Genomic DNA, 72089 nt, shown 5'->3' with positions numbered 1-72089 from the left:
GTTTCATAAATACTCATCTCTGACTGTAATTTCTGGTAACTGAGGCACTTACTAGTCGTTATTGTTAGTTAGTGCTTTTGTCTGATCTCAACGAAGGAGACGATTATTCAGACTTTCAGGAGGTTTTAGATGAAACTGAAAGGCCCACAGAACCAAACACGTCTCAGCTGTGATCACACCAGAAACAAACACAAAGTGATCAAACACACACCAAAGCCTACACTGCCATCTAGTGACACAAACTAGTACTGCTAGACAACCAGGCTGCTTTAAAGCAGGTGATATTTAGGTTGGAAAATAAAAAATAAGTTGATAATAAACATTTGAAGAAATCTTTTGGCAGCAAACATCTGGAAGTGAGCTGTTCTTTGGTGCTAATTAACAGTTTATTCTTGTTGGTAATTATGTAATGAAAGGTAGCAGTAAAAGTCACACACACACACACACACACACACACACACACACACACACACACTGACAACAACAACTACAGACACGTCTGTGACTGCGATGAACACCTGAGTGTGAGACGAGGACTGAATATGATACAGTAACAGTCACATATGAATGTGTGTAACAGAGCATGATTATGTGTTATACATATATCAGAAATATGTGACATTTAACAGTCAAATCTCTCTGAACATGAAACCAGTGTTAAACCATTTCAGTCTCAGTGTTACTGAAACATCTCCAACAGCATCACTGACACAGACAGTTGGAGCAGTTACAGTCAAATCATTGATCAGTGTTTTTAGAACATGAGCTGCTGTTGCTGCACTAGTGCTGCTGCTCTCTTTCTCTTATTGTAGGTCTTTAGCTAACAACATCAAGTGTCTTCATATGACTGTTGTCTAATGTTCAAATGTAGATAACACCACCTGCACCACCCTGTTCCACAGCACAGCCCTCTCATGTAGGCTTGGCTGCAGCACATATTAGCAGCTGCAGTGACATCAGCTTTCTGTGCAGAACTAGACAGGAGATCCGCTCCATAGTGTCATCACATCTACAGACTGTTACATATTCTCACCTGGTAATAAGAAGCTGCTCACAGCTCCAAGATTAACAGACTGAAGGAAATACAAATGAAAGTTACAGGAAACTGAAATCTTGGAAACACAACATGAAACAGCTGGAAATATGTTCATGTTGCATTAAACATGTGTTGCATTACAGATATTTATATGATCCATATTTAAGGTGGATGTGCTCATCCACCCACTCTCACACCATCATATCACCATCCTGGGTTAGTGTCTTGGTCTCAGGTCACAACATCAGCACAGTCTTGGCTTGGCTGAGGTAGCTGAGTGGTTCTTGTTGTCCCTGACAGCTGCAGTGCCATCAGCCATGCAGCAGCACAATGACTGCTCACAGTCAGTGAGGCTCAGTCTACTGTAAACATTGTCCTAAAGTGGCTGCAAGCTGGCTGTACATGCACTGTGTCCAGTACTCCCAGTACGTGCACCTGCAGATGATATCCACAAAGCTCTGAGTGTCACAGAGTGGGCCTGTGCTCAGGTCACTCTGCCCCATTGAATTCTACTCTAAGAGTTTTACAAGTGTGAGGAAAGTTATATATACAAGTTGGTGGCTGATAAGTTCTTGTAGTGACCCCTGACCCCGTGGTTCTTATTGGTTAATAGTAGCTTAGAGCATCTGCACCAATCATAAAGCAGCAAGTTTGGAGCTCGTGGGTCTCTGCAAGTAAGTCCCTGTAATGTTGGCCAAGCCTGATATACTAGAAACATCTGTCATTACCAGCAGATGAAGCTGCTGCAGGATCTCACTTTAAACCTGACAAAAGAATTTGCTATTAGCATACTATGGTTATATGTCTCTCTCTCCTGTCTCTCACCTGTCTGCCTGGGCGGAGCTCAGCTGGGCTCCGCCCTTGGCCCACGCACCTGCCGTGAATCTACCTGATGACCTGGACTCCTGGGCTGTTTAAGCTGAGGCTCAGAAGGCTTCTTCACTGGGTGGTGGACTTACTCTCGTCAGCACAGCCCCGATAAACCCCGTTTGTCGTGTGATTACTCTGTTTATGCTCACCGCAGTTCTCTTGTGCTCAGGTTCTCGCACTCGTCCGTGACCCCGATCTGTTTCCCTGGTGGCGTGGAGTGGAGTGAGAGTGAGTGTGCTGAAAACAAATACGAGAGGAGCAAGTGGGCGGAGCGAGTGTTGGACTTTGTCCCTTTTCCCCTGGACCATTGCACATCCTGCCCTGTACACGTGGGGTTTGTAAATAAATGTACGACTGCTGTTCTAGTTCAGCTGCTCTGCGCCTGCTGACAGGTGCAGTTATTATATGACATTTTATTATTGGGTTATCCATCCATTCACCTCTACTGTTCTTGCATCACATAGTCAGCATAAATCTGTTTTTAATGAATGATGAAAGTGGGATGAATTTAATGAGCCTTGTTGAGAGAGGTGGGACAGAGAGAGACAGAAGTCCCCCCCTCACCTCTTATTGGCTCTGAGAGAAATAAAAAGGTTTTAACATTTAGGCTGTTGTGTTTACAATGATATGAAGTGCTGTTAGTAAATCATCTTCATTCTGAATCAGAAGTTTAATGAATATGTTGAATGATTGACATGATTTAAATGTGTAGATGTTGTGTGTGTAGACTCAGCTTTGAGAGATTAGTGTGTGTGTGGCTGCAGGAATGTTGGAAGATAAGAAATGTGCCAGAACTCCATCCTGATAAAAGACATTAAGAGTTAACAATAGAGTCATAATTCATATGTGATTGTGCTGATAGTTAATCCTGCTTAACTGACTGAAACTGTTTAGAATACAATCAGGTAGAAGTTTAACCAAAGCAACGAATAAGAAAACATGATAATAACTCTGTAGGCCCCACACTGAGAGTCTGTGTGGAAAGGATGGAGGAGCCACTAATCTAACATTAACATGGAAATCAAATCAATTATACTGAATATATTTGTTTCTGGGAAGAAAGTTTTCCTGTGTGTTTGAATCAAAAAGACATTATGTGGATGTTGATGTGAAAATGAGCTGATGGTGAATCTAACTGAAGATGAACTGCATGGGTTGATGCTTCATAAAGTGAAGTATATTCATATGCAGCCAAATGTTCATAATGGAATTTTCTATGTTAAGAAGAAAAGAAGAAAATGAAATGAAGTGATTTTGAAGCTAAAAGTCAGACACAGAGAGGATGAACGTTTATGGTTAGTTGCTCGAGTTCTTGCGATGAGCAGAGACGTCATCTGAAGACTCGTCCCGTGAGTCCACAGTTTGACACAAATTCATAGAAATTCTATCAGGATAAGATAGAAGATCTTTATTGTCACTGTTACCAGAACAATGAGGAGTTTCTCTCCATTGGCAGCTTGTATCTGTTTACATTCAGATTCTCAGGATAATAGAAGAAGATAAATAAAGATAAGAACAAGTTTCAGAGGTACCTACACAGGGAATGTGTGTAATGCACAATAAATGAAGTAAACAAAAGGATCTGCACAAGTTCTATACAGAAACAAATCTATAGATATATCTGCAGGTACAGTGTAAAGAGGAGGATCAGGTCAGTATAAGGTGCTCTGTGATTGGTGGGATTGCACATTGAGTAAGTGGTAGAAATGCTGGTTGCTGCTGTAAAAGAACACAGTTCTATAAATAGAGGCAGGAATTCTACTGTAATGAATACTGGTTAGAAATAAATCTAGTGCAAGTGTCCATGAGTGTTAACAGCACAGTTAACCTTCAATCAGGGTGGAGGTAGAAACTTCTACTGAGTCTGTTTGTCTTTGTTGGACCTGTAGAGTTTACCAGAGGGAAGGTGGGAAAGTGAGTGTCCAGGGTGGAGGGGTCCTTGATGATGATGCTTCCTGCTGAAGGCTGCCAGTATAGATGTCTCTGAGGGGGGTTAGTGAAGTGCCGATTGGCCGCTCTGCTGCCCTCACCACGCGCTGCAGTTTCCTCTTGTCCTCCACAGAGCAGCAGTTGAAGCAGAGGGTGCAGCAGGAGGTCAGAAGGCTCTCGATGGTGGAGCAGTAGAAATTAATTAGCAGGCTTTGGGGCTTGACATTGCTTCCTGAGGAAGTGCAGCCTTTGTTGTGCTTTCCCTACCAGGTGGGAGATGTTTGTGGACCAGGTAAGGTCGGCCGAGATGTGGACTCCGAGGAACTCGAAGCTCTCCACCCTTTCTACCCCCTCCATCAATGTAGAGGGTGGAGTGCTCAGATGGCTTTGTTCTGCTGAAGTCGATTATCATGTCCTTGGTCTTGGCTGTGTTCAGGTTGTTGTCATCACACCATTGCTTCAGATGCTGAACCTCCTCTCTGTAGCTGAATCATCGCTGTTGTCCATCAGTCCTATGATGGTGGTGTCATCAGCACATTTATAATGGTGTTACTGGTGTGGAGAACAGTCATGGGTGAAAAGTGAGTATAAGAGGGGACTGAGGACACACGTTCAGAGTGAGAGTGGAGGAGGTGTGGCTCCCATCCTGACGTTCTGGGGTGTGTTGCTCAGGAAGTCCAGTATCCAGCTGCACAGTGAGCTGCTGAGTCCTAAGTTGCTGAGTTTATGAACCAGTTTGTGGGCTTGAACTGTGTTGAAGGTAAAGTCCACAAACAGCATTCTCACGTACGTGTTTCCTACTGTCCAGATGTGTGAGGGTTGTGTGAAGAGCTGTAATGATGGCGTCCTCTGTCCACCTGTTTGCCTTCTACAGACTGTAGCAGTGAGAGGTTGAAGATGGTGGTGAAACCTCTGCTAGTTGGTCTGCACATGCTTTAAGCACTCCACCGGCTGCACCGTCAGCACCAGCTGCTTTCCTCACATAGACTCAGTGTGGCTCTGACCTGATGCTGCTGCAGCTGGATGGGGGCGTCGTCCCTCTCTGTAACGCAGGATAGGTGTTGGTGTCACTGTTTTGTTGGTCAAAGCGGGCGAAGAACTGCTTCATGGTGTCAGGTGAGGTGATGTGCGGGGAGTTTGTTTGTGTGCGATTGTCCTTGTAGCCAGTGAGTGTCTTGATCCCTGCCACATGTTTCTGGAGTGGTTTGTGTTAAAGTGTTCCTCGATGCGCTGTTTGAATCTGCGTTTGGATTCTTTGATGCCTTTAGATCAGACGCCTCTTTGTAGGTTTGTTGGTCTCCTGATCTGAAGGCGCTGCTCTCAGTAGAGCTGCACCTCACTGTTGAGCCATGGCTTCTGCTTTGGGAACACTTTGTCTTTGTTGTTGTTACACTCTCAGTGCAGATGTATGAGAGTACAGCAGATGTGTGGCCCTCCAAGTCTGTTCCTTCTGTGAATACACTCCAGACCATATTGTCCAAACAGTCCTGCAGGGCTGTGGTGGATCCACAGTCTAGTGTGGACTGTGTTACTTCTGGGTCTCAGAGACAAGGTTTGGATTTCTGAGGATGTTTCTGGGGGATCTAGTTTGGTTAAATTATAGTTCTGCATTCTTCATCATCATTTCACTTATTTCTTGGTGTTCACATCTCATTATTTCCCTTTCCTGATACAACTGTTAGTTCATGCTGGTTTAAATGAGTCCTAAACTTCATTGTATGTGACATTAAACATCTTAAATGTAACTTTCTGTAGCAAAGAAAGCTGCAGGAGCCCAGGTTTCATCTTCACACACATCAGGAGCAGCTGCTCCATCACAAACACCACAGAAGAAGAACAACACTGGATCAGATTTAATGTAACCGGCTGTTTTTATCTGGATTTATTTGACAGGGACAGAGTTCATGTTCATGGACATCAGGATAAAAACAGAAGATGGAAACTTGCCAGATTTGAGCTGCTCATGTGTCGTCCCTGGGCAGGTCACATGACTCTATCCAACACACAAAGACACACAGACACACAAGAAAAGCCAGAGAAACAAAGACAAATCCAAACAATCCATCATACTGAGTTAAAGTGATCACAGGTCTGCTTTGTTGGAGCCTTCAAAGTGTCACATGTGGGCTGTGTCCGAATTCAGGGGAAGGATGCTCATAAGGACACTACCTACCTACGTCACAAGGTAGTGTCCTTAGACAGACGGTTAGTCAGGAAGTGAGCGGCTGTGGACAGCCCCCTTCTTTTCTCCATAGAAACTTTATTGAACAAACAATGAGTATTCAAACATAACAGATGGGCTGTGGACAGCCTCTAGCCTTCAACTCCGCCCTTACTTGCGTGTTTTTCCGGTCGCTGGCGCCACAGCGCGAAAACTTTAAAATGGACCCAGAAATGTCGCTCTGTTGTTTGGACAATTTTAATTCTCGAGGAGCTAGAAAACCCTTATCGTCGTCGCCCGCATGTTTTGTACCTTAGGCTCATCAGAGACAATCATATCCAGGTAAAATAATTTCCTTTTAGGAATTACTTAGCTAATTACACGGATAATTGAAATATTGCCGGCGTTGTGCCAAAAAAGTGTTCGCCTGCCAAAACTGATTTCCAATGTTTCCGTCTGTAATATGTGTAATATCTTCATGTATGTTGGTAAATAGACTTCGGTGAACATGGTTTACTAAGGGGTTTTATATATACAATAATTACCTGTTGTTCAAGTATCTTTATAACTCTGGTTATAATGTAGGTACAATTGATATATTTGTTGCACTGTCTGCTGTCCTCTTGGCCAGATTACTCTTAAAAAACAATTTTCTAATGTCAACAAGATTGTTTGTGAACTGGATAAATAAAGGATATATAAAAGTCACTGCCAAAAACTGATTGCAGCTTCTACCTTGTTACAGGAATGTTGCTGGTGGCTCAAAGTGACTTGATATCATTGATGAGGGAAACATTTGACATGTTTCACATATTATAGACCAACAAGTTATTCATAGCAGGTTAAATACGAGCAATCAGTTTAGGGCAAAAACCGGAAATCAGTTTTTGGCACAACATCGGTCATTCTTACACATGTACTGTATCATATAAAATATATAAACTAAATATCTTTGAAACGTGTAGAATCTAATCTTTTGTTTGTTTTTTTTACATAGCACTTTATCAAACTGTTGTCTGCTACAGAGTTACAAGTATTATAATAATCATATGGCATCCACCATCTCCTGCTTGCATATTTCTGAAAACATCTTAGTGGTGCGGCAGCCACGAGTGAGCCCTGCAAACCCTGTGGATGGAGGATGCAGTGGACAGTGGGAGGAAGCATCCTAAAGCTCTTTGCAGACCACCCTGTGTGATTCTCCACTCCCCGACCAGAAAAGACAAACCTCAGTTGCAGCACCCCATCCACGTCTGATCTTGCTCGGGCAGATTCAGCAACACTGCCAGAGACTTCCTGTAATCTATTACAGTTGTTAAAGAAACGGTCCAGGAACAGGTCACTCAGGTTAATCCTGTGTGAACAACTGAAAATATTGTTTTTCCATCTTTACATACTGTGTATTTGAAATATTCTTGTTTAATTGTTATTGTTATTTATTTTATTGCTATCAAATAAATATCCATGTAATATTGTTCAAAGTTAGTGTCATGTTCATACATGTTAAAAATGCCTGTAAATCAAATTGAGTTCAGTGACAATTACTGTTTGTTCGAATCAATTTATTAATAACATAAAACCTTTAAACTAATGCAACAAATGTAACAATGTAACAAATATATTCAAATAAATAAATTTCTCAATATATAACTCTTTTTGGAACTAATCTTTCTAGAAGTGAAAACAGTCTGTCCATCCTCTCCTCTGCCTCTCTTTGCTGCCTCATGTCCTCTCTGATGAGGTCTAGCAGCTCATCATCTCTTTCCCTCTTTCTCCCTGTCGTAGGTGGCTGAGCCGCTTCGTCATCGCTGTCGTTTTGGTCACCCACTGCTGTGCTTGGCCCTGGAGTGTCCTCAGGGAGAGAAGAAATTAGGAAAAGAGGCTTAATGGAAGGCCTCTGTCCTATCACCTCATCCATGAGGGCAAACCAGGGCCAAGTAGCAGCAGTGGGCTTTCCACTGACCCCCTCTCCTGAGCCTGGATACTTGCAATCCTAAAGGCAGAGGAAATCAAAAATGACAGCAGGCAAATAAAAACACCACAACCACTCTTAGTAATTGCACATTTATTAACTTGTGTTCTTAAGAATTATCTTCTTGATAACACACATACGTACTTTGTATTCTTTAAAGTTATCTCATGTCTTCTGGCCTGCAAAGGGGTGACTTTCCCCTGCAGGCCCATCGTCTCCCGAATTATCCTGATCACACACAACAAATAAGAGAAGAAAGGACACCATGGCAAATATGTTAATCCCTAAACCCAAAAGTTTTCACAGCAGAACACCAGAGGAGCACCGTCTGGACATCACAGGTTCTGTACAGCAGCGGTCCGTGAGTCGTTTGGTACCGGGCCACGAGAGTTGAGGCTCCGCTGTGAAATTTATGGTTTTCAGGGGTTTTATCATTAACTCTGTTTCCCTGGGTCTTTCCCTTGTTGTAGTTTCGTGTCTTATTTTGAAAGAAATATCTACACATTACCATAGCGACCAGAAAGCATTAAGCGGCAGAGAGGAGGATGTTACTGTCAATATTGGCGCATTTTCAGGAGGACGCTGCTAATAAAGTTACACAATTACACAGCACATTCACGTTTATTATTATATTTACAAAATACCACAGTTTTTGTCTTGGTCGGATCATTTTATGTGGTTGTATTTATCCGCGATACCTTAAAGGCCGCTCCGTGTCTGACATAAACCGGTCTGTGGCGTAAAAAAGGTTGGGGACCGCTGCTGTAGCATGAGGGTTAATAGGACCGTACTCATATGAATATGATGTGTAAACTGATTTATTCTTGTACATCCACGCCGTAGCGGCTCAATTCTTCACCCAGGGAAGAGGTGATTGTTTTCTCCTCGTTTTAATAAATTAAGTCGTTTGGTCTTTGTTCCCCACAACATATCACCAATTCGAAAAAATCTAAATTAGCTGTATGTAAGCATCAATACATGAAAAATCGCGGGACCCCCCATACAAACTGGTTTACGGTTATTTTAAAGAAAAGAAACATGTCTATGCAGATGCCCAAAGCTTAACAAAACGACCGCAATAACAATTTAACTTTTGTACAACCAGATTTTCATATACTTACATTTGAAAGTGTTTTCCTCTCCTGCTTCGACCACCATCGTTATCAGGTACAAATCTCCTCTATGACCCGCAATGAATCCTGGGATATAGTAGGACATGAAGGATACATCGGACCATCCTTAGAATTCAGGGCAAAGTAGGACACATTTGTCGCCACATTTTGAGCACTCTTTGAATTCGGACAGCCTTCGTCTCGTCGCTGTGACGTCATTGCCTCCAAATATGGCATTGAAGCGTCCTTCCTCTGAATTCGGACACGACTAACCCTCAAATTCACGGAAAAGTAGGACACATTTGTCGCCACATTTTGAGCACTCTTTGAATTCGGACAGTCCTCGTCGCGTCGCTGTGACGGCATTGCCTACAAATATGGCATTTTAAGCATCCTTCCCCTGAATTCGGACACAGCCGTGGACTTATTACTACCACTGAATGCCACGCCCCTCTGGTCATGTGATCATGTGGTTTGTAGGAACACTCCTCTTCCTCAGAGGATCCACCTGTGCTTCCCCTCCTCCACCTGTTACAGTGAGGGAACGTCCTCCATGATGGAGGAGCTGCTGGAAAGTGCTGAGAGTTTCCTCCAGAGTGAGACCTCTGTCACAGTTCAGAGGATCTACGGCAGCAGAGACCTTCATGGACACTAAAACTCTCAAACACACAACAACAACATCACACTGACTCCACTCTGACATCACTGATCAATAATCAAACAGATCAAACTGATTGATCAGCCATCAGAGGATCAATGGAGCTGCTTCTGTTCCTGATGTTTGATCCTGGACCTGAAGCGTCCCTGCAGAGGAGACACGACAGCTTCACACAGAAACACAATAAAATAATAAGTGAAAGAGAACCAAGTGAAAGTGAACAAACAGCTGTAACTGTGAGCAGCACGATTCTCCATCCATGATGTTTCCCTGGCTCCAGGCCACACAGCTGTATCTGTCTGTGGGGCGTTTAAGGGTCAGGCTGAACTGTCCGCTTTTCACACGCTCGTCTTTCTTTCACTCTGTGATGCTGCTCCTGTTTGTCAGGCTTCTCAGGACGGTGCCACCACTCCACCTGAGTGTCCTCAGGCAGCCGGACAGACTCCGCCCCCTCCTCCACCTGACACTCTGAGAGAACAGCAAACACAGCATGAGGTGTACAGACAGCAGCAGGTTTCAGAGGTGTAGAGAAAGCTGAAGCCGATCAGAGCAGAGGACGGAGGCCATGTCCACACTGATACGTTTTCCTTCTAAAAGCTTCTTTTTCTCTCCGTTTTGGCCTCCACACTGAGACGGCGTTTCTGGTCAAGGAAAACTGAGCTTTTTGAAAACGCAGCTTTCATGTTGCAATCTGGACTGCAAAAACTGAGCCCTTTGAAAACAATGACGCATTTTAGTCATATGATGCAGTCATGTGACCAATGAAACTAAGTGGGTGGACGGCATTATACAGCAGTTCTTTTGTTTGCTCTCAGTTTTGACAGATTAAAGATTAATATCAGTTTATACCTGCTGCAGAGCTCCAGATAAAACTTTTCCTCCACATTTGGCAGCGAAGCTTCAAAGAGCCAGAAAGTAAATAAACGGCACATGGAAATGACTTTCTGTGTGAGGCTTCAGTGTTAGTGGAGCCGCTAAAAGTGGTGGATCTAAATCTGCACCTCAAAGTGCGTTCACATACAAGTAGAAGTGGAGTGAGTGGGTCAGCGCTCAGGGCTCAGACACTAAGTTGGCCTTAAACACACCATTTATTTCCATGGAAACAGACACAACCAGAGTTACAGGTTAAATCGTCTATACAATAAAAAGAGTCTCAACACACTAAAAACCCTGCCGCAGAAATAACTCTACACTGTCAACACAAAGACTAAACAAATGTTTCCATGTGCTAAAATTCCCATAATCCCACAGTCCAGCCACACGCGGGCAGATGTTCCTTATCTGAAACAGGAGAGGAATTTCTCTTCCGGGATGGAAACCACGCCGGCCAGAAGAACAAGGGGGCGGGGCTCCTGTCGCAGACCTGTCTCCTCCTGACAGCGCGTCACAGTCCCGCCCTACTCCACACCTGAACACGGCCTCCGTCGTAGCACCACCTGATGCAGGCAGAGGGACACCCCTGCTCTGCTGTGGATTGCATCGCCTCCCACTATGCTGGCTGCGCGCGTTTCTTTTCCTCTTGGTCGCCTTTCGTGCGTCGCCTTCCCATCTCTGCGCCACCATCCCCTTTGACTGAATGTAATGAATTAAAGAATCTGCTCAGATTTAAAATGGTGAAGCAAGCATGCTTATTGTGAGAATATTAAAAGTTCAGTTCGAGTGATTGTGATTGTCTACAGCAGGGTTTTGGTTTGATGTTGACCTTTGACCTGCAGTGGGACATCTCTCAGTCTAAATGATGTGACGGAGCAGGTGTAGGTGGGGCTGTCAGACAGGTGGAGGTTGGTCAGGTTCAGGCTGAGGTCTCCAGTTTCCAGAGCGTCAGTCTTCATGGATGTTTGGCTTCTGTAACGCTGGTTTGGATCTTTCAGTTCGTCTCCTTGAAGCTGGTGGACGGTTGGAGGACTGAGGTCGGAGCGACTCCACACCACTGTGGGGCTGTCCAGTTCAAAAGTGGGAAACTCACAGGGCAGCAGGACAAACAGCTCTCCCTCATACAGCTCCACAGCCGAGGCATGCTGGGAAACTGATGACACAGACAGAGTCCATGTGTCACTTTGGGATCAAACGTGGACACAGCTTCAGTTACACAATATCAAATATCTACATATAGAAATAAAATCACTGTGCAGGTCAAATAAATACAATAAAGAAAGAAATAAGACGTGGTATAAGTGAAAAGTCTGAGTTCAGCTCGTCGGCTCACAGAAACACTGACTTCCTGTTATTAATGAGGCGGCTGTGGGAACAGGTAGGAGGCTCCTGATTGGTTCATAAGGTGTGAATAAATGTGTCATGTAGCAGGAAGCAAAGCCACATCAGGCCTTAGAAGGAATTCATGAAAGTGTGAAGTCTGTCTGCAGTGCAGTGGAGTGATCTCCTCCCTATGAATGAAGTTAGAAGTCTGGAAGTTTAGGAAGCAGCTGCACGTCAGGAAGCACAAATGTGATGAGGCGAAGGCGTGGAGCGCTGCGTCAGGCTCTGTGTGGAAACCAAAGTACACTTTGAATTGGGACAGCTGTCGTCGCGTGGCGGTGACGTAATCGCACTTGAAATGCGTACTTCAAGCGTGCAGACCCTGAATTGGGACACAGCCCAATATTAATATTTACACACGAGACACCTGCAGAGCTCTGACGCTAAGCTAGCCACACAGCATGCTAATGCTAAGCTAACGCTAAGAGCTCTTAAAGACACATGTTAAAAATGTATTTGAGCACTTTGTGAATGAGAGCAGCAGCACAGAGTTAGTTGATGGTCAGATAGTTACAGGGAGAGCAGCAGACTTTGTAAATGAGTATTTATTCCAGCTATAAGTCAGACATGACATGTAAACAGACTGTTGGCTCTCCACATACAGGAGGTGATGCTTCACTTTCAGCCATCTGTGGATTTCCTTCAGGTAATTTAGTTTCAGCTTTGAAATGAGGCCAACTGTGAGGAGGAAGTGTAATATGAAACAGGAAGCCTTCCAACATGTCAGCACACAAGCTCACACATGACTGCTTCATCAACATGGAGCTCTGAGTGTTTATTAAAGGATCATTGTGTGAAAGAGGCTCTAACACAGCTGACTGCAGCCTTTAGCTGTGAGCACACAGTGTCTCACATTTACATTGACTTTACTGTCAAATACACTCAATAACTTTAAACAGGTGCTGTGATCAAGTGAAAATAGCAATGGTTTTATGGCTGAGCCCCAGTGTTAGTAACACCTCAGACAGTCACAGCTCATCAAAGCTTCTCATTATTATTAGGACAGATTTAGGTCAATATCATTTCACATTTCTGTGTCATCGTCCATCAAATGTTGACACATAGTGGGTTTGTCATTCTCTCAGCTGACAATGAGATGAAGCAGGAAATAGTATTTACAGTTTGAATGGATTTGCATTTAAAGATGCAAAGAGACTAAAATGGTTAGGGTCAGGAGGTCAAAGGTCAGAGCTCCTGTGGGTCTGAGGGCGGCCTCACGTTGGAGAATGATGAAGGAGTCTGACCTGAGCCAGTGTTTGACATGAACACATCAGCACTGCTATCAGTGAGCCTAACGACAGCCGTTAGCATCATTTCAGTGTTTCAGTCATAAAAACACTTCCTGTCACTGTGGTGGTTACAGTGACATCCTGCAGTTTGTGTTTTGACCTCCAGAGGGCGACAAATCAGCACAGACAGAGATCTCCATTCAAACTTTGCTGCCATCAGTAATAATTCTTCAAATATAATCATCAGTGTTTGAGCAGTTGTGATATCAGTCTGCACTTTCATTCATGACTTCAACAAGTTAAAATGAGCTTTGAAGAAACATCAGTTTAGTGCTGAAATATTCAAACACCACAGGAAGAAGAACAACAAAGTGATGACGGATGTTCGTGTTTCAAACTCGACAACCAGCAGAAATAAATCACAGCCTGTCAGAGAGTTGGGAGTTTCCGAGGTGCCCCCGAACGCAGCACACAGTGTTTCGATGGTCCTCATTTTGAAGTTGTCCTCAAACGCCTCTCTGCGCGTTTCCTTCCTGCTCAAAGTTACGTTTTTCCTTAACTTTTTGTTTGCTGGTCGTCTTCGTATGAAACTCCGTTTGAAGGTAATTTTCAGCTCATGTTTGATGTCATGTCTTTACACAACAAACTGTGTGTTTGTATTTCCGGTCAGTGTGTAATGTTTTCCTGGCTAACATCAGCTGTGTGCAGCTTAGTTCCAGCACAAACAGCACAAATCTGCCGCTCCATAGTTCACGGTAACGGACTCACAGCTAGACCAACGAGGCAGAGCCGCCCTAAAAGAGGCCCTGTACGTGCCGTGGAAACAGATGTTTGTGCGACAAACGGGAAACATGCTGTGAATATTTGGTGTGTAGATGACATTAATTGGTCTTCTGTCGCTTTGCTTTGAAAAGGAAAAACAGTTTCCCGTTAGTCTCGCTGTATGAGGCTGTCCCGGATGTCTGCGTTCATACATCTGGAAACACGCATTCCTCCACAGGTCATTACGTCACTGAGTCATTGAGGAAAACTCCCATGGGTCTGTCACACTTGTAGCACTCTCGTGTGATGCGACGAGCCAATAATCACTCTGGATGTTAGTCCACTCTAACGCTTTAATGCGTACTCCAGCACACGACAAGACAGCGGCCCGTGTCCTCCGATGATGATGTCATCCACTATGACAAATAGTAACCGGCAAACAGTTGTTCCACGGAGCGCTGAAACACCTCACTCGCAGAGTTGATGCCAAAGGGCAGCCGTAGAAACCTGTATCGCCCAAATGGGGTGCTGAATGTGGTCAGCATTGAGGATTTCTTGTCGAGCCGTATTTGCCAGAAGGAGTTTTTTGCATCTAGCACTGAGAACATTGTTGCTCCTGACATCTGTGCTGCCACTTCCTCAACTCTGCGCATTGGGTGATGGGGTCTCTTCAGTGCTGTGTTGAGGTCTTTTGGATTTATGCACAGTCTGATCTCATGCTTGTCTTTCTTGTGTGCTGCCACCATTGAGGACACCCAGTCAGTAGGCTCGGTGACTGGTGTCACAACGCCAATGCGTTGCATGCGTTCAAGTTCAGCCTTGACTCTTTCTTGCATCGCGACGGGGATGTGGTGAGCTGGACGGACCACAGGCTGTACATCAGGATCTAGCATAATTGAGTATGTGACTGGAAGTTCCCCCAGTTCATCACTGAACAGGTCATGGTATTGTGTGAATATGTGGGAGCTGAAATCTGCTGCTTTCTGTGTTGATCTGGTGGACCTCAGGGCTCATTTTCACGATGCCCATTTCCATGCATGCTTGAAATCCTAGCAGTGGTTGCACTTCTCTATCCACCAAAAAGAAAGGCAACGTGTGACACTGCTTCTTTAAGCAACAAGGCAGTGTAACAGTACCACTGGTCTGAATTCTCGTCCCTCCATAAGCAACAAGGCTCACAGGATTCTCTTGTTTGACAGTCTGTCTTCCACCATTCACTGTTTCGAAAGTCTTAAATGACATGACATTGCATTTCGCTCCTGTATCTACTTTCATCTCAGTGGGCTCGCCATTTATGTGTATTGTGACAAATCCCTCATCTTTCTCAATAGCTTTAGCGTGGATGCAATCAATCTGGCTGTCAAGCTCTACACCATCCACGTAAACGTAAAACTTTTCATCTTGAAGTGGTGGCTCACTCACTGTTAATTCGTTCACAAGCCGCCTTGCAGTCTGTCTGTTAGGGTGGGCTCTGTGATGGCTGCGTGGTTTAGACTTGCAGCAACTTTTGTATTGATTCAGTTTTTTACAGTTATGACACTGTTGTTCGAATGCTGGACACTTGTCTCGCTTGGCTGCCTCCACAATTGGAGCAATTGGTGACAGTCTGTGGGAATGAAAGGGGCTTGGGCTTGTGCTTGCTGTTCAGAATGGGCTTCACTGCGTCAACACTGGTAGCTTGTGTTGCTGTTTTTTGTTTTTTTTTTCAGCCATTTTGTGTATTCGACACACTGAGATAGCTTTAGCAAGCGTCAGCTCGCTTTCTCTTAGCAGAGCTTCTTCTTCTTCTTCTTAACGTGTCACTAATGACACCACAGACGATACGATTACTGAGCAGCTTGTCAGTGAGGTCCCCAAAGTGACAACATTTAGCCTTGATCTTCAAATCACTGATGAACGATTCAAGTGTCTCACCTGGCTTCTGATTTCTGGTGTGGAACTCCATCTTTCCATCTATCTTTCAATTGTCCTGTTGTGTTGAGGATTGCAGATTTCTCGAAATTTTGCCTTCAAACATTCTGGATCCTCTCTGGACGAATGAGCGTTCTCGTTCAATGGCATCTGGTCCAGCAATATTTAGGAGAATGAAAGCCCTTGTCTTTGCTGGCTTGTCAGAGTGGGCAGCGGCGATGAAAATATCATATTCCCATTCAAAAACACACCAATTCTCAGCAATGTTCTCATCAAAAACCAGAGGGTCAGGTCTGCGAAATCCGTCTGCTATGATGGGGCGACTTCTTTTCTTTCTTTCTTTTTTTTTTGTGGCTAATTGGACACAGCGTACAATAAGCAGTGCAGTACCCTAAGAGGGATATAAACATACGCACTGGCGAGAAGTCCGTACCATCTTCTGACACCATGTAGCACTCTCGTGTGATGCGACGAGCCAATAATCACTCTGGATGTTAGTCCACTCTAACACTTAAATGCGTACTCCAGCACACGACAAAACATAATGACAGCGGCCCCGGAAGAACAAAACTCCCCCCACCATACTATTCCAGCTGGACCAGCCCCCACAGTTATGGTCTGCATAAACAAATATTGCTTGGTGATCATTTAACCAATGATCTACAACATTGATTCATGAAGAAAAAAACAACTGAAAAGTATGTGTCAGTGCTGAAACCTGCTAAACTATCCTTGGTGTGTGTGACTCTGGTCTATTGGAAAAACACGTGTGTATCTGCGTCACTGATGAACTTAACAAACTGAGCGTAAATCATTTATTTATTTATTTATTCATGTGTGCATTTGTAAAATAGTTTCATTTGTGGTCAGATTGTTTTGTGTGTGGATTGAAACAGGCTTTCGTGAGTCCTCGGAGGTTTCACACAAATCACTGCACATATTTTTAAATGTTAGTCTTAGCACATGAATGATTTGTGTTTCCTCTGCAGGTAGAAAGTGTGTGTGAGCTGATGTGAGCAGCATGGATCAGTGTGAGGACAGAGAGGAGGGAGTCCCTCCCTCTAAAAGCACTCTGTGTGGGGAACATGAGACCAAAGCTCAGAGGTGAGATGACCATCTCTAACTGTCCATGACTCTTCTCCATGTCACAGCTCAGCACTCAAATCACTGCTCCATCATTATTCACAGGAACCAGCCTGGACCTCCACCCAGCTCTGTGTCCTTAAAGAGTGACGCGTCTAAAGGTCTCTCCATTGATTTTAAAGTCCAGCCTCTGTCTGCTGCAGAAAGGTGAGCTGTTAGTAACATGAACTCTTTGATTTAACTGCTTGATGTTGTTTCTGGTCTCTAAACTGAATCTCAAAGTCACTGTGAGGAATTCCTTTATTCTATAAAACATGTTACCATGTCCATTTACACTCCTGCTGCTCACAGTGGGACCATCAATAGTCTTGCAGAGTGTTAGTTCTGTTCTTACACTGCCAACAATAGTTTGGAGTTTCCTTCTACTCAGGCTCAGCCTGCAAACCAGTTTCTCTTTGGGATGAGGAACGTATTCTAAGTCTTCATCAGCATCTGCAAATGAAAAACACAATTTTCTTCGAACAGGATCCATGGGAGACCTGCTGGACCTGAACCTGAACCCAGCTGTGTGTCCTTACAGAGTGACTGGTCTAAAGGTCTCTCCATTGATTTTAAAGTCCAGCCTCTGTCTGCTGTAGAGAGGTGAGCTGTTAGTAACATGAACTCTTTAACTGCTTGATGTTGTTGGATAGAAACTGCAAACACATCATTCCCTCAATCCCATTTAAACTGTCTCTTAAAAACAAGCCTTTGGTTTATAAAGAGCTGAAAATCCACTTCAGCAAACAGGAAGTGATGATCGTGCTCATGTTTTCTTCCATCAGTCATGTTGTGCTGCAATGTTCCCTCTAATGTTTCGTGTGTCTGAGCGAACACACAAACTCCCTGAGCGTCCCTTGGACCACTGTGAGCGACATTAGACGTGTGCACTGTGGTCACGCCAGCATCTAATCCATCCAAGTTACATGGTTTATTAAAATAATCAAATTACAGCATTTACATTTATGTTAGACTACTTTGAATTAACTGCTTTAGCCCACTTACAATGAAAATGTATTTAGCGTTATTTTGTTTTCACTTTTAGTGTTAACTCGGTTTTCCTGAATCTTTTCACCTGTGTTATGAATAAATCTTCTTTTTTTCGGTACTTGTACTGGTTTCACTCTTCATCAGCCACGCCGCTTTGACAGCTAAAACACCGGTGTCGGCACATAAGGACGCTGCCGTAGCCTGTCAACGACATTGATTAGCAGCTGTTAAAATCCGGGTTCAATTTATTGAGGGAGAGGACAAAAACAACAACTGGTCCAGAAGAGTCGGTCAAACAATGATTTTTAATGAACACATGCGTGGGAGATGTACACTGCAACATCAGCTGTAAATCTCACCCCAAAACTGCACAATAAATTGTTTTATAACATCAGGGCATTTTTAATGATGCCCCCTCATGCGTCAAGAAGATACAGTACATACATGAGTTTCAAAAACACACATGTCCTGTTGACAACTTTTGACACATTTAAAAGGACTTCTTCTTCTTCCTGAGGCCAGGCCCTTCCCGGTAATCTTCTAACTCTGCTTATTTCCTAGAACAAACTGTCTCTCCTGCAGTACATAATCTTACAGTTACAAGGTTTTGCAAAGTATTATTTGAATACTCATGTTTAGGTAAGAGTTCAACTACTGTTTGTGTGTGCGTGTGTGTCTCGACCTCAGCATCCACTCGGCCTCCCTCCGCCCGTTGATGCCTCTGACCTTTTGCCAGACAGAAGCTCTCTGTGATATGTGTAATAATCTTAACTAAGAACATATGTAATCTATTGAATAAATCCTTCACCAAAATGCCACTACTCAAAGCTTAAAAAAAGGATATAAATGAATAAGAAATACTAATGGATAACCTGATATATGTGTTGTGTAAGCGTGTTCTCTCCATAACTCAAAATCCTTAACACAATAGATTGTCTGGATGTCCTGCCGGACAAAGCTTCCGACCCTCCACTAGTTGATCGAGCCCCCTCTTTAGCAAGCACAAAAATACAATGCATGTATATAAAAAGGATTATCTCTGCACCTGTAATAGAAAATGTTAATATGGGATTATGACAATACCTGTGATACAAGTTGCAACATAAGGCCAACAGCTTAAAGAAATGCTTTAATGAAATGATAATTAATGCAATGGTAATGATGATGATTAAATGAAATAATGATTAATGATGATTATTATAAACAGTAGCAGGAAATTATTTATTTAAACTCCACACAGCGTATATACGAATGTGAATCGCATCATTGGCTGGACTATGGGATAAGGTGGCATCGTTCTGATCCCATACGGGAGCAGCCAGTCACTGACTAACACTGCAAAACAGAATTGTTAAAGTATTAATTTTAATTTCAATTCAGGTTAGATTTTCTTTTGTGCGCAACGCAGATTTTCTGTGCGCAGAGACCGTGCCAGCAGTGCGCAATTGCGCACACGCGGAGCTTAGAAGGAGCGTTGTTGTGCTGTATGTTGGAGGAAGTTAGAGGAGGTAACACTAACTTTGTTGCAAAAATTTCACTTTTACACATAAATCTCAGAGCATCAAAAAAACACTGGTTATTATTTTAACTTCTACAAACTAAAGTTGGTGCTGCAGAGACCAGCATCACTCTGTACCACTGACAGCAGTTGTAAAGGAGGCCCTGACAGCAGAATATCCTGCTCTAGCCGGTCTAGTTTTGCAAGCAACTCAGAGTTTAGCACGGTCAAGTTAAAAACTAGACTCCTACTATTCTCTCTCAGCTTTATCAGAGTAGCCTCATGACCATCAGTGTTTTCAATTTTGTGGGCTTCTGGAGTGCTTGATGTTCTTGTTCTGTAGTGTTTCATCCTTTGAGTTTGGTTATCCATGTTTCTAGTTATGTTCCTTGATGTTAGTTCCCTTTATGTTCCCTGTATCCTGCTTAGAAGCCAAATCCTTTTTAGGATTTAGCTTGTATTTATCAAACTGACATGAACAAACAGCAGTTACAGAAATGTTTATATTTGCTGCACAAAGAAGACACAGCAGATACTGTCAGCAATGTTTCACATATTTCTTGATCTTATAGATAATTACTGCATTGAATGATCAAGTGAAACATTACTGTTTAATTGTTTTCTTTTTATATACTTCATGGATATGAATAATTAAAAAATAATAATTTCTGAAAGGCATGAAAGAAATTTGGACAAAAATGGAAATAATGTGTCACGTTGTCCTGTGAGAATAATTTTCCTCAAATAATATTTAGAAGTCTTTAGTTCTAATCTAAGACTTGTAGTTTGATCAGCAGAGACCAGAGCTCTGAAAATGATTATAGATTCTAGCTTCACTCCCTGAGACGGAACTTAGGAAACATTTAATTTCTATGTAGATAGACCTTGAGCCCTAATTATCCCCTGATGAAAATGAGGTTGTTGTGCATTGTCCCCTTTACTGGGATTGATGTTGTAATGATGTTTTACTGATGGGTTTTAGATTATGGAATTAATTTCATGTGTGGATATTTTTACAAGTTTCCTAAAGTCTGGTACAGATATCTTTGTACGTTGGAGAATAAGCCCCAAAATATTGGTTCAGCTCAGAGTGGGTCTCCATGAATAAAGATAAAGATGACACACAGTTATATAACTCTATGTACAGGCCATTTAATCCTTTGGTTTATATTATTAAAAGAGGAGATTGGGGTTGGGGGAGGGGGCATGTTTATATAGGCAGGGAGAGGAGAGGAACATAGTGAGAACAGAAGAATCACACACATATATAATAAATGAATAAATATATAAAGAGGAGCTACTGGAGCGGTGTGACTTATCACCAGGAGAACCCAGAGACGCTACAGAAGGTGATCTGTTGTCTGTGAAGGTTCTCAGTAATCCAGATCATCGTAGTGTAAGGAGCTTGGACAGAAACGGTCTGGACATCTTTAAGTTGCTGGAAGCTTCTCGGATGAGAGGTGAAACGTCTGAAAGGATGTTTCAGGTCATATTTATCCAGGAAAACACAAACATGTAAAGGAGCTCATCACAGTTCACTGACCTCGTTGGTCCAGGTTCACCACTGAAGTTTGGATTTTCAGGTTTGGACCGGTCACTCCTCACAGACGGACAGCTGGATCCTGCAGACTGTGACCTCTGACCTCTGCAGACACAAACATGTTTTATTCAATGATAAATTCTGTGATTTAGTCATTGAAGCAGCTGTGATCACACAGACTGCAGATAATGTAGCTGTTTTCTGTCAGTAACAGTCCTCTCAGGACTGCAGCTGAAAGAAGAAAAACGATATCATGCAAAATTAATCATTTTAATCAGATTCACTTAATGAAAACGTTGTGATATTGATCAGTGTGATGACTTACAGAGTTCAGATAATATGATGTGTGATGTAGTTTTAGGGATGACCAGATTCAAATGGGTTGCTGGCACTTTATAAGATTTAAGAGGTTTATCCCTCAAAACTTTAAATACAAAAAAGTTGCAAAAAATAGTTTACGACAACACGAGATTTATTTTGAGTGTCTTCATAGTTTTATTTTTGAGATACACCAAATTTTATATACTGCAGAAAAAACGAAAATAAATCCTGCAATGCAAATTAGCAGAGAAAACAACATGACTTTTAAAAACACCAGCATTGGATTATGAGGCCTATAAGTAAAAAACTACATTTTCCACGAACATGACGTCACTTCCGGTTTTGGACAGGTAATGGCGGACATGTGATAGGTCGCGCTGATGTCTATTTCAATGTAGGAAGTGTTGTGAACAGCTGATCGGATCGGCAAAGCGTGTTTCTGGAATATTGTGGGTTTTTTTTGCTGCAAGTGCTTTTATGCAATTTTTGCAAAGCTATATGTGGAAGGAAACCGTGACCTAGGACAAGCTGATGGCATAAGATGTAAGTACAACTCTGGTTTCATATGCAAAAAAATTAGTGCGCTAGCTTACGTGGTTCCGGTTCTACAGGGATTTAAAAATAGTTACGCAAAACGGAGCATGCCCGCTCGGACCGGCTTGAGAGGGTTAAGGTTTGACTCTCATCATCCACTGGAGTATAAACTGGGTGTCATCAGGATGCTACAACACAGAGCAAACACCATCCCCACAGACAAAGCTACCAGGGAAGCAGAAGAACATGACATCAAGAAAACCTTGAGTAAATGTGGTTATTCCAGCCGGACGTTTGTCAAAGCTGGGAAGGCGCCAAAAGAAAGCTTCAGCCGATCCAGGAGAGAAGGACAACGGCTGCCTAAGCAAAAACCTGTAATGATCCCGTATGTGTCAAGAGTATCGGAGCAGTTGAGATGCATTTTTCTAAACACCGTGTCTCTGTGGCTTTTGAACCCCAAAATACACTGCGCCAAAAATTGGTCCACCCCAAGGATCGGGTCCCCTGACACAGAGTAACAAAGTGTACGCTGTTAAGTAAATGGTAAATGGCCTGTATTTGTATAGCACTTTACTAGTCCCTAAGGACCTCAAAGCACTTTACACATTCAGTCATCCACGCATTCACACACGCTTTCACACATTTGTGATGGCAAGCTACATTGTAGCCACAGCCACCCTGGGCCGCACTGACAGAGGCAAGGCTGCCGGACACTGGTGCCAAGGGGCCTCTGACCACCACCAGAAGGCAGCGGGTGAAGTGTCTTGCCCAAGGACACAACAACCGAGACTGTCCGAGCAGGTCTGGATCGGATCCACATGAGAGAAAAGCAGGAACAAATTCAGTCTGAGTCATTCCTTTGATTCCAATCAGCACATTTATTGATCATTAGTATCCACATTAAACATTAAGCACTGATTCATCCACTGAGGCTCAAACTGCACAAATACATGAAAACATGATATTTATGATTCAAAGGTGTTTGAAAGCCTTTCCAGGGGAGGAGGGTCTGAAGCCAGTGTTGGACAGACACTGTGCAGAGGCTGTAGAACAGGGGTGTCAAACTCAAATACACAGTGGGCCAAAATTCAAAACTGGAACAAAGTCGCGGGCTAACATTAATATTTATTGAAAAAAAAAATCTTCCTCCAGATATAAGAATGAATCTTTTCTTATGGAGTCAAAAAATGTTTGCAGAAAAACTGAATATGGAACAAGCAAAGCTTAATACTAAAGGATATATATATATATATATATATATATATATATAATACCAGTAGGCCAGCTCTAATAGTAATTTGGTATGGCTTCGCGGGCCAAATGTAATTAGGCTGCACTTCTTCTCATTCCTCTGTCAGTCACTGCTGGATGAAGCTCTCCACTCCACCTCCCAGTAACTTGGCCCAGTCAGACCGTCTCTACACACAAGCTGCTGCTGCTTCAACCTCTCTGGATCATCAGGACACAGCTGCTCCTCTCTCAGTGCACACACCATCCTGTTTACCATCACCACCACCTGCAGAGAGAAGGAAAAGCAGAGGAAATAAACAAGTGTTTCCAGAGACTCTTCATCAGCTGTCAGTCAGTGATGCAGCACATCCAGTATAAAGAACAGCAAGGACTTCAGTGCTGGGACTGTACTAGGACTCATTGTTGCTTCACTTTTTCTAATCTTTGGATTTTTATTGAAGTTGATGAAAATGTTTTTCCCTCCTAGTTTTAGTTTGGACTTTCATTCATTAGAAGAACCTTGGTGTGTCCACTCTGAGCTCTGTAGGAACCCCAACAACAGCCCCAACGATCCAGATGTAATGGTTCCAGCTGTTAACTGGAGGAATTTCATCCAAACATCTGGTCTCACTAAATTCTTCCTTACTTACAGACTGTGTTCTTCACTGCTTTAAATTTGAAAATGAATGCAGTCATTGGTCTGCGTGCTGCTCTTTTTAGACAGCTGATTGCCTGTTGTCAGTGTTTGATCAGAGCCATTACTATGGTTATCAAAAAGGTGACAAAAAGGCAGAAACAGGAAGTGTTTGTGTCCAGTCCTGAAGCCTGTCATCATTCTCCTCTCACAGCTTCACTGAGAAGCTGCAGCTTTACAGGAAACTGTGGATCTTTGTTTCATACTGACTGTGTTTAGTACAATACTGCTGACAGCACCACCCACTCACTCCATCACTCTACTTACTCCAGAGTTTCCAGTCTGTACTCTGGATTCTTCTTAAGATCAGACAGCTGTTTCACATCTGGATCCTTCAGGTTGTTCCAGCTCAAGTCCAGTTCTCTCAGATGGGAGGGGTTGGTCTTGAGTGCTGCTGCCAGATAATCACAGCTGATCTTTGACAAACCACATCTCCACAATCTGTATAAAGAATGAAATATGTAAGTTTATTAGATAAAATGTGCTGTCTGTAAAGCATATGGCCTTTTTGGTTTGGATTTCAGTGTCAGACAGACGTCAAGGTGGAATGAAGAGTTTTAGAGTTTCACAGTGAATTTTTCAGTGGAGGATTTTTCTTCATCTTTGAAGGATTGAAATGTGAACATTGTTCTGCTACAGTCAATGGACTAAACCAGATGTCTGCATTTTAGTGTCAGCACAACTAAAACATGGTGACTGACCTCAAAGTTTCAAGTCCACATCCTGGGCTTTTTAGAAAACCACACAGCTGCTTCACTCCTGAATCCTGCAGCTTGTTATCACTCAGGTCCAGTTCTCTCAGATGGGAGGGGTTGGACTCCAGCGCTGCTGCCAGATAAACACAGCTGCTCTTTGACAAACCACAGCTCATCAATCTGTAAAAAGAATGAAAGATGTAAGTTTATTAGACAAAGTGTGAGCTTGAAATCATTCATTGTTTCCTAATCTGTTCAGAGCTGAAGAAGTTTCAGAATGTAGAAGTTTAGAAAATGGAAACTCCAAACAGCTGAAGCCATCAGGAGCAGCTTCGAACAAACACAACAAGAGAAAAAACTCTGAATTTTTCACATTATTTATCGTGAAAAACAGTAAAAAGACCTGAAAAAGTCGTGTTTTTCCTTCAAGGAACCACATGGCTTCAGTTTTTAATTTGAAGTGTGAAAGAAATGGACATATTTGAAGTCCATCAACACCTTTTCCCAGTCACATTATTAAAGCAGACAAACTACAAGCTCATTTTCATTCCAACAAGTCATCTTCTGACCTGAACTAACAACACTGGTCTCTATGTGCAGCTGGCTGTGAGACCAGTACTAAGGAACCATCTACAAAGTGCAACACTGAAAGAACATCACACACAAATTTGCTTCCAGCAGTTTTACACAAACATCTACTGTCATTATTTTCACAATACTCTGTGGAAATATGATTACATTTTGTGTATTAGCAGGACGTTATTGAATCATAAACCAAACAAAATGACTGACAAACATGTTTTTACAAACTCATTGTTGGACTTTGATCAGCAGGATAACCCTGATATTTAAAGGCATTTTAGTCTCGGTGCATGAGAGTCAACTTATTACTCAATATTTATGGATGATGTTCTTTCAGTGTTGCACTTTGTAGACAGTCCCTGAGCGCTTGTCTCACAGTCAGCTGTTCATAGAGACTAGTGTTGTTGATCCATGTTCTGTATGCACACTGTGTGCCCTGTATGTCTGATTATTGAAGAAGGAAAAGAAGCCGAGCATTCAAATCCTGCCGAGGGTCCATCACACATTTTTGCCCAGGGCTCTGTAAGCTGAACATCCAGCCGTGGCCACACAGAGCCATCATGGATTTAGTGTAAACAATAAAATAGACAGTGATGTTTCCAGATCTAATCCTGAAAATAATGACATTAAAATGATGTGATTACATGGAATGGGAGTGTTTCAGATGTGACGATGTATTCTCACAGGATCCAATGTAATTTTAAGAAATCAGACCTTAAAATATGTTTTCTAAAATTAAAGATAATTTTATACAAATGAAAAACCAACTACTGTGAACCAATATCTCTCTACATAGGTAATCATTATAATTGAAAGAAATTTTAATCATAATTTTCCTGAAAGATGGATATGGAGATTTTAAATACTATTTATTATGCATTGTAATTAATGCCCAGTAGACACCATACCAGGTAATTTGGAAACGGTTTTCTTCCCATGCGCGAAACCAGGAAAGTGATCACCAAAAATGGAGATAAAAGTGGCCACAATAAATATCCAAATCAGTCAATGTGGAAAAAGAGCTCAAAGGGATCAGTGCTCACAAACTCCTCAAATTCACTATTTGGATTGTAGCAAAATATGAATGGTGTATTTGTGTACCTGGCACTATGATTCTGAACACACCTGCTATTGATGGGACACTGACTCTTTTCTACTCTGGGAGTGAGAAATGAGAAATTGGTTTTATGGTTGATACTCAGGCTTTAAATATCCTTCTGGCCTTCTAACCCATCTCTGACTGCCTGGCTGTCTTCACTATCAACAGCACCATCAGAACCCACATCATTTTTGTCTGGATCAGTTGGGAATCAGTATCAGTGACACCGTGAGCCCAAAAACTGAGAGGAGCAGGCCTCTTTTTGGCTACATTGACTGCTGTGGAACAAATGGCCTGCTCATCGGTGTGTCACACAAAACATGCCACAGAAAACATGAACCGAACAATACTTCTGTTTTACCAATTAAACAAAATATGTGACTGTAAAAAATCTTCAGACGTTAATGAAGAATCTCCTGAGCCATCCAAAGATAAAGAAAAGGTAACTTGCCAATTGTAAAAGGCTCGGTTGTTTATAGAATAATATCATTCAGACTTTAAATGTTCAGCAGTGGGAACTTTTGGATCCTGACCTGAGAGTTTCCAGTGTACAATGTGGACTCTGCAGTGCAGCAGACAGAAACTTCACTCCTGAATCCCGTAGGTTATTGTAACCCAGGTCCAGCTCTTTCAGAGAAGAGGACTGGGAGTTGAGAACTGAGGACAGAGCATCACAGCTTCTCTCTGAGAGTTTACAGTGACTCAGTCTGAAAAAACAAAAAAATAGAATAAATTAAATCAGTCAAATTATTTTTTTAAATGCCAGCATGCAATACAATTAATGGTTAACTAAACAGCTTCTTTAAAACACAACTGTTGTTATGGAAATTTTAACAATAACCTGCAAACACCTTGGTGAGCATGATTTGAAGTAAGTTTAATAACATATTGCAATATGGAGAGACACTGGTCAAGCACCCAAGCAGTCCCTGATGATGGCTGCCTCCTTCATATCTTATACACTGTTAAGATTCAGAAGTTAAGGAGAGATATACTGGAAATCCAAATAACAACACTGGTCCGGCCGGGTGAAGTCAAACAGATGAGTTTATTGAACACACGCGTGGGAAGAAGCCCACAGCATCACATATGCGGGGTTCTTCCCCAAAAATACACAGAGAATGGTTTTTATAGCGTCGGAGTATAACGCCTCCGCTTGTGTTCTAAGAACATAATTTGTATTTCTAAGAACATCATTTGCATCTTGTACAGACAATAATCAATATTTTTAGAGCTAATTGCAGACACAGAAGTTCCTCTTTCTGGCATCTTCTTTCCAAATATGGCGATGACTTTGGGCCCTGAGAGTCCCCCTGGACTCGACTTCCTCTTTAGCACATCTTCTGTCACCTGTTACCAAGTAAACCCCAGTGCAACAGGTTGCAACAAGAAGCTGAATAGATTCGGGCCTTTGCTCAGGCCTGTTCCTACGTTATATGTACTATATGTGTTTTGTAAGCCTGTATGCTATTTTAACCTTAATGTAATGTGTGTATACAATGATTACGGCTGCTCCTGTAATACAAATGTTAATGTGAGACCAACAGGTTTTAATGAACATCTCAATGCAGTATCAATGCTGTAAATTATATTGTTAACGATGCAGGATATATTATAGCAGTAAAATAATGTCTTCAATTCCACATTCCCTCTCTTGACGTCTCACTCAGAGACGTCACCACACTGCTTGTGTCATTTCTCTGACCCTCTCTAGCAGTCCTCTGGCTAGGGAATTAAACAACCTCGGGTGTTCGAGTTGGTCGATCAGAATATGCAATAGTATATTACAATATTTTATTAGTATATTACAATATACTACTATACTACTAATACACTAATTTATTATAATGTTTTATTTATATTTCATTTTGTATCCATCAAGGGCTTCGCGCGATCTGCACTTTCGCCCTTTCCCAATCTGGAGACATTTTCCTTTTCACACACTTTCCTTGGGTTAACAATCAACACAACCTTAATGTACCTTATGCATCTCTCTATTTCATTTAATATGTCTTCGTTTCAATTATCATAAAACACACTTTCTTTTTTTTCTTTTTTTTTTGATGTTATTGTAATGTGGTGGACAATCCTAAACCTCCATGATTTAGCTTCCATCCGCAACAAATAAATCAAACAAATAAGCTGTGACCGGTCCTAAATCTACTTCCTTCACCCCCTTTTCACCCAGTTTAGTTTTCTTTCAATCCTAGTTTAAACTCTTCCTGACTTTTGTTCATTTATAATCTTAAACATCACTTATTTTAATCTACAACATTCTAACAGTCTTAAAGCGCTGCTTTCACATATATTTCCTGTTGCTCGCTCTATTCTCCCTTATCTGACCATCAACATCCTGTACTGTCACAGCTGCATGTAACTCTGACCTAAAATCACCTTTCACAAGAAAAAACACCCATTTTAATCAACTAAGTGTAAACATATAATCAATTACTCCTTAATAAATTTCATCCTAGCTAAAAGCTCCCTAGAAACAACATCTGTGTGTTAACCTGTTTTGATATAGTATTTTATTTCATTTTGCTGCTCTTAATGTAATGGTACATTATACTTTATTCTTTATCAAACCTAGCCAAAATATATAAGCTTTCTCCCCTTTGCTTCTGGTTTAAAGCAAAAACCTTGGTCACTTCAACAAGCATTCATTATTTTGTAACTGCATTCATATAATAAGACTCATGTGGGGCTGCATGTGTTATCTCAATCTTTTACATGTCACACAGTTTAGTTACAAGCAAACTCCTATTCAGTTCCTCTTTTCTGTCACTTGTTATTGGGCCAACTCAAATTCAGATAGAAGCTAAAGGAATTTCAGGTCCTTGGCCTCAAATCAATACTGTCATGTGTGTTAAGAACTCCATATGTCTGTAAGCGTGTGCAATCCTTCAATAACCCAGGTCATTCTCACAGTAGATTGGCTAATCATGAACGCTGACCAAAAGTTTTTAACCCTCAAGAGACGACTTCTTGAGCCACAACTCCTTTAAAGGCACAGAATGCAATGTGTATGAAATCATTTCTATGTATATAATCTTCAGTGCTATTCATTTGGGTCAGTGACACTTTTAACATCCTCATAAAAAGCTCTCCTCTACCCTAGAAATAAATCTATTTAATATCTGTTTCTAAAGCCTACATTATTTCATTTTAATCCTTTCTTTAGAATTAACAATTTCTGCCTCGGTGCTACCATATCTAAATTATCAACAAACCCCAATAGTTATAAAATCATACTAAAACCCATTTCAATCCCCCTTTTTTATTTGGACTTCACATGTGTGTCCAAATAAAACTCAAAATGCGTCACCCGGGCTTAACAAATTAAAAGGGAAAAAAGGTTAGGCATATCATCTCTCCAAACACTTCAGCCATCCTCCTCTCAGGTACTTCGCTCCGGCCCTGAAAACCTGTGTTTAAGGAATAAAATCAATTTAATCATCATGACACCTCTCCTCGAACTCCTTGCTCCTTTGAAATCTGGATCCTTGGAAATTCCTGGAAACAAAACCTGTACTTTACATTCCATAACCAACTCCCCTCTCTATCATCCAATCTGTGTTATAACAAAAATAAACTTAAAACAAAACAGTTATCAATCATGTGTTACTTCAGTTAATTGTAACATCTGTAATATCAAAAAATATTTCCCCTTTAGCATTTGTCTAGAGCAGAACAATATAATGTAATACTATAATCTAACCCCAGTCAGTAAAACAAAAATTTTCTCAAAGCAACTCAAAAATCAGCATCCCCAGAATTAAGTCTTCCACTCGTCCTGCTTATGACAAAAGCAAAACAAAGCATCCCATTTCTCTTCCTGGCATGGTAAATCGTTTGTCCACATTTATTCACCCCCACCTTGGTCCAGTCACTCACATTCACTCACACGCATTCACACGAGATATTTGCTGATATGGAGCCTTCCACGCAAATAACGAGATACTCCACATCAGCAAGACGAGCTCATTCGTTTGTTTTATTTTGTTTTTTCCTTCTAAGAAAATATTTCTCTATACTTTTGACTGGATTGAATCGCTACAATCCTTTTAAACAGAGACTCACAGCCAATCAGGTCTCCTCCTCAGCCAAATATAATCTGTAACGCCCACCTTATGTTTGTTCTCCCAAGAATTTTGTCAGCGCTGTTAGTTCACTCTCTTTCAGGCCTGCTTCAAAACAAAAATTCAGAAAAAGAGAGCTGATTATTAGCTCATCAAAACACAAAACAAAATCACCTGACAGGTTTTCCTTTTTTTTTTTTAAAAAAAAGTGCACTGTTACAAAACTAATGGGCCCCCTTACACATCTCCATGTTTATTAAAACTCCCTCTATTAAAATAAAAACACAACAACCTCAAAATCATACACAATCTTAAATGTCACCCGTTCAATACACCGAAAACCTCGTCAAAAGCTGCACCGTTTTCCACACAACAATGGTCCCCCTTTACAACAACGTATCATCACTAAATTATAAATTTCCTGTCCAAATCTGCCCCTCTGAACAGACCTGACCACCGTAATCAATTATCCTGTTACTTTACCCTTATATATTTCGCCAAATAATCCTCCCCAGTCACCACTCTATTTCCTCAACTGAAAGCCTCAGCCACACACGCACACAGGAAGCTTCATCGTCACCGCTCACTCCAGCTAATTTGCATACTGAGTCATATCTCAACAGGTTGCCGTGACAAGAGAAATGCCTGTTTAAACCCTAACACATTCTTGAATCATTTTCACTTTCTTTCTATAATAATCACTTGCTTTGATCAATCAGTGCAAGAGCACTCCTAACTCACTCTTACAAAAACTACTTTAATCACTTTTCTTTTGTTTCTTCCATACCTCACTCCCTTGTCATACAGCTTCTTTTGAGTCAACTTCAAACTTTAAGTCTATTTTATTAAACATTCAAACCATTCTATCACTCATACAATTAGCAAGCTGATTAAATTGCATGTGTTTGTGTTCTTAGCCAAGTTTGATCAATGTTTACACATTAATCTTCATGAGCTTATCTTTGTCTTCTTAAGGTTAATGCATTTTCTATTCGTATGTATGGTTTTGCATATGTTTCTTTTTCCTGATTTTTCAGACTCCTTCACAATTCTCCACTTAAACAGTCAGTTTGCTCTTTTCCCCAAATCCTTGCTAACCCAAATTTTCATTTCCCACCTTAAATAACAGCATTCCTTGTCTTCAGCCACGAGTCAGAGCTTGCTTGTGACGTTCAGGAACACCCGTCTGTGAACGATTCAACCAGAAACTTACTGAACATGTCCAGTAATGTTAACCTACAACTTTCTTCCGACTGCTGCATCTGGAGAATTGGTCCAGGTCTGCTTTGCTCCTAAAAATAACAAAACTAAGACATTTTCATTATCATCACGGGTGCCTAAACGACCCATTTCTCTCTCTCTGGTCAGAAATACCAACTTATGTCATGTATGTAAGCATGTTCTTCCTTGCGTTATGTGGTCATGTAAATGCAGTGTAAGCTGTTTTCTTCGTTGCATGCCTTCATTGTGTTCTTCATTACATTTTTATGTATTCATGTTAATGTACACTAAGTGTAAGCTGTTTCTTCATTGCATCTTACGTTATAATAAGGTTTAATTCATGCATCTTTTCTCTGAATTCTTCATTCAAACTATCTCACTTCTGCTTCTCTCCAAAAATAATTTCACATGTAACAATTTGTGCATGTGTGTTTTCTATTCATTAATATAGTTGTCAGTTGTTTTCTTTCATTATTTTTACCTTTTCTATTGTTTACCTCTTTGTTGTGACGTGGTGGACATCCCTAAACCATCATGAGTTCAGGCTTCAATTTCAACCCAATCATATCCTGTATTCTCCCAGTCGAACTCATCCTGGTTCACCTGACCTTGGTCCCTCTCTTCACAGTGTCCTGTACGGCCTTCAAAGCTCCAACAAACACAGTCTGTTTCTTCACTGTTTTGATCTTTCAGTATTCTTCTTTCTCGTTAAGTTCCAGTCTGGCAAAATATCACATTCAGTGCCTTCGACTCAGTGCCCCCCAGTCATGTCACTGTTCCTTACCAGCATCCAGTTTCCCCGTGCATGTTTGTCACGTGGTTTCCTTCATTCTGCTTCTCGAGTCGTCATCCAGTCATATTTTCTTTGCACTGTTTTTCTTCTCCATTCATCTTTTCACTCTTCTCTTCCAAGATTACTTCAAGCATGGCAAATATGAAACTCAATGCCCAATGCTTTTCCACAGTTCTTTATCCCACTGTTCAACTGCCCAGCCTGTAATTCACAGTACATGTTGCATCACTTGCTTTTCTTACATGGTGCTGCTGGTGTCGTCAGTGTTAATGGTTCGGTTCCTTTTGTCTGCTGTTGATCCACGATGTTCTGTCGGTCTTCATCAGGAGATTAACTGGCCTTTGAGCTTCTTCCCAGGGTCAAGGACAAAGTGACAGGTGAAGCTATAAATTTTAGCCAAAAAGTGGCCTGTTTTTCCCAATTTTTCTCTATCCTTTTTGTCACTGTACTCAAAGTTCCAGGTTGAGAGAAGTCCACCTGTATTAACACACTAAAGCATACAATTAATATCCTTTTCATTTCTTTTCTTTTCTTTGCTTCATCTACCTACAGTTTAACTCGTCTGTTTCTCTTCTCTGGGTACACACTTGTCACAGTGAGTTTCCCTTTTATGGGCATGTAGTTCCTGTTTTTTCAGACTAATTGAACTCTTTTTTTGTTTTTAACGTCTACAAACCCTCTGTAATTCTACTAACTCTTTATCTAAAATGTAGCATTATCCACACAATAATTTCATAATCGTCTCATACACACTACCTTTTATATATCGCTCCGACAAGAGTTCAGGAATATAACTCAAAATACGCTTTCCTAAGAGTATTTTAGACATGCTTTTCATAATCAGAAAAAGCAAGTCAAAAAAACAACTGAAACCTCTAATCATTCTCACATCACACACATAACTTAAAAAATAAATAAAAATAAAACACACCAGCATTTGTGGCTCAAAATAGGTTACTTCTTTAAAATAATATGTTGGTCTTAAGTACTGTACAATGCACTCAATATATATATATATCTATCATAAGTCAGTCAACTCCTATACATCCACAGTAATAAATTCACACTCTATTTATACAATTCTGGTAAGCAAAACCAGCATCTCAGTCACAGGCTTTTAGCCATTTTTCAAACAATAGTTATAAAGCTCAATAAGATTCTAAACTGAAAGCAACAGTCTCCATGCGTGTCACCACTCCTCATTTGCATTCTCACACACACACCATCAGTGCACATCCGGCAGTGCACTGCTGACTCAGAAACTCCTTTCACACAAAAATCTCTTGTTTTATATTACACAGACGTCTTATAATTACAACTGCACAGATTTTAGGCCTTTTAGCTCCTACCAAATTTCGATAAATTTAACATAACGGTCCAACCGATAAAGTCCCAGACTTTTTTGCGACCAATTCACCGGACCAGCTCCAACCGTTCCGTCCAGATTTCTAGCCCTAACTTAATTTACAGGTAGCCAAACAAGTGCAGATAGGGGACTTTAACCCCTAGCAGTTTTGAAGGTTCCCAAGTTCTTCCCGGCTGTCGACCGTACTATCCCTACTCGCCGGTAGGTCAAGGGTCAGCGTCCTGCCCAGGAGCAAGCGTTACCAAGGAGAAAAATGCGCTTCTTAAGGGTCCCAGACTCCTCGTTCTAAAGTAATTTAGACGAATTTGAAACAACAATCTACACCCAAAACAGGATTACGATTGAGGACAACCCTTAGCAATTTTGGAGGTTCCCAAGTTCTCCCCGGCTGTCGACCATACTATCCCTAGTCGCCGCTAGGTGAAGGATAAATGTCTTTATCCAGCAGGGAGCGTTGCCTCCGAGAAAACTTCTTAAGGGTTGAATGACCAACGGGACTTTAACCCACACAATGACCAAATTCCCTATTTTCTACGTGAGACTCTAACTCACTTTCACTGTTTTCCTTTTCCTTATTCTCTTTACTCAGTACTGTTATTTATACCTTCCATTATCCTTATTTCAACTTGTAAACCTTATGAAACTTTCAATAAAATCGAAACAGACATTCACCAGTAATTTCACTGAGTAGACTTTAATTTATAATGTCCAATTTGGCACAGTTTGGAAATAATTCAACAGGTAGTGCCTTACCTTTATATAAGCCGGCTTATGTCAACTCACTTCGACCACTGATTCGTGTCTCCCGTTCGACCACCTCGGACTCTGGACCTTTTATACTTCCAAATACAGTCTCCCCCTTAACCACCGGACGAGCCCCCAAATGTTAAGATTCAGAAGTTAAGGAGAGATATACTGGAAATCCAAATAACAACACTGGTCCGGCCGGGTGAAGTCAAACAGATGAGTTTATTGAACACACGCGTGGGAAGAAGCCCACAGCATCATATCTGCGGGGTTCTTCCCCAAAAATACACAGAGAATGGTTTTTATAGCGTCGGAGTATAACGCCTCCTCTTGCGTTCTAAGAACATAATTTGTATTTCTAAGAACATCATTTGCATCTTGTACAGACAATGATCAATATTTTTAGAGCTAATTGCAGACACAGAAGTTCCTCTTTCTGGCATCTTCTTTCCAAATATGGCGATGACTTTGGGCCCTGAGAGTCCCCCTGGACTCGACTTCCTCTTTAGCACATCTTCTGTCACCTGTTACCAAGTAAACCCCAGTGCAACAGGTTGCAACAAGAAGCTGAATAGATTCGGGCCTTTGCTCAGGCCTGTTCCTAGATTATATGTACTATATGTGTTTTGTAAGCCTGTATGCTATTTTAACCTTAATGTAATGTGTGTATACAATGATTACGGCTGCTCCTGTAATACAAATGTTAATGTGAGACCAACAGGTTTTAATGAACATCTCAATGCAGTATCAATGCTGTAAATTATATTGTTAACGATGCAGGATATATTATAGCAGTAAAATAATGTCTTCAATTCCACAACACGCACAGACAAAGACATTCCACAACTCTCACATGTTGGCCCATCTCACAGGGGGGCAATAACTTCAGCCCCATCCTTAAAACCTCCTCCCTCACAAAGAGAGTTGTGACCTTTTTAACTACTGAACATAACATCAACAACATTGTGCACTCAAAGAATTCCTCCTTCTACAGTCAGAAGGAAAAAAAACTGTTTCGCACTTTATGGTCATATTCTATCCTCTGAGTCCTTTGTTCAAAGGATGCCAGTTATATAAAGAAAACACAAAAGTATTAGATTATAAACAGGAAAATGAAACAACATTCGTTGTTCATCTGCAAAAGAAAACTTTAACATTAGTTACATTGAGTTATCCATTCATAAGAACCTGTTGTTAAAGTAAGGAAGCCATTCAGTGCGAGACATATTTCTCCACTTAATCATCAAATCCATCAGCCCATGTTTCCCAATTTAGTAACTGTTTCTTTGATAATAAAAAACCTCATCCCCAGCATTGTAAGGGATTGAGGCAGACACCTCATTTACCATTATTAGTCCTGATTCCTTTTCCCCATGACAAAACAGAGAAAACCGACTCATAGTGTGTCAAAACAGTTATATTTCTGTATTTAATCATCTTCCGGAAGAGAGAGAGGCCTGCACAGCTCAGACGCCAGTTGCAAGAGCTCTCTAACATTAGAATCATCAGCTGTGACTTATATGGTGTTATTTCGGTACTTTGCACGTCACACAGGCTTGAACTTCCGGCGCCGCTCCGAGCTGGCAGCCAGTATCAGCAGCTCCGACCTGACCGAGTCCTTTTTTCTCTTTAATATATGTTTCTCTGTTGTTTTGTGTTTACTGTTTTTGTTTTTCTATTGTGGACTGCTGTCCCCCACAATGGAGCTCAGAATTCTATGGACAATGGTATTCTTTATTACATTTTTCACGGCGTCTTTGTCCGGAGAGCGCGTGGAGGTCCGACCTCCCATTGTTTACAGCAGGGATCAGCTGTTAGCCCTCGGAGCCTCCGCTGCCATGCCTACCGCCGAGCAAGCTAACATCCCCCGTGAGGTGAGGAGGAAGAGACGCGGTACTCGGGCCGGGATCGGGCGTCACAGTAAAGTTAGGAGGTACCGGCCAGCGATTCCATCTATTATTATGGGGAATGTGAGATCTCTCCCCAATAAAGTAGATGAACTGGCAGCCCTTACCCGACATCAGAGGAGCTACAGGGAGTGCAGCCTGATGTGCTTCACAGAGTCGTGGCTAACTGCGCTAACTCCGGACTCACACGTAAACATGGATGGTTTTCATCTGATCCGGGCCGACAGAACAACGGAGAGTGGTAAGAAGAGAGGAGGGGGTCTGGCTGTGTTTGTGAACAATAGATGGTGTAACTCTGGGCATTTATCTATCAAAGAGATGCTATGCTGTAAGGACATTGAGCTGCTAGCGGTTAGCATGAGACCGTACTATCTACCGCGAGAGTTTACACGCGTGATTATGATAGCTGTGTATGTCCCGCCCTCTGCTAGCGCTGCAGCAGCCTGTGAGGTCCTGCACACTGTAACCAGCAGACTCCAAACACAGCATCCTCAGGCCCTTTTCCTGATCTCTGGGGACTTTAATCACATCTCCCTGTCCTCCACTCTCCCCACCTTCACCCAGTATGTTACCTGCCACACCAGAGACAATAAAACATTGGACTTATTGTATGCCAACACCAAGGAGGCATACAGCTCATCACCTCTTCCTCCCCTGGGGGGCTCTGATCACAATCTGGTTCATCTCCAGCCTGTGTATAAACCTCTAGTACACAGAGAACCAGTTGTGAAATGCACAGTTAGGAAATGGTCGGCAGAGACTGAAGAGGCCCTGAGGGACTGTATCCGTTCTACTGTGTGGGACAACCTCTGCAGCCCCCTGGAGGATGACCTCAACAGCATCACAGACTGCATTACGGATTACATGAACTTCTGTGTGGACAACACCGTACCCATCAAAAAGGTACATTGTTTTTCTAACAACAAGCCATGGATAAATTCTGAAATTAAGGCTCTCCTCAAGGAGAAGAAGAGAGTGTTTAGATCTGGAGACAAACAGGAGCTGAGAGTTGTTCAGAAGAAGCTGAAATAGAAGATAAGGCAAGGAAAGGAAAACTACAGGAGGAAGATGGAAGAGCAGCTGCAACAGGACAACATCAGAGGGGTTTGGAACAGCCTGAAGACATTCTCAGGACAAAAACCAACCCCCCAGGCTGCAGGAGACTTGGGGTGGGTGAATGACCTAAATAAATATTTTAATAGGTTTGATCAACCACCCACCCCTCCCACAGCATCGTCCCCCCCTGCTGCAATCTCCTTCATCTTCAGGGACTGCCTGTCCTTCATTTCAGGACTTCACACCTCTCAGCTTCACACCTCCCAGCTCCCAGTCATTACACCCACCCCCGGCTTCTGTGGACTCCAACATACACACCCCTCCCCCAAAATCCACTCTTTCTCTCTCAGCACTTCAAGTGAGGAACGAGCTTCGCAAGATCAAGGTGCGGAAGGCTGCAGGTCCGGATGGCATCAGCTCCAGGCTCCTGAGATGCTGTGCAGATGAGCTGTGTGGCATCCTAGGTCATCTGTTCAACCTGAGCCTGTCACTGGGGAAAGTCCCGCAGCTGTGGAAGACCTCCTGTGTGGTACCGGTACCAAAGACCTCCCATCCCAAGGACCTCAGCAGCTACAGGCCGGTAGCCCTGACATCGCATCTGATGAAGACCCTCGAGAGGTTGGTTCTAAACCATCTGCGCCCCCTGGTGAGGTCTTCATTGGATCCGCTGCAGTTTGCTTACCAGCCTGGCATCGGGGTGGAGGACGCCATCATCTACCTCCTGCACCGAGCTCTGACTCACCTGGAGAAGCCTGGAAGCACTGTGAGGATCATGTTCTTTGATTTCTCCAGTGCTTTCAACACCATCCAGCCATGACTTCTGAGAGACAAGCTGGAGCTATCGGGAGTGGACCACCACATGTCCCAGTGGATACTGGACTACCTCACAGAACGTCCACAGTATGTGAGGTCACAGGGCTGTGTCTCTGATACACTGGTCTGCAGTACGGGGGCACCACAGGGAACTGTGCTGGCACCGTTCCTCTTCACCCTCTACACTGCAGACTTCTCCATCAACTCCCCACGCTGCCACCTACAGAAGTTCTCTGACGACTCTGCCATAGTCGGCCTCATCACAGCTGAGGACGACTCAGAGTACAGACAGTGGACTCTGGACTTTGTGGACTGGTGTCAGCAGAACCACCTGCTGATCAACGCCGGGAAAACCAAGGAGTTGGTGGTGGACTTCCGGAGACGCAGACCCACCACACTGACACCGGTGAACATCCAGGGAGTGGACATTGAGATAGTGGACTCTTATAGGTACCTGGGTGTTCACCTGAATAATAAACTGGACTGGAGCCACAACACTGATGCTCTTTACAGGAAGGGTCAGAGCAGACTCTACCTGCTGAGGCGGCTGAGGTCATTTGGAGTACAGGGAGCGCTTTTAAAGACGTTCTATGACTCTGTGGTGGCATCTGTCATTTTTTACAGTGTTGTATGTTGGAGCAGCGGTTTATCGGCAGCTGAGAGGAAGAGGTTGGATAAACTCATCAGGAAGGCCAGCTCTGTTCTGGGATGCACCCTGGACCCAGTGCAGGTGGTGGGAGACAGAAGGACTCTGGCCAAAATAACATCTCTGATGGACAGAGTCTCCCACCCCATGCATGTAAATGTTGCTGAACTGCAGAACTGCTTCAGTGACAGACTGCTGCATCCTAGATGCATGGAGCGTTTCCGCAGGTCCTTCCTCCCTGCAGCTGTCAGACTGTACAATCAGAACTGCTCCCAACAATCATAGATGTTTACATCAGCACTGTAACTGCAATAAGTTAATCAACCGATTCGCACGACAACCTGGTTTGCCTCTTATCTATAGTTATTTTTATTTAATTTAATAACTGTACAGTACTCTCTGTATATAGTAATTTTGTCCTTAATGTAAATATGTAAGAAAAATTGTGTATGTTTCTGTCCTGTGTACTGTTTGTTTGTATATGTGTCTTTTTGGCTGCTGTTACAACCAAATTTCCCCTTGTGGGACAATTAAAGGATTGTTCTAACATTGCTTATATGGAAAGTTCCTCTTTTCTGTGTCTTGATTTATTAATATGCCTTGTGCACTAAAACTTCCTGTTTTTCAGTCTGGCTGAGCACTTGTTTGTGAGTCAAAGGTGGCCTTGCTCTACAAGCCTTCATTAAGTACATAAAACAATATAATGAGCAGATACACATTAAAATATTTCTTTTATTCCTAACACCATCAAGGACAGTACATAGGTCTGAACCTGAAGGTAAATTAATACCACAAACATAAACTAACTTTGATGTTAGTGCTTCTCAAGGTCAGGGGTAAAACCCAGAAGTAGTCGTGTATTTCCAAACAACCACAAAACATCAACCCTTCTGAGCTAAACAGAGTGATAGATCTTTATTCTCAATCTACGCAGTGTACTGTACTCTTGCTGTTCTAGGGCAATTAACCCATCTTACACACTTGCAGATCACCGTTGCAAATCTCTTTTTTTTCTTTCCCTGGAGACCCTGGTCAAGCACCCAAGCAGTCTCTGACAATGGCTGCCTCCTTCACATCTTATTTACAGGTACAGACATTTTCAAACAAAGAACATTCCACAGCTCTTACATGTTGGCCCATCTCACAGGGGGTCTATAACTTCAGCCGCATCCTTAAAACCACCTCACTCACAAAAAGACATGACCTTGTTTTCTGCTTGGCTGTTACCTAAGATTTACATCTATGATAAGCAAAAGGAGTCTCACTATCTGATTAACATCTCCCCTGAACTTGCAATGGCCCTACTGTGTCAGTGTGCAAGTGTGATAGAGCATAAGGGCCATTTGTGGTGAACAAGCATACAATTAATACCTTAAAAATCATCTAGATTAGGAGATGTTGCCTGATCTGAATTATGTTCTAGATCCAATCAAAGCAAAAAGAGAGCTGTTGTGTGTCCAAGGTGAACAGGAAGAATATTTACATGCACAAAGTCCACAAAATAGGTATGGAACACACACTTTGCCCATCATGTGTTTTATAGGCTGTTAGGAAAAGGTTATCCAGACTAACATGAATGTGTTTAACTTCTAATTAAGCTCAATAAACTAACCATTAATAGTGATGAGAAGGTTTGCTTTAGAGTGTTTATCATCAAGCACTGACAAACAGGCACCATGCTGGCAATAAATGGCATGAAGTCTGAATTGTTTTTTGTTGTTGTTGTTGTTCTTGTGTTTTTGTTTGTTTGTTTTTTTTAATCAAGATTAAATTTTATGGCAACCATTGCAGAGATGACCAGGGAAGGTGTGCTTAAAGGTGAAGTAGCTAAAACAGCTCATTTCAGATTGAAGATGAACTAATGTGCTGCACCAAAGTCTGTGCCAACATTTTGCCAAACCCCACTTGGCAAAAGTGTGAAAGACAAACTCAGAGAAAAGCAGGTTCAGGGAGGGACAACCATCTGCTGCAACCACTTTGGAGTGAGGGGAGACAGCAGGCCAAAAACAACAAAGTCACAAAAAACACACTGTGGAAGACAGAGGCAGAGTTTAGTAATGTCACATGAAGGGTGTTTCCAGGAATGGTGGACCCAAAATGCAGACTCACAGAAACAAAAGGTGAACTTAAATACAGCTTTAATGCTGTATTTAAACAAACAAAAAACAAGGAGGAAGAGTCCAAAACCAGGAAACAAGAGCCCAAACAGAGTCCAGGGGCTCGACTAGGAGTCTGACTGCACTGGAGTCCACAAACAAAACTGTTCAGAAAGTCATCCCAGAGGTCGTCGACAAAGGAGTGCAGCACACAGTTCTGGAGGCCAATTGCGCGGAAGCCAGCTGCAGCGACGGAGAAGATCAGGAGGCCAACTGTGCAGAAGCCAGCGGCGGTGACGGAGAAGATCAAGAGGCCAACCGCACGGAAGCCAGCGGTGGCGACAGAGCAGTTCTGGAGGCCGACCGCAGAACCAGCAGCAGCAAAACAGTTCATGAGACCACCCACAACAGTGAAGTTCCTCAGCAGACGACCTGGAAAGTGGCCGGCACCAGGCCGTGGACATGCTGGACATGGACCTGGACAACAGTGTGGCAGCCGTAGGACCAGACGAGGCAGGACCAGATGGTGGCTGCGTAGCAGGGCCAGACTAAGTCACCAACGCAGCAGCTGGACCAGATGGTGGCATGGCAGCTGTAGGTAATGGAGTAGGTGGTGGCAGTGCAGGCGATGGAATGGAAACCACAGGGGTTGGTGCCGCAGGTGACGGCGTGGAAACCACAGGTGTTGGCACTGCATGCAACGGGGTGGAAAACGCAGGTGTTGGCGCTGCAGGCTGGATGGATCCCTCGGACTCTTCAGCAGAGGCAGACATTGGCTGAACGGGCCACTCAGACATTCCAGCTGAGACAGATGATGGCTAAACGGGCCCCTCAGACTCTTCAGCGGAGACAGAAGACAACTGGAGCTAGGGCTGGGCCATATTATACCGTTCACGGTAATACCGGTACAATCTTAGGCAACGATAAGAAAATGAAATACCGCGATATAATATGGGTAACACGTGCATGTGCAGTGCCTTTGTTTTCATAAGCACATGGCTTAAAAAGCATGGCGGGAACGGAGAATGAGAAGGGAGAAAGCAGATCGTTGAGTGAAACGGATGAACCAGAATTAGTTTGTAAAAATGGTGCCACTTCAGTGATGTGGAACTGGTTTCGTGTTTGTCCGTCAGATACACAACAAAGCACATTTTGTTTTTAGAACATGCAAGCGGGCCATCGTTATTGCCGTATATGTCGGACTAAGGCGCTCGTAAATCTGGGAGTAATCTGGGTCCTAAACTCCGTCCCTTCATGTCCCAAAGTCAAACGAACACTGCAGCATCACTGAGAGTTAAAAACGGTCTAAATTCTTTCACCTTTAATAAAACGATCAGCATTGCTGCTTTACCAGATGTATGAAGGTCTATGAAGTTTAACATCCAGGCATCCATGAGAACAGAATTTATTACATTTAACGGAGTTAGAAGCTAGCCAGAAGTTAGCTCGCTAGTTTCGCTAGTTACCTAAGCATGATATAGCATGTTCTGACTGAGAGATTTCTGAAAAAATTCAAACGTACAGCTCTGCTATCACTTCCAAAATAAATGAAGACAGGAAACTAAACAGCAGTGACGTTTGTAAGGTTACTGAAGCTGGGCTAGCTGGCTTATAATGATGTGCTACGTGATTGCTACCGATACAGCTTTGTTAGCATAACATAAACAGTGAAGCTGAAGGATGAACACTAACCATCAGGAAACTTCACGTTAACTTTTATTGTATGGAAAGTGTTAGAGACAAATGCAATCATGATTATGCTCAGGACATGTCAGCCCATTTCTACTGGAAATGCCTTTTGGTTTAACTTTCAGCAAGGCATTTGCATTTGCACTGTTAAATTTGTATATAGCTTTAATGCACATAAAAAAACAGCTGCTTGTTTAATTGAAAATAAATGGATGGAGTTTTTTTGCGCTAGTAAAGTTGTGGATTTGTATTTTGTCTTGCGTCAATTATATCGTCAGTTATATCGTTATTGCAATTTTTCAAATATATATCGTGATAAATATTTTTGGCCATATCGCCCTGCTCTGACTGGAGCAGCCCCTCGAACCCTCCAGCAGGAACAGACACAGAACCAACAGGCACGGAATCCTCTGGCAGTGACAAACAGACAGCTGGAACAGTTCTCTAGAACCCCCAGCGGGAGCAGATAGCTGGCGCGGTCCATCCTTAACCCTCAGCTGATGCAGAGTGATGCTGGCCGGAAAGCCCAGTGGAAATAAGGAACTGCTAGAGCAGTTCTCATGAACTGCAAGCAGGAACAGATGACTGGTGCGGTTCTCCTGAGTGCCCCAGCAGGAACAATCGGTGGCATGGAAGCCAAGGGGTGCTTGATTGGTTCACCCAAGCCTCCAGCGGGAGCAAATGCAGGACCAGAAGGTGCGGACACCCCTGGCTGCATAGGTAACTGAGCAGGTGGAGGGACAAATAGCAGAGCTAGAGATTGAACTACAGGCAGAGTTAACGGCTGGGCTGTCGGCTGAGCAGATGACAAAGCTGAAAGCTAACAAATGAGCTAATGTTTGCGTTATGGATAGGATTTGAAGATATATCAACTGTTGTAATGATGGTAGTAATGGCGGGTGAGGTGGTGGTTAAACAGGTAGCTAAACTAGTTCTCCTGGGCCTCCGGAACATGAGGAAAATGGCTGGATGTTTTGTCCTTATACGGTTGTAGCTTCTGTACATACATGAGCCTCGTTGCTATAGTTTTCCATTGCACATTTAGAAACCACAAGGTTCTCTTCTTCCAAGGTGCAAGACTGCTCACTTCTGCTTTTTACATGTTTAGTACACATGTTGATTCGTTAAAAGGTCATGCCCTATATGGAGTGACTGGAGATGTTGCTGAAGGGTCACGCCGTATATGGTCTCAGAAAATGTCACACACGCACTCACATACACACACACACACACACACACACACACACACACACACACACACACGCTGACATTGTTTTCGCTCAAATAAAAGGTGCTGTAAGGGGAGTCAGATTCGTAGTTCGCTGGGTTCAGGTGAAGAACCCTAAAAACTGGTTCAAGCTCCCCTTGCAAGTAAAATTACAAAGAGTGCTGTTTTGTCTTGTTTTGTTGCAGTTGGTTGGTCCCTGTATCAGAAGGGTTTGCCTGAAACCCAATATATACGATACCGTAGTCAGGGCATGCCAGGAAACTAAACAGCAGTGACGTTTGTAAGGTTACTGAAGCTGGGCCAGCAGAGCTCCTCCTCTAGCTGGGCGAAAGCTGCCTCCAGACACTCATGTGGGTCATGATCTGCTGCGTAATAGTCACGATCTTCTGTCATATGTGAAGGCTGTGTGGAGTAAGGGTAGACCCAAAATGCAGACTCACGGAAACAAAAGGTGAACTTAAATAGAGCTTTAATGCTGGACGGCAAAAAAGAAAAACGGCTGAACTAGAATCCCAACATTTTGACTAAAAATAGACCTGCAGTAGAAATGTATCTAGGAGGATGCATGTGAAAATAAAGTATTACAACATTAGGCACATGCGTCCCCAGTTTTTTAAAAAAGTCTGGTAACACAACAGCAGCAGTGGTGATCATAGTTTATGGTTCAGCGTCTCGAGTACACTGAGTTGTTGAGCCTTCAAAGAGGTTACAGTTGTACTGGAGAAATCCCAAAACTTTAGGATACAAATTCATACAAAGACAGAAAGCCTGGTGAAATAAATTACTGACACAGTTGGATGTTTAAAGTAAAGACATGAGTACAAATGTACTTACAGAGCTTTGTTGGAGGCTTTGACCAATGGCAGCAGCCTCAGAAGAGTCTCCTCTGAAGCAGAGTATTTCTTCAGGTCAAACACATCCAGATCTTTTTCTGATGACAGTAAGATGAAGACCAGAGCTGACCACTGAGCAGGAGACAGTTTATCTGTGGAGAGACTTCCTGATCTCAGGGACTGTTGGATCTCCTCCACTAGAGAACGGTCATTCAGTTCATTCAGACAGTGGAAAAGATTGATGCTTTTCTCTGCAGACAGATTCTTCCTGAGCTGCTTCTTGATGTACTGGACTGTTTCCTGATTGGTCTTTGAGCTACTTCCCTTCTGCGTCAGCAGACCTCGTAGGAGAGTCTGATTGGTCTGCAGTGAAAGTCCCAGGAGGAAGCGGAGGAACAAGTCCAGGTGTCCATTTGGACTCTGTAAGGCCTTGTTCACAGCACTCTGGTAGAAGAGTTTCTTTGCAGATTCTGTTTCTATGCTTGAATCTTGTTTTCTAAATAACTTGGACAATTTAAATTGTTGATGTTTAAGCAGATTGAGTCCAGAGTTGATGAAGGTCAGATGGACATGAAGAGCAGCCAGAAACTCCTGAACACTCAGATGGATGAAGCAGAACACCTTGTCCTGGTACAGTCCTCTCTCCTCTTTAAAGATCTGTGTGAACACTCCTGAGTACACTGAGGCTGCTCTGATATCGATGCCACACTCTGTCAGGTCTGATTCATAGAAGATCAGGTTTCCTTTCTGCAGCTGATCAAAAGCCAGTTTTCCCAGAGACTGCATCATCTTCCTGCTCTCTGGACTCCAGTGTGGATCTGTCTCAGCTCCTCCATCAAACTTGACCTGCTTCACTTTGGCCTGAACCACCAGGAAGTGGATGTACATCTCAGTCAGGGTCTTGGGCAGCTGTCCTCCCTCTCTGGTTTCCAGCACATCCTCCAGAACTGTAGCAATGATCCAGCAGAAGACGGGGATGTGGCACATGATGTGGAGGCTTCGTGATGTCTTGATGTGGGAGATGATCCTGATGGCCTGCTCCTCATCTCTGAATCTCTTCCTGAAATACTCCTCCTTCTGTGGGTCAGTGAACCCTCTGACCTCTGTTACCATGCCAACACATTGTGGAGGGATCTGATTGGCTGCTGCAGGTCGTGTGGTTATCCAGAGGCGAGCAGAGGGAAGCAGTTTTCCCCTGATGAGGTTTATCAGCAGCACATCCACTGAGGTGGACTTTCTAGGGTCAGTCAGGATTGTAGTTTTGTGGAAGTCCAGAGGAAGTCGACACTCATCCAGACCATCAAAGATGAACACAACCTGGAAGTCTTCAAAGCTGCAGATTCCTGCTTCTTTGGTTTCAGTAAAGAAGTGATGAACAAGTCCCACCAAGCTGAACTTTTCCTCTTTCAGCACATTCAGCTCTCTGAAAGTGAATGGAAATATGAACTGGATGTCCTGGTTAGCTTTGTCTTCAGCCCAGTCCAGGCTGTATTTCTGTGTTAAGACTGTTTTCCCAATGCCAGCCACTCCCTTTGTCAGCACTGTTCTGATTGGTTCATCTCTTCCAGGTGAGGCTTTAAAGATGTCTTCTTGTCTGATTGTTGTTTCTGGTCTGTCTGGTTTCCTGGATGCTGTTTCAATCTGTCTGACCTCATGTTCATCATTGACCTCTGCAGTCCCTCCCTCTGTGATGTAGAGCTCTGTGTAGATCTGATTCAGAAGGGTTGGGTTTCCTGCTTTAGCGATGCCCTCAAACACACACTGGAACTGCCCTTCCAAGTTAGACTTGAATTTAAGCTGACAGTTTTGAAGAGCCTCTGAATTTGAAACAGGAGATAAGATGATTGGCCCACTGCGGTTTATATAGTGCGAATAACTTTATTGATTCATTTGTTTCTTCTAGGCTGGACTACTGTAATTCATTATCATCAGGATGTTCTAAAAACTCCCTGAAAAGCCTTCAATTAATCCAAAATGCTGCAGCAAAGAGTACTGGTTATTAATTATTGATTTACTTTGACCATTTTAAACAAATAGCATCCTGGACAGCACTGTATTAAAATATTTAATATCTTTAGTTCGTGGATATTTTGGGAATAAAATAAATTGTTTTACTGCTACAATATAACTTTCAGTATTAACATTATTAAGTATTAACATAAAGTCATTGGCATCAGATTAACAATTTTTATTTACACGTGCAGCCATAATCATTGTATACACACATTGCATATTGTGCTCATTAAAAGAGTTAATGCCCAGTCAATAGAAGGTCATAAGCTTCGTTGAGCATGATGTCTCAGTCGATATATTGTAGGTGACTGGAGCGACATAAGGTTAAATAGCACACACGCTTACAATACACAGGATTTAGAGGTAGGCCAGGCCAAAGACCTGAAATTCATTTAGCTTCTAACTGCATTTGAGTTTGCTTAGTAACAGATTACAGAAGACGAGTCAAGAAGAGGACAAGCCCACAAGGACCATCTGGGCCTGAAACTATTTGCCATGTATGGAAAAATGTGATAGAAAGAAAGAAAGAGGAACTTCTTTGTCTGCTTTTTACATTGACCATTATTGTAACTGATGCATGTGATGTTCATTGACGCAAGAAGGAGCGTAAACCCTGATGTATTAAAAACATTCTGAAATGCATTCTTGGGTGGAGATCTACGCTGATGTGTTGCAGTGTGCATCTTCCCGCGCATGTTCAATGAAGATGACTTCACTCTTCTGGGCCTCTCTTGGTTTGTTATATTCCTCAACATTTTATCAGTTTATCAGACAAAATCATTTTAGTATTTAAAATATTAATACATTTCTAAAAACTCTGGTTTGAAATGTAAGAGCCACTTGAAACCATAAAGAGTGAATGTCTAAATGTATTATAAGGTTCTAAAGCATGACACTTATCACTATTTCTGAGTCCAAACATTTTAGATAGTTTTATAAATTTTTTATAATCTGCTATGAACCATCCTCACATCTCATCTAAAGCTCTCTAACCACGTCCTCTGTTTTAATGTTATTTGCTGTTACATGGAGTGAACTAAAGTTAGACATCATTAAAGCAAACCAAACCTTTCAATCATTGGAGCTCTGACTTTAGTCATACTGCAAAGCTTAGACTACAGAGATACCACATGGAAACACTCAGAGCTCTGATCGGTCAGCTCAGGCTTCATGTGTTTCTGCCATACTGATGTCTATACAGACAAACAAATGAATTCTTACCTTCTGATAAATGTGATGAATCTTCCTGGGCTGAGGGACTTCCTGTTGGAGGAAAGTGCACCTTGAATCATGAACTGGTCTCTTTAAAAACAAAAAAAAGCTTCAAAATAATGTAAATATTAAGTTTGTACTAAAAGAATCTGATGAGAAAAACACAAAATTTAAAAGTCAGACTAAAACAGTTTAATGCATTTATAAAATAAATTGTGATGATGTCATATCTGCATACTGCAATCAGTGTTGTTTCTTTTTCCTCTAACTGACCTTCATTCATCTTCTCTAAAATCGACCTCGCCACCTCCATCACACGGTCTGAATATGCCTGCACCATCACATCTACTGTTTTCAGTCTGTCTGCGTTCTCCAGGTGGCACTTATAGATTCTGGTGAAGTCACTTCCAGGTTCATACTGCAGGTAAAAGTGGAAAAGCTTCAGCTCCTCCTCTCCCATTTCTTTCAACATTTCCAGCAGCTGCACTGGTAAAGCCTTCTCCATCTCTGATCTGGAAAACATGAGAGCGTGTTGTAGAATTACAGGGATTATTTTACATAACCATCATCTTTATCATTGCATTAATTATCATTTCATCCAAGCATTTATTGAGGTTGCTGGCATTATGTTATAATTTGTATTACAGGTGTTATCATAATCACATATTAACATGTTTATTACAGGTGCAGTTATAACCACTTTAAATCATTGAGTTAAATCTATAATCTTAAAAGCTTATATGCTGAGTATATTGTTACAGTAAAATAGTAGCTGAGCAAAGGCCTGAATGTATTCAGCTTCTTGTTGCATTTGAGTTTGCCTAGCAACAGGTGACAGAAGGAGGACAAGTCCATGGGGACCTCAAAGGCCTGAGATCATCACCATATTTGGAAGAGGATGCCAGAAAGGGGAACTTCTGTGTCTGCATTTATCTCTTAGAATTGATCGTTGTCTGTAAAAGAGGCAAACAATGTTCTTAAGATGCAAATTATGTGCTTGTAAACGCAAGAGGGGGCGTTATAATACCCTGATGTTATAAAAACCAATCTGAAGTGTATTTTTGGGCGGAGGTTTACAACTGATGTTCTGCAGTTTACATCTCCCCACGCTGCGCGTATTCATTAAAATCAATTGTTTTGATCATGCTCTTCTGGACCACCATTGTTTTACTCTCGTCCTCAATTTCAAACTCTTAACAGTGTGTCTTGATGCATTCTCAATCATCCAGGAAAGTAAATCTCCAAAAGTTGAATCTGTTCATCTGGACGTAGCGTTTTGTGGGAGAAACGTTTCGTCACTCATCCAAGTGACTTCTTCAGTCTCAGCTGACTGCAGGTTTCCCCAAACCTTATAAACAGTACATTTGCATAATGACTGAAACCAGCCCACTGAAGGAACAATGGGCTGGGAGGTCAGTTCCTTAATCATAATTATGCAAATTCCCATGACCATTGATCAACAATCACTGACCAAAACCCACTGATCAAAGAACACTGATCAATGGCCATGAGTACCATTCACAGAGAGTTGGGGAATGGCTGCAATCACAGCGTTGTAAGATGGCGAAAGATGTACCCTTAGGCCCCCTCCTCGATTCAGAGATGGTCTTTCCCTCTTCACGTAAATGGCCTCCTTGACTCCGCGCTCAAACCAGCGTTCCTCCCTGTCCAGGATGTGTACATCCTCATCGTTGAAAGTGTCCACTGGCCTGTAGGTGTAAATAAACTGCAGAGTCCTGGCCTGATGAGGAACTGACCTCCCAGCCCATTGTTCCTTCAGTGGGCTGGTTTCAGTCATTATGCAAATGTACTGTTTATAAGGTTTGGGGAAACCTGCAGTCAGCTGAGACTGAAGAAGTCACTTGGATGAGTGACGAAACGTTTCTCCCACAAAACGCTACGTCCAGATGAACAGATTCAACTTTTGGAGATCTTAACAGTGTGAATAACAGTCTCATCACATCTAGTTTTTACTTTTTTAGTATATTTCACAACAGATTACATGTTTAATCTGGATTATGGGAAAAACATCATATACAGAATGATAATGAATCAATGACTAGATCTGATACAACAAGAATTGACCCAAAAGCACAGTGACACATTTAACAGCACCCTCTGGTGGTCATACATATTTAATTTAATGTAACTTCAGGTCCAACACTGCTGTTAATATATAAATGAAAGAGAAAGTGAATGAACTGATCAAACTGTCAACAGAAAACAAAGAGAGCTTACAGTCTTTAGAAAACTGCTTACAGGTTGGGGGTTGGGAAGGGCACCTGTAACCGGAAGGTTGCCGGTTCGATCCCCGGCCTCTCTGTCCTGGTCGTTGTGTCCTTGGGCAAGACACTTTACCCTACCGCCTACTGGTGTTGGCCAGAGGGGCCGATGGCGCGATATGGCAGCCTCGCCTCTGTCAGTCTGCCCCAGGGCAGCTGTGGCTACAACCGTAGCTTGCCTCCACCAGTGTGTGAATGTGAGCGTGAATGAATAATGTCATTGTAAAGCGCTTTGGCTGCCTTGAAAAGTGCTATATAAATCCAATGCATTATTATTATAATTATTAGAATCGGCTGAAGTCTCTAAAACATGAAATATGAAGTCAAATAAAGAAAATGAAAGCAGAGGACTCCAGAAAAAGATTAACATTAAAATCTTTTATTGTGGTCTACATATATACTGGTACCTGTTTACCATGAGGTGTATAAATCTGCTCTAGAGTCAGGAATGTGGCACCAAGAAGGAATTCATCATAGTTACAATATAATTATGTGATGATGGGAAAATTCTGGTCCTTATTCAAATTCAAATTCAATTCATTTTTTTTTATTTATTTACAACCATACACAGTATGATATAAGGTGAAATGCTTATAGTTGTGCAATGCCCGACCATGAAATGACAGTAGTTTTACAGTAAGATATACAAATTTACAGGTTATTACAAAATTTACAGATTTAACTTAGAGTCCAGTCCTACACCTGGTTCAGGACCCGAATAGCCTGGGGGAAGAAACTCCTCCTCATTCTCTCTGTTTTTGCCTTGAGGGAGCGGAAGCGCTTCCCAGACCTCAACAGTGAGAAGAGTCCATTGTTGGGATGGGAGAGGACCATCATAATCCATCATAATAAGCGCCTTGAGGTGACTTTTGTTGTGATTTGGCGCTATATAAATAAAATTGAATTGAATTGAATAATCCTCCTGGCTTTGGTCTTGCACCGCTTGGTGTAGATGGACAGCAGGTCAGGGAGCTCTGATTGAATAATGGGTTCGGCCGAGCGCACCACTCTTTTCAGATCTCGTCTGTCCTGCTTGGTGCTGTTCCCAAACCAGGTGCAGATGTTTCCCGTCAGGATGCTCTCAATGGTGCAAGAGTAAAAGTTCTTGAGCACCTTCAGTGGCAGATGGAAGTCTCTAAGTCTTCTGAGGAAGAAGAGACGCTGACGGGCTTTCTTAACCAGGGCGTTGATGTGAAAGGACCATGACAGGTCCTGAGTGATGTGGACACCCAGGTATCGGAAACTGTCCACTCTCTCCACTGACGTACCACTGATGATGATGAGGGGTTTGTAATTCCTCGCCTGCTTTGTAGTGAAGTCCACGATCAGCTCCTTAGTCTTCCTGATGTTTAGGAGGAGGTTATTCTCCTGGCACCAGTTCTCCAGGTTCCTAATCTCCTCCAGGTAGGCCTTCTCGATGTTGTCGGAGATCAGGCCCACAACAACAGTGTTGTCAGCAAACTTGACAATGGAGGTGGTGTCTGATGTGGCTACACAGTCATAAGTGTACAGTGAGTACAGCAGGGGGCTTAAAACACAGCCCTGAGGCACTCCAGTGCTGAGTGAGATGGAGGGAAAGACATGTTTTCCCACCCTCACTGATTGGGGTCTGTCTGTGAGGAAGTTGAGGATCTACTGACACAGTGATGAGCTGAGTCCTAGATTCGTCAACTTGGTGAAAAGCTTAGAGGAAATTATTGTGTTGAATGCTAAACTGTAGTCCACGAACAGCATAATAACATAATTCCCTCTGCCAGTGTCCAGGTGACTCAGGGACGTGTGGAGCAGGTGAGATATGGCATTGTCTGTGGAATGATTAGTCCGGTAAACAAACTCAAGCGAGTTGATGGTGGCAGGAAGTGAAGAAGTGATGAATCTAATGAGCTGCTTCTCCTCTGTTAAAGCAGACAAAAACAGAAGAAATGACGTGATGCTGCTGGGAGTTACATCACAGACTAGCAGCATTTAGTTACTCAGCATATATTTAATCCTTATTATCTGCTCCTCTCAGCTTTGTTTACCTCTGACAACAAGAACATTTAGCCAACAGTCGTGAAATTATGAACAGTCATCAGCATAGTCACCTATATTGTCCTTTAGTGCTGGAGCAGCAGGAACACAAGTTAATCTGCAATCTCTTTTTCTCTCAAAAAGTGACAGCAGTGTTCACACTTCCTGCTCTGACTTGGCTTCAGGATGTCTAGAGGCAAGAATCAAGAGCACGCAAAGGTAGTAAGCGCATTAATGGTCATGTGCTCAGCACACTGAGGAAGAGTGGCTAAAGGAGCTGCTGCGGAGCATCGCAGTTGTAACGCAGTTTCCCTTTGATGGCTAACTGGTATGATAATGGCTATAACTGTTTGCGAATGTTAAAGTTATGTCTCAGTATACTGATACCATGTTGGAAGGGTTACTTAATTATTTAGTACTATCTCCCATGATGATTACATTGGTTAAAGAACTTTTCTATTGTTTATTGTTTAGTTTAATTGTTTCTAACTTGCCATGTTCTTGCCTTACTACTAGCACCAAATTTGGATTAAGCCTGTGTGAGTACAAGAAAATAATTATTAGAATGTAATGTGTTAAATTTGTTTAGATCAGACGAATAGGAATGGATTTGTCTCTGTGTTTCAGTTTGGCTTAGCTGTAGGCCTGAGAGTGTGTAATTGTGTAGAGAGAAAGGAATTTATGGTCTGGTGTCATAAATAAAAGGAGCCAGGAAGTTACAGTTGGGGGTTGCTGATGCTTGTACCTTTAATAAAAGTTCATAATTGTTATAACTTAGAAGTAGGTTTGCAGGAGACTCTCCACCTGATCTGTAAATGTAAGACAATAAGAGCCAATGGCCCAGTGGATGCAGAGTGGTGGTCTCAATATTTGTAATATGTTAACTCTGTTTTGTATGTGGTCTAAAGGAATTTGGTGTAGCTTGGGTGAGGTTACTTTTATGACCCCTAGGAACTCACGTACGCAGAGACACATACCCACAGTGCTTTAACTGTTACACTCCTACATCCACACGCACACTCACTCACGCACACTCACTCACGTGCACTCACACATACATACAGGTACGCACATACATTCACTCACGTGCACTCACATAGACATACGGGTACGCACACACACAGGCATTCACGTGCTCGTGCACATAGACACAGACACAGAGTTTGGAGCATACCATGGGGATTTATGATGCGGCCGCTTCTATAAAGCTGGCTGTAACTAACAAAGGGGTGAAGATTTTGCAGAGGGGCACCGGCCTAGCAAGTCTTCCCTTCTAGAAGATGTATGCTTAAATGAAAATGAATAAAGATGAATACCGTTTTTGTAAAAATGACTACTGAGTCCGGTGCCATCTCTGGATGCTCGAGGAATAAAAGAACTGGGGTAAAACTGATTTCGCAACACCTGCCAAGCTATGATGCAAACAATTCTTCTCTGGAACTTAATTAATAAGAGTTATGGACTGCTGCAGTCTTTCTGGCTGTAGACTTAAGTCAGACTTGTATGCCCAGCACTTCCAGTGTATATATTCTACAAGCAGACTGTGTTATTTAAACACCAAATATTCATCGGCTTCACTTTCTGATCCAGGATTCAAAGACATTCAGCAGAGTTAATTTGTTGCAGAATCACTTGTTCCAGTTCATTCAAACACAGCTGCAGTCAGAGAAACAGATGCAGAGACAGAGGAACATTGTGTGATGAAGAAGAGTTCAGCTTTCTTCTTCAAACTGTACAGACACTGGAGACAGCAGTGATGCTTTCAGTGACCATGTTCCTGTTAATCACAGTTATAGTTTTTACAGGATGATTTGCTGAAACTGTTTGAAAACACATCTTTGTTATTGTTACTGTTTACCTGCTTAGTACTTTTTCTGTATTGTGTGTGTTGTAGAAAGTAGGACCTGAAGTTCTTTTATTTTGAGACTAAACATGTTGGACAACAAGACAGAATCAGAACAATCAAATATAAACCCACAGAGCTGAAAACAAAGCTTTCTCTGCACAACTCCCTGTTTAAGCAGGGGAAGTAGTTTCTAGTTTCATAGAGTTCGTCAAATTCCTGTGGTAACAGTCATGTGACTGTTAGTAGCTCAGAGAGGTGTTACAAAACAGGAAGTGGGGTTGCCAAGCGGTTGCTATGTTTCTGATGTCACACAGACTATGGGCTGGATTATAAACCAGAGAAACCTCAGGCTGCTCTTCCTGCTCAGGTCAAATGTCATCTTTCTGCCACTTGTTTACTGAGTGTTGTATGTCTTAGAGGTATTGCACAATGCCCTCTAATACAGGCTCTGTTTACTATTCTACTGATTTTTGATTTAAATATGATGAACTCACCCAATGTGGGAGGAGCATGTAAGAAATTAAAAATCGAACACGCAAACTTAAATATTTAAATTTAGAAATTATAGTTCTGGAATGTGAGACTATGATGGAATGAAATAATAGTTTTTCTCTCTGATGCTTTTAAGGCCTTTTAAAATAAAGATTCTGCTGGTTTTAAAGTAGCGGTAACGGACAGTGGCCAATTACAGGGCTCTAGACTGCTACCAAATTTCTCAAAGGTGCGACTAAAAAAAATCCTAGTTCGCACCGGTGTGACCATCCGTTCGAGTAAAAATAAAAAAAGTCTCTGTAATTCTGAAAGTTTCCATGTGGTCAACAACAGACACACATTATACTCATATTGTGGTCTAAATTCAATTCAATTCAATTCAGTTTTATTTATATAGTGCCAAATCACAACAAAAGTCGCCTCAAGGCGCTTTATATTGTACAGTAGATAGCACAATAATAAATACAGAAAAAAACCCAACAATCATATGACCCCCTATGAGCAAGCACTTAGGCGACAGTGGGAAGGAAAAACTCCCTTTTAACAGGAAGAAACCTCCGGCAGAACCAGGCTCAGGGAGGGGCGGGGCTGTGATTAGTTGGGGTGAAAGAAGGAAAACAGGATAAAGACATGCTGTGGAAGAGAGACAGAGATTAATAACAGATATGATTCGATGCAGAGAGGTCTATTAACACATAGTGAGTGAGAAAGGTGACTGGAAAGGCAAAACTCAATGCATCATGGGAATCCCCGGCAGCCTACGTCTATTGCAGCATAACTAAGGGAGGATTCAGGGTCACCTGGTCCAGCCCTAACTATATGCTTTAGCAAAAAGGAAAGTTTGAAGCCTAATCTTGAAAGTAGAGATAGTGTCTGTCTCCTGAATCCAAACTGGAAGCTGGTTCCACAGAAGAGGAGCCTGAAAACTGAAGGCTCTGCCTCCCATTCTACTTTTAAATACTCTAGGAACAACAAGTAGGCCTGCAGAGCGAGGGCGAAGTGCTCTAACAGGGTGATATGGTACTACAAGGTCATTAAGATAAGATGGGGCCTGATTATTTAAGACCTTGTATGTGAGGAGCAGGATTTTGAATTCAATTCTGGATTTAACAGGAAGCCAATGAAGGGAAGCCAAAACAGGAGAAACATGCTCTCTCTTTCTAGTCCCTGTCAGGACTCTTGCTGCAGCATTTTGGATTAGCTGAAGACTTTTCAGTGAGTTTTTAGGACATCCTGATAATAGTGAATTACAGTAGTCCAGCCTGGAAGTAATAAATGCATGAACTAGTTTTTCAGCATCACTCTGAGACAGGATATTTCTAATTTTAGAGATGTTGCACAAATGGAAGAAAGCAGTCTTGCATATTTGTTTAATATGTGCGTTGAAGGACATGTCCTGGTCAAAAATGACTCCAAGGTTCCTCACAGCATTACTGGAGGCCAAGATAATGCCATCCAGAGTAAGAATCTGGTTAGATACCATATTTCTAAGATTTTCAGGGCCGAGTACAATAACCTCAGTTTTATCTGAATTAAGAAGCAGAAAGTTAGCGGCCATCCAGGTCTTTATGTCTTTAAGACATTCCTGCAGTTTAACTAATTGGTGTGTGTTACCTGGCTTCATGGATAGATAGAGCTGCGTGTCATCTGCATAGCAGTGTAAATGTATGCTATGTCTTCTAATGATGCTGCCTAAAGGAAGCATGTATAATGTAAACAGAATTGGTCCTAGCACTGAACCCTGTGGAACTCCATAATTGACCTCAGTGTGTGAAGAGGACTCTCCATTTACATGTACAAATTGGAGTCTATTAGATAGATATGATTTAAACCACTGCAGTGCAGTACCTGTAATACCTACAGCATGTTCTAATCGCTCTAATAGGATATTATGGTCAACAGTATCGAACGCAGCACTGAGGTCTAGCAGGACAAGCACAGAGATGAGTCCACTGTCAGAGGCCATAAGAAGATCATTTGTAACCTTCACTAAAGCTGTTTCTGTGCTGTGATGAGCTCTGAAACCTGACTGAAACTCTTCAAATAAGCCATTCCTCTGCAGATGATCTGTTAGCTGTTTGACAACTACTCTTTCAAGGATGTTTGATATGAAAGGAAGGTTGCAGATTGGCCTATAATTAGCTAAGACAGCTGGGTCTAGAGATGCTTTTTAAGTAAAGGTTTAACTACAGCCAGCTTGAAGGCCTGTGGTACATAGCCGATTATTAGAGATAGGTTGATTATATTTAAGATTTAAGCATTAATTAATGGCAGGACTTCTTTGAGCAGTTTTGTAGGAATGGGGTCTAAAAGACACGTTGATGATTTGGAGGAATTAATTATTGAAGTTAACTCAGAAAGATCGATTGGAGAAAAAGAGTCTAACTTAACATCAATGGTACTAAAAGTAGATGTAGATAATATTACATCTGTGGGATGATTATTGGTAATTTTTTCTCTAATGATAAAAATTTTATTTGTGAAGAAGTTCATGAAGTCATTACTAGTTAACGTTAAAGGGATTGTTGGCTCAACAGTCCTCTGATAAGAATAAATCAATCATAAATGCCAAGCCTACGGTATGATATTCAGTTTGAAGCCTTTGAGGCACTTTAATTTTAGATTTTCTTTTTATGTAATATATCTTGAGATGTTTTAGGTTTAAATTTCATCTCTGAAGCACTTTTTCAGTACTGTATTTTTCAGACTATAAAGCTATCCCCCCAGCATTACGCGTCCATATTTTCTTTTCAAACTTCACTGCAGTGTGTTTCACACCTCAATCCTTTAGTAGACAATTAAACAAATAAAATTAAACTGCAATAAATTACAGGTAGCAATAAAATAAACTGCTAACTTTTTTACGCTACGTCCACACCTACCCGGGCATTCTTGAAAATGGAGCTTTTCGCGAAAAATGCAGATTTTTGAAAACTCAGTTTTTGTGTTTACGTGTGGACGAGGAATACAGAGTTCGTCTCGCAATGTCAAAGGTATGTGCTTTTTTTTCTGGTCACGCTGTGCTCCACGTTACTTTTTACATGAGATGAATTTGTACAATGTTGTATAGAGACAAAATACTGTTAATCTTACTATATGCAGTTTTTACATGCTTACATACACACACACAGTTACTGTCCCTCCATTTAGAAAGACAGAGGCATCATGGTGTAATTATTTTACATGTAGTTGTTTTTTCCTGTGTAATAATATTCAACATTGCTATCACTACATTTTTCAAAAATATATTTTTGTGCAAAATGGGTTCAAAAACATAAACAACTGTGGGGTACTGTCTGTCTGTGATTTGGACGGGGGGAACACTTGTTGCAGGATCAGCCTGATATTATTTGTATCCCTCTTTACTGTATAAAGAGGTAACATCTCCAAAATTTCAGAAGTAGTAAGATGTTCAGTTTGAAGCCTTTGAGGTACTTTTAAGTTTTATTTAATATATCTTGAGATGTCTATCTCCAAAATTTCAGGAGTAGTTAGTCATTATAAAAAGTGTTTGTGAACTAAAAATCAAGAATGTGAAATACTGTTTGTCCGTGATTTGGACAGCCCAGCGCGCATTACCGACACAGGGAAACAAATTCTGCCAGGGAGACCTACCTTGGCACCACCATTGTGCAGGTGAAGCCAAAGGCAAGATATGCTTCATCATATTTTCTAGTCTTTGGCTTGGAAGCAATTTCAAAAACCTGTGTCTGTTGCAATCTTCTATACACAAACCAAAGATCATCTACAGTGGAAATAAGTATTTACACCTGCTTAGAGACATTTAATGTTAACCAACACACACGCGCGCGCACAAACACACACACACACAGGCACTCACAAACTTCAAAAGGAGGAAGAGTTTTTAACGGTCTGCCTCATTGGTCCAGCTGTGAGTCTGTTACCATGAACTATGGAGCAGCAGATTTGCGCTGTTTGAGCTGGAACTAAGCTGCACACAGCTGATGTTAGTGAGGAAAACATTACAGACTGCTTCACTTATCTTCACAGGGAGCTTCACATGGAAACGATCAGCATTAATCACAAACACCAAGTTCAGGAAAGAGGAACTTCGAGCAGGAAGGAAACACCCAGAGAGCCGTTCACAGGCCACCATCACAGCAGTGGTGTGTTGTAACTTCTGAGAGACAAATGCTTTGTCCAAATTCAATTGTTACATGCTTCTACCTACCTGGTCCAGGTAGGACGGGTCCTTTGAAGGCTGGGTAGGCCGGAAGTGAGTGGCTGTGAGATTGGACAGTCTTCTAGCCTTCGTTCTACTCCCGCCCTTACTTGTGTTTTGTTGGTCGCTAGCGCCACAGCGTGAAAACTTTAAAATGGACCCAGAAATGTTGCTTCATTTTTTTTTATTATCGTTATCGTCTTCGCCGGCATGTTTTGTACTTTAGGCTCATCAGAGACAGTCATATCCAGGTAAAATAATTTTCCTTAATCTACACACAGGAATTAGCAATTACTTAGCTAGTTTCATGAATAATTTCAGTGACTTAATGATTGCTGGTCATTCGTACACATTTAATGTATTATATAAAATGTATGAACTAAATGTCTTAGAAACTTATAGAAGAACATTTTCTATTTATTTTCTATTATTCATTTGATCCTGTAACTTATTTTTGTGCATAGATGGGCTCTAAAAATCTCACAAAGCTGAAAACAGGTTTATTTTTGAGTTCACAAAAAGGCTTACTTACACAGATGAAGTGTATTCACAGCGAATTAGTATATTTTACTTAAGCTTAATTATCAGAATAATGCTCTGATCCCTTAAAATAAACGAAATCATAACTTTCTACTAAAACTATTTATGTTGTTCTCCACCTTTTCCTTACCCGACCAGACCCTGCAGGATTAACCCAGTGTCCCAGTTCTGATTATTGTTGATGTGTTATAAACAGTGTTGGTCAAGTTACTTGAAAAAAGTAATCAGTAACTAATTACTGATTACTTCCCCCCAAAAGTAATCCAGTTACTTTACTGATTACTTATTTTCAATAGTAATTAATTACTTAGTTACTTTTTAAAAACACGATTTACAACCTGAATAGGTGATAAAGCGATAGATCTTTCAGCCCAATTCTACTTTTTCTGCATAATCCATCATACAAAACGTAATCAAATGGAAAAGTCTCTTTTTAAAACTTGTTTTATTAGTTTTAACCTTTTAACTTTATGCATCAAGCAAAAATGAAATTATATCCAACATTCTCTGACTGGAAGAAATGTGTTTAACATTTAAACCTATTTTCTGCACATTCAAATAGATGCAAGTAAAACACAGCAGAAAATAAATAAAATCAAAGACTAGCGGTCCTGTTGCTCTGTTTTCACCTGTAAAGCAGGAGTGGGTCAGGTGGAGTTTTGCCCTGGTGCAAGTGAGCCGCAGCAGTCAGTGGAAGAATCCGCGAGTTTCTCTGTGAATTTCCCATTACGTCATAGCGCACTCGGTGCTTGCTTGGAAGTTTAGGGGTTTTTTTCGCTGCAAAAAGTTTTCTTCCCACGCACCACGGACACTAATGTTTTTGTCACTTTTTATGGAATCAAACTCAAAATAAGGTCAGTACTTCCACGCTTTAAACGCTGCACGCTCATACTCTCTCCCGCACTCGATATATTATCCATTGTTGATCTGCACACAGCTGTTGTCACGAACGTCGCACTAGCTTACGTCATTGTTATAAGACATTCTCGCAAAAAAATCCAGGTTTTAGTAACGCAGTAACGCAACTTTCCTATGGGAAAGTAATGGTAATCTAATTACCGTTTTTGCAATAGTAATCCCTTACTTTACTTGTTACTTGAAAAAAGTAACCAGATTACAGTAATGCGTTACTGCCCATCTCTGGTTATAAATATTATTGTATTATTGTTATTGACTTTATTATTATTACATTAATTTCCATTTAAAATTGTTCAAAGTTAGCATTGTGTTCGTACATGTTAAAAGTACCTGTAAATAAAATGAGTTCATTGACAAATGTCTGTCCACTGGACAATAAACCCGACCACATCTGAATTCAGAGAGCAAAATGCCTCAAATTAATACACTGCTGTGTGTTTATCTACACGGAAATGCGGCTGAATGACAACATCACCCACGTGGCCATTCAGCTATCAGTGCGGACAGAGACGCCGGCACATCTGGAAAAGCACACGGCGGTGGCCTGTGTGTTTACATCAATACAATACAATACAATACAATACAGTCAGAAAATCAACCAGAATCAACACTGATTATAATGTCAGTGCAGAATTATTTCTCAGTTGGTTACTCTGACCTCGTTGGTCCAGGTTCAGCACTGAAGACTGGAGGTGGATCTTTGGACCAGTCACTCCTCACAGACGGATAGCTGCACCCTGCAGACTGTGCTCTGTCCTCCTCTTCCTCCATCATCATTTTCAATCAGTCTGAGAGGTAAACCACAAACACTCAGTGAGTTCACAGTAACAGGAGTAACTGAGTTACAGTCGCTGACCTCTGACCTGTCATGTGAAGTAAAAACGAGGTTAATATGTCTGTAGGTTCTCAGTCATCCAGGTCATGTGATCTAAGGAGCTTAGAAAGAAAAAAGAGACTTCAGGTTTCTTCAAGACGTTTCATCAGAGAAGCTTCTTCAGTTCTAAAACCAAACGGTGGAGAGTCCCAGATAGAGCAGGGCGATATGATCAAAAATATTTATCACGATATACCTGATGATATAATTGACACTAGACAAAATACTTTACAACTCCACAACTTTATTAGTGCAAAAAACAAAACCACATTTCCATTTCCGTAATGCTCTGACAATCCATCAAGCAGTCCGGGTTTGTAGCTTAGCAAAGTCATACTAAAACATTTGACAGATTTTCAAGTGCCGTGTACCACATAAAATCGTTTCGAGGTCAGTAAAAACAACCAGAATTCATACATAAGGCACACGGGATTATAAGGGGCACCGTTGATTTTCAGGAAAAAAAAAATCAAAGGATTGATTTTAAGTGTGCCGTATTTTCCGAAAAAACACGTTAATAACCACTAGCATGCGCTACCAAAAATAGTGCTTTGTTCCACACCACTGACCACCACACACCACCACAGCACTTTTACAAACCAATTCTGGTTCATCCGTTTCATTTAACGATCTGCTTTAGTCACCATGCTTTTTCCACCGTGTGCGTATGAAAACAAAGGCAACTGATTGAATGATTGAATCCATGAATCTGAAAACGTGTTTGTGAGTGAAAGAGACAGACATGTACAGACTGAACTATCTGTTCAACAGTCAGAGTGTTTCTCTAACAGGAGGACACTCTTTACACTCCATTCAGCACAGGGATACTGAGGAACCAGGAAACCAGACTCTAAACCCAGGATAAAGAGTTTGAGTGAATGTGGTGTTGAAGGTGTGGAGGTGGATCAGAGTGTCAGAGGAGACTCTGTAGAAGGACAGAGTGCCAGGAGGACAGTCCACATACACTGCTGCTCTGTTAGAGACAGAGGAGGAGGAGGAGGATGTTTGTCTCTTATTGTGACAGCCAGAATGAGGACCATCTTTAGAACAGATCAGACTCCAGGACTGATCATTCCATCCAAACACACAGTCATAACTAGGGATGGGTATTGTTTAGGTTTTATCCGATACGGGTGCCAAACCGGTACTTTTGAAACGGTGCCGGTGCTTAAACGGTGCTCAAACCGGTGCTTAAAGAATGGAGAACACAAAATTTGTCCAAAAACCTTTCATGTTCAGCTGTTTCTTTTGTAAAAAGATAACAATGTAACCCTTTTCTGCAGCTATAGGCCATATATGGTCTCACTCTTGGCTGGAAACAGTACTTAAACAATGGAAAAAACACAAACTTTGTACAAAAACCTCTCATGTTTAACTGTTTTCCACTTTTTCTTTGGTCATTTTAGCCTTTTTGGCCATAGTGAAGGGAGAATCTGCCATCAAACAAGAAGACAGCCGCATGTAACTACGACGCTGTTTGCTAGTTCACCTTACATGCATTAATGTAATAACGTGGTTAGCCTACTCAACGTAAATTACACATGAACAACATTAAGCGACTCACGCAGAGAAGAACGGCTGCTGCTGCCATCATCATCCGTCATCATTTCTGCTACACTGGCAGGGCTAGGGGCCAGGACTCTACTCTTCGGGTTTTGGGGGATGTTGCTAACTCCGGGTCCGATAACAGGCACCACATCTGCAGTAGATGTGCACGGTGTGAGGTCTCGCAGCAAGCTATCAAATACGGCGCATTTCTCGGCTTTTAAAAAACGCAATGCGTCGCCAGGTGTTTCATCAGATTCGAGGTGTTACCTCCTTTGACAGTATCACAGTATCAGCTTAAAGCACTTGTTGCAGGGTGCTGAGTTTGCATCTTTTGCTGTGAAGTACAGCCAGACTTCTGTCCGCTTCACCTTGGGCATTTTCAATCTGTAGCTCTGCTCTAAAAGAACGTACGCACCTGGACGCGCCTACTATCCTCGGAAACGTAAAAAAAATATAAAGCACCGAAATGTGCGCTGATTTTCGGTCTGGTTACTACTGTTTATGTCAGAACCGGTGACAGTGACGGAAGTGACGGGTGTAAGGTAAGGACCCATGTTGTAGTTGACGTTGGCGGAAAAAAACAAAATGAACGAATGGTAGCCTAGAATTTAACAAAGTCTGTTTAATCTTCAGTATTGCCAAATAAACTAACCAACTGTCATATAACTAACAACATCTGTCCTATCATCTCTAACACCCTGGAGGACAACGAGGAGAGTTTAGACGCTCTCCAAGATTACATCGACCGGTGCTTCGAAGATTTAGTAATGAAGAAGGCCCAGAGCATGTCTTCCCCGGCCAAAACTGAGACGCCATCATCTAAAAGATATCGCCCGGCAGACTCCCCCGGCACAACATCGCCTGCCGGCAAAGATATCGTCGACATCCTGGAGTCAATCGATAAGCGATTGTCCAGTTTTGATGCGAGGCTGTCCCTGGTGGAGATCTTACACTGGGAATTTAAATCTCTAATAGAATCCCTGGAGTTCAGCCAGAAGCAGGTGGAAACACTTGCTGCAGAAAACGCCACGCTACGGGACTCGGTCAAATCTCTAACCGAAAATGTGACCCAATTAAACATAGAAAATAAAAAAATAAAAGAGACCATTATGGATTTACAAGCCCGTAGCATGAGAGATAATCTGGTGTTTTCTGGCATTCCAGAGTCTGCCGGAGAGGACCCGGAAACGACCGTGAGAAGCTTCATTAAAATCCACCTGAAGCTGCCGGAGGACACGGTGAAAAACATAGGGTTTGAAAGAGTGCATCGCATTGGGGCTCCGAAGATAGGAAGCAGGAGACCACGTCCTATTGTGGCCAAATTCGGCCACTTTAAGCAGAAGGAGCAGGTGAAGAGTCGCGGCAGAGAGCTGAAAGGAACGGACTTCAGCGTGAACGACCAGTTCCCCAGAGAGATCCTGGAATGACGCAGGGTCCTGTTCCCAGTCCGACGTAGTTTTATTCAGAAAGGCTCCCGGGCTGTCATTGCCGTGGACCGGCTCTACGTGGACGGACAGCTCTACCGCGACCCCGGCATCACTCCATGGCTGTATTGACCGCACACCAGATAAGAATCCGCTGCGCTATTCTCTTCACTCACACTCTCTTGTATTAACTTTTGCTTAACTATGTAATATCAGTTTGCTAATTTAGTATAACGTTACCGTCACTCTCCGCCAATGCTTTAATTGGAATGTTTCCGTTCTTATTTCTTTTTCCCTCTCTCTCTCTTGTCGCTCACCTTGCTCTTTGGTTTCCTTGCTTCTCTTTTCTTTCACTATGTCGATCACCTGTTTCCCTATCCATCCACAAACGACACTGTCTATTTCTACATGCTCACTCTGCACGATCACGCACACACATGCGTTTAAAGGCAACACATTTACAACAGCCACACAGTGCACACAGATATAGGACACACACGCACACATTTGCTCATTTTAGTTATTATGCACACACATAGTCAGACCTATGGAGCTTCACGCTGCGCATTTTCTTCTCTCTATTTACAAAAAAAAAAAAAAAATGATGTGTTTCCATTTTCCTCACCCGTCTAAGCAAGACACACAGCATATGTCATTAGCCACAAACACACAACTATGGGCACGCTAAGGTTTGTCTCATGGAATGTGCATGGAGCTGGCTCTAGGGAAAAAAGGTTAAAAATACTTAACCAACTTAAAAAACTACAGGCAGACGTTGTTTTATTACAAGAAACCCACATGCCTGTCACAGGTCTGAATAAACTTAAAACACCTGAGTTTCCTAACGTGTTCTCAGCCTGTTATAATTCTAGACAAAGAGGAGTAGCAATTCTAATACATAAAAATATTAATTTCACAGTACTCGATACAGTTATAGATCCAGAGGGCAGATTCTTAATCGTCAAACTATCTATACTTAACCAAAAGCTAGGTATTGTAAGTGTATATGGTCCAAATGTTGATGACCCCTCATTCTTCCACGGTTTTTTTAGTGCACTCTCTGAACACCTAGATGGCACACTTGTTCTTGGAGGCGACCTCAACCTTGGACTAAATGAAGAAATGGATAGGCTCAATACAGCAGGAACTCAGCGTAATTGGCAGTCCACAAATATAATCAAACAGTATATGAGCGACTTTGGTCTTTGTGATGCATGGCGCTCCCTTCACCCCACCAGTAAGGAATATAGTTTTTTCTCACATGTTCATCGCTCCTACTCTCGTCTGGATTATTTTTTGGTCAGCAGCTCACTGCTGAGTGACATTTCAGACACTGAGATTCACCCTATAGCTGTCAGCGATCATGCTCCTGTATCTTTAACACTAATGCACAAGAATAATACCACACCAAGTAAAAACTGGAGATTTAATACATTGCTGCTCAAAGATCAAGAGTTTATCAAATACTTTAAAAAAGAATAGACTTCATATTTAGACTTTAATGACATTCCTGGAACATCAGCATCTGTCCTCTGGGAAGCAGGGAAAGCCGTGAAGAGAGGTAAAATAATCTCTTTCTCATCACATAAGAAGAAAGACGAAAACAAAAATATTCAAGAACTGGAAAAAAAACATCAAATCTTTAGAAAAAGCCTATGTATCACACCAAGATCAAGAAATATTAAACAATTTACGCAAAACAAAACTAGAATTAAATGAAATTATTAATAAAAAGACTAAATTCTTAGTACAAAGACTCCGCCTGCAAAATTATGAACACGGTACCAAATCTGGACAATTTCTTGCTAACCAGTTAAAAATCAATAAAGAAAAAACAACTATATGTGCTGTTAAAGATTTATTTGGGAATACAACATATGAACTTAAAAAAATAAACAAAATTTTTAGGGATTTCTATGAAACTTTATATACACCACAAATAAACCCATCTAAAAACGAAATTGATCAGTTTCTGGACAACATAACTCTTCCAAAATTATTAGACACCCAAGCAATGGAACTGGATTCACCACTGACGCCAGGTGAACTCCAGGAAGCCCTGATAAGTATGCCCAATAATAAGGCTCCAGGTCCAGACAGGTTTCCTGCAGAATTCTACAAAGAATTCTGGACGATTCTAGCACCAGTTTTTTACAGAATGTTGCAGGAAATCAAAGAAAATGGTAGACTACCACCAAATATGAACTCTGCAAATATCAGTCTCTTACTAAAACCAGGCAAAGACCCTGTATTTGCCTCGAGCTATCGTCCAATATCCCTTATTAATGTAGACCTTAAAATAATCTGCAAAGCTCTCTCAAAGAGATTAGAGAAAATGACCCCCCTTTTAATTCATCCTGACCAAACTGGTTTCATAAAAGGTAGGCACTCATCAACAAATACACGTAGATTACTTAATTTAACAGACTACTCATGCATTAAAAACATTGAAACCATAATATTGTCTCTTTATGCAGAAAAGGCATTTGACAGAGTTAACTGGAAATTTCTATTTGCAACTTTACACAAATTTGGTTTTGGAACCTCTTTCATAAACTGGTTAAAAATATTATATAATTCCCCAACAGCATGTGTCAGAACAAATGACCAAACATCCTCCAGCTTCTGTCTCCTGAGGGGCACCAGGCAGGGATGCCCACTCTCCCCTTCACTGTTTGCAATTTTTATTGAGCCACTAGCAGCAGCAATTAGACAGAATTCAGTAATTAAGGGCATAAAATGTAAGAATGTAGAACATAAAATCAGCCTTTATGCAGATGATGTGTTACTTTTTCTCCAAAACTCACAAACCAATATCTCTGGGGTGATTGAATTGATAAATTCTTTCTCAAGAGTCTCAGATTATTCAATCAACTGGTCAAAATCTACAGTTCTTCCGATTAATTGCTCCTTCCATAATTCTTCTCCTACACCACTGCAATCTGGAAATATAAAATATTTAGGTATTAATGTCTCTCCTAAGCTTTCAGAATTAACCAAATTAAACCACATCCCGCTTTTAAAGACAGTAGAAAGCGATCTGGCTAGATGGAAATCTTTACCCATATCACTCATGGGAAGGGTGGCCGCTATAAAAATGATGGTCTTGCCAAAAATAAACTATTTGTTTTCAATGATCCCAAATAAGCCATCACAAGATTGGTTCAGATCTCTACACTCATGTATTTCTAAATTCCTTTGGAAAGACAAACCCCCACGTATCAGCTTAAAAACATTACAAAGGACCAAGGATAAAGGAGGATTAGATCTGCCTAACTTTAATCACTATTTTTTAGCTAACAGGCTTCAGTTCATCTCTAGATGGTTTAAACACAGCTTCTTAGATGAGCCCTGGCTAGATGTAGAGCAGGCACTATGCAATAATCTAGAAATCTCAGACCTACTATTTATCAGCTCAAACATCAAAAGACATGAATGCTTTATAAGCATCAACATCAGCTCTTCTCTGACAGCATGGTGGGAGTTTCTAAAATTGACAGCGTCTTCATTAATCCCATGCAAACGTACACCTATCTGGAATAACCCTGACATATTACAAAACAATAATATGATTAATTTTCCAGATTGGAGTTGTAAAGGAATTAAATACTTAGAACATATATTAGAGGGAACAGAATTTATTCCATTTGACAGACTAGTTACACAATATGGGATCAACAAGAAAAGATTTTTAGAATATCAACAAATTAAATCCATAGTAAAAAAGAGATTTAACCTCAGTTAAACTGAATTACAAACACCACCAAGTGCGGTACACTTTCTTACTCTTAAATCCCCCAAATTATTATCTAAAATACACAGAACACTTTCTAAAATAGATGAATCAATATCCCTTCCCATTGCAAAGTGGGAAGCAGATTTATCAGTAAGCTTAGACCAAAACCTCTGGTCTCAGGTATGCTTAAAAACCTTTAAATTGATTAAAAATCCCAATCTGCAATTAATACAATACAAAATACTACATAGAGTGCACTATACTGGTCATCGGATGTTCAAGATGGGCTTTACATCTTCCAACAACTGCTCACACTGTCAAGGCAATACACCAGACAATTACATCCACGCCCTTTGGTTCTGTCCACCAGTGCAGAAGTTTTGGCGTGAGATATGTGAAGACTTATCAAAGTGTCTGAAATGTAACATTCCAGCCTCCCCTTTAGTATGCTTGCTGAGCAACTTGGATGAGGTCACTGCAGAAATAAACACAGCCCACATTGTTTTTACAGCCCTATGCATTGCCAAGAAAATGGTCCTCCTTAACTGGAAAAATAAAAATAATCTTAATTCTAATCAATATAAAAACCATCTAATAGATCACATTAGTCTTGATACAGCCTCTGCCACCACATTTGATCAATCCCTTTCGGCTCCTTTGATCGGCTTCATCACCTAGTGGGGGTGGGGGATCATGGTTTGGTCCTGCCTTCGCTATTGTGGTTGATGTGGAGGTTGGGATGGGCTTAGGGCGCCAGGAGAACCCCTAGAGACGTTATCCCTGGAGGGCTCAACCCGGGGGGTTGTGGTCATAACCTGGTTAGTGGCTCTGGTCGCTCTTAAAGGGTGTTCTCCTCGTGGCTGCGTGCAGCGGGGCTGGGGGATGGTCTGTACTGGCAGACGTAGGTTACTGGCCTGGTGGCCTGGCTGCCCCTGAGTGGATCCGGGGCAGGCGGGGGGGCTTGGGGTTCGGGGGTGCTTCGTCTCCGTGATGGGGCTCTGGCTGGGCCTTGGGGGCTTCGGTCCTCGTCGGTGTGTCGCCGAGGTTGTGGGCGGGTGGGTGCACAGGGGCTCAGCCCTGGCGCAGGGGGCCTCTGGTGCATCGGCCTAACTGGGGGGCTCTTCAACTGGCAGAGAGGTTGTTCCATCCTTGCAGAAGTCCACTCTACAGGTGGGGGAGAGACACAGGAGAGGTGGAGAATAAACCTAACCTGGGTGTCTGTTGTCTTGTGTAGTCTGGAGATGATTGAATGTTGGGGTGGGTATAGTTTCCTCTGCGGTGGGGTGGGGTGGGCTTCCCCAGGTCCTGTGGGGCTTAGCGGTGCTGCTGCCATAGGCCCCGGTCTGGATGGGCCTGGGCTCCCTTGCCTTGGTGGGTACCAGAGGACGGGGGTGCCTACTGGGGTCAGCGGGGGAGCTGGCCCTAAGGAGGGGCATCTTGCCCCTCCCTTCTTTTTCTCCCCATCCCCGGCTGCCTCCCTCTTCCCGCTCCACCACACCCACCCACACAGGTAGGGCCTTGGGGTGCGGGTGTGTCACCAGGGTGCAGGGGAGGCATTCCCCCCCCTCTGTCCCCTTCTGGCCACCTGTGCCTCAATTTTATTTCACAACTTAGACATCCACATTATTCACACTGTCATAACACACACATATATATAGGACCTTGAGGGTGACCACGTCAACGGCGTCCAGTGAACGGTCTGAGTATTCAACCCTACCTCTGGCGCCGGTGCCCACCTCTCAATTTTAAATCCATGTAGACATTGAGGGTTCTCGGGAGGGGCCGTGCTAACACCTGCTGCTCTCTGGCAGCAGCACCATGCCCTCCCTTGTTTTAAATGCACTTTAGAACAACACGCAGCAACACTACACATGAGCTGGCAGAGGGAGGTATGGGGTCTTCACACACCCCCGTTCTCTACTAGCCATCGGGGCGGGGGGCTGGGAGGAGGTGTTGGCTGTCCGATTGGCCTCCCTGCTGCTGCGGAGCCTGGGGCGGTCTGCTTGCCTCCACCCCGGGGGAAAGGGTCACAGCTCTTGGGTCTAGGTGCCGTTTCCCCCTCTGGGGGCGAGGGTACCTGGACCCAGGGTATAGAGTATGTTTGGGGAGTATGATTGTGTGTACATGTCTATGTATGTCTGTCCCTACGTTGGGTGAGTGCTGAGTGTTTGTATATGTGTGCATGAGGGTGGGGAAGCATGTTTATGTCTGTGTGTGCCTGTTTGTCTGTGTCTATAGGTCAGGTCGGGTCTTAGACTCCACCTCCCTGGGTACTCCCAGGCCCTCCAAGTGTGGAGGCCTATCTCCCCTCACCACACTCCCTGCTGGTAACTGATGCCCTCAGGGGTTGGTGCATTGGTGGTTCTTGGTGTCCGGGGCTGGGCGCTCAGGTATGCACCAGCTCACTCCCGGTGGCTACTTGGCAGGGCCTGGTGCCTGTCGCTCGGTCAGGCCTCTTCTGGGGCAAAGGGGGCCCTCGGGCCTCCGGCCTCGGGGCCTGCAACTCTGTTCACTCTGGCACAGCTGGCTGCCGGCAGAGCCGGCAGGCACGCCAGTGCAGCCCCCTCTGGCTTCTGCTCCGTGGCTACCGGGTGACCCCCTCGTCTGGGGATCTCCTCAGCCCTTCCCAGGAGGGTGGCACGGATGCCCCTCCGGTGGTACTCCTTGGGCTCTCGCACTCTGGGGCCTCTGGGGCTTCATGCCCTGGGGGACGGGGCTATGGGCCTCCACACCCTCTAGCAGACCGTTACATGGGGAAACCTTTTGTATACAAGCGCGTTGATCCACACAGGTGTGCACACGGGTGTTCACTGTTCGTAGACATAAACTACACCTTTCTTAGTTGCTACTTCAAAGCACATCGTGCGCTGTCTGTCCTGCGTGCTGCACAACAACTTTCAATATTTAGTATTTACTGCTGTTCACACTTAGCTATTTTAACGTGACGGTGTTGTGTTTAGTATGTTGCTTTGTTTTTGTTTGGTTTTTTTTTTTTGCTTGTCTTCTCTTCTTTTTCTCTCAACAGGTGATCCAGGAGATTTTTTTTCTCTTTGTCTTTGTAAGTGCCCTTTCTCAGTGTCCCTTTTCCCTTCTGTTTTTCTTTTCCTTCCTCTCTTTCTTTCTCCCTTTCCTATCCCCCAGTCATGTCTGTCCCATTTGTAACAACTGAAAATAAAATAAATAATAACAACAAAGTTTGATCAAATGGACCAATACGGCAATGCCATGATGATTCATTTGGCAAAATAAATCCATTTGGTATCCTTGTTGGTCTTCAGACAACAATTCTGACGGCTAAAGAACCAAATGGGACAGACAAAAAAAAAAAAAAGAAAGAACCGGTGCCATTATGGCACTGGATACCGGTACCCATCCCTAGTCATAACTGTCTCCTTTCCTTCTGATTCTTCTGTAACTCACTGATATAAAAACGTCTCCTCTCCACTCGACCTCCCAGTAACAGCGACCAGTCAGACCATTTCTACACAGCAGCTGTTGATAAAAATCAAATCTGTCTGAATGATCAGGATATGACTGAACCTCCTCCACATGTGTCACCTTCCTGTTGTTGTCAGACAGTTGGAGCTTTGTGTTCACTGTGTTTGTGTCAATTGTGAGTTGACAGGAATCTGATGGAGAGAACAAACACAATCCAGCTGCAGTTATTGATCCATCATCTGTTCATTGATTAACACTTTGATGATGACTCCTGACATGATGAAGATGGTTGAATGTGTGCTGCTTTGTTTTCATGAATCCCATTAAAAACACACTTACACTTCCTCAGACCTGGTCTCAACCATCGGACTCCAGCAGGCTCCACCCTGAAAGGAGGAGGGGTCAGAGCAGTCAGCATGCACACATGGACATTACATGGCTCTCACACACACACTGTTACACACTGAGCTCAAAGCTCGGCTCCACTGTTTTATTCAAAGAAATCTACATTTATTTATCAGCACATTTAAAAACAGGTTGAGCCAAAGTGCTGCACAGAGTAGAGATAAAATAGGAAACATACACAGTAATTACTATAAAGACTCGTCAGAATTGAAAGCTACAGAGTACAAATGTGTTTCCAACCGGGTTTTAAAAATGTCGAGTGTTGGTGACGACCTGATGTGAAGGGCGACTGTTCCAGAGTTTGGCTGCAGCGATCGATAAAGCTCACCTCTGTTTTTACGGCTAGTTCTGGTCAGAAGCTGCTTATCTGCAGACCTGAGGGCTCGACTTGGATTATTTTGTTAAAGAGAGATAAGATGGAGCTAATCCATTCAGAGATTTAAAGACAAACAGCAAGATGTGGAAGTGGATTCTACGACGCACTGGTAACCAG

The 72089-nt window shown here is 42.3% G+C and overlaps 1 protein-coding gene across 1 annotated transcript; it reads right to left on the bottom strand.

Annotated features, from left to right (window-relative positions):
* Positions 1–23180: 23180 nt before the first annotated feature.
* On the bottom strand, positions 23181–60948 carry LOC134643605 (NACHT, LRR and PYD domains-containing protein 12-like). The gene is made up of 8 exons (XM_065472016.1): positions 60830–60948; positions 51123–51740; positions 48174–48412; positions 44677–46492; positions 26735–26908; positions 24527–24700; positions 24093–24266; positions 23181–23417 (listed from the first exon to the last, which is right to left on the bottom strand). Exons 1-8 carry the CDS (start codon positions 60946–60948, stop codon positions 23408–23410), a joined length of 3324 nt encoding a protein of 1107 aa, XP_065328088.1. The 3' UTR covers positions 23181–23407.
* Between the last annotated feature and the right edge of the window lie 11141 nt (positions 60949–72089).

Source organism: Pelmatolapia mariae, linkage group LG15 (assembly GCF_036321145.2).
Source record: "Pelmatolapia mariae isolate MD_Pm_ZW linkage group LG15, Pm_UMD_F_2, whole genome shotgun sequence".
In the NCBI taxonomy this organism is placed as follows: Eukaryota; Metazoa; Chordata; class Actinopteri; order Cichliformes; family Cichlidae; genus Pelmatolapia; species Pelmatolapia mariae.
Note: the sequence above shows the minus strand (reverse complement) of the source record. Positions and strands in the feature narration are given on the sequence as shown.

What these genes read in the sequence shown, in the direction of transcription:
- LOC134643605 (XM_065472016.1), bottom strand. Translation starts at nt 60,948, where the DNA reads ATGATGATGGAGGAAGAGGAGGACAGAGCACAGTCTGCAGGGTGCAGC. An exon ending in TTTAGAGAAGATGAATGAAG is followed by an intron (nt 46,493 to 48,173) that starts GTCAGTTAGAGG and finishes TTTCAAATTCAG; the next exon opens with AGGCTCTTCAAAACTGTCAG. An exon ending in TGTGGACTTGAAACTTTGAG is followed by an intron (nt 24,267 to 24,526) that starts GTCAGTCACCAT and finishes TTCTTTATACAG; the next exon opens with ATTGTGGAGATGTGGTTTGT.